This window comes from Nicotiana attenuata, unplaced genomic scaffold (assembly GCF_001879085.1).
Source record: "Nicotiana attenuata strain UT unplaced genomic scaffold, NIATTr2, whole genome shotgun sequence".
Classification (NCBI taxonomy): Eukaryota; Viridiplantae; Streptophyta; class Magnoliopsida; order Solanales; family Solanaceae; genus Nicotiana; species Nicotiana attenuata.
The window spans coordinates 109,546-181,634 of NW_017670955.1; the positions used below are offsets into that span (position 1 = coordinate 109,546).

The window sequence follows — 72,089 nt, forward strand, 5'->3', positions numbered from 1 at the left end:
ATATCGAAAAAATAGCGCAACAATATTATTTTCTTGTTGGAACATATGAAATAAATAAAGGTTTATTATCTAATTGAATAAAAATAAAAGGGTTATAAAGTTTTTCTGTCTTTTTTGGTTTATAATTAATTTTTCAGTTGTCTTTTGTAAAAAGCAGAGTAAATTGGTTTTATTTTCTCATGGTGACCTTTTATTTTTGAATGGAAATATGGGGTTGAGCTTAAGCCGAGGCTTCCGAAAACCGCCTCTCTACTTCCACGAGGTAGGCGTAAGGTCTGCGTACACACTATCCTCCCCAGACCCCACTTGTGGGATTATACTGGGTATGTTGTTGTTGTTGAGCTTAACTAGAACTTCATGCTGGTATTTTGGGGTTTTATGCTATTCTAATATTTCGCCCTGACGTTGTGTAAAGGATGTGTTTATTTTGTTATAATTTGGTATTTTGGTATGTTATATTGATAGAACAGTAGTTATGGTCGGATTGCTCGAGTATAAGTCGACCAAGTGATGGAATGAAATTTCTGAAAATGTGAAACAGATAACTCAATAAGAAGTACATATGAAAAGTTCCAAATATTGAGTGATTACATGCAATTAGAGGGCTCAATTATGTATAGTGTCTTACAATGTTCTATACTATGCAGATGCAAGAGTTTCTTGTACAGGTTACATGTTTGAAATTTAATACCAATTTACATTCCTAGGGAGTCATTTGATTTGTAGTTTCCATGTGTCTCTCGTAACTTTAGCATAGCAGGGTAGAAGCCAATGGCTTGAATTCTCGTATTCAGTCTCTGATCCTTTTTCCATGTACAATGTGACCAGGAGGTCACGGTTTCAATCCGTGGAAACAGCCTCTTGCAGAAATGTAGGGTAATGCTGCATACAATAGACCTTTGTGGTCCAGCCATTCCCCGGACCCCGCGCATAGCGGGAGCTTAGTGCACTGGGCTGCCCTTTAGAAGAGAAGGTGTTCCATGAATAGTTTTTTCTTTTACTTCTAGGAGTCACAATCTTTTTCTACTGATGCATGTATTGGAAAACCTAGAATAGTTTCCACTTTTGTGGCCCTGCAAAAGATTGAAACACCTTAGTCTTAAATATGTCTGTGGCTTAGCATATAGATGTTGTATCAGTTATTCTCCTGGAAAAGGTTATTTATATGCAATATATGAAATATTATCAAGAAAGAAGCTGGTATTAAGTTGATGTAATTTTGAATCTGCAGGATGGCAACCTGGTGTCGCAAATGCATATACTTGAAACCAAAATTGGAAAAATTAGCTGCTGACTACTTCCCAAGGTTGTGCTCTCTTGCATTTCCCTTCAGATATAGCACCTTGCATTAAAAAGGCTTTATCTAGGCCTAAAGTGTACTCTCTTTGCAATTTGTTCCTATACGACTTGTGATTAGCTTTTGTGCTACTCTTCAAACTTTTTGCTGATCAACTTCCGCACTACTCTTCAAACTTGTCGCTATCTGTCAGATGAGATATTTCAAAACTCTGGATTCTTGTGACATTTATTGCTAGTTTCTGTGAATATTTTTGAGAAGGATTACGTGCTCTGAATTTTTCTCTTGTAGTTCTTTTATTGATTCCTGAAAGATCCAATAATAAATTGGTGAACAGTTCTCACGTTATCAAATTAGTCCCGGTGATTCAGATAGCAGGGAAGGATTGAGGACACTTAAATTACTCGAGTTCATAAATTTGGATGAGGACGGTGGCTATTTATATTACTTCTAAAACAAGAATTTCAAGAATCAATTTTTAGTTAAGGCAGTAATTGCTCGTGCTTAACTGCTTGTTTGCGGATGAAGTATCTTGTGTGTACTTGGTATGCGTTGTGCATCACTTTCTTGCGATTGAATAGCTTTAGTTGAATTTGGGTACTGATCTGAATCTTCTGCTATCTTGATTTTACAGAACACGCTTTTACTGTGTTGATGTCAATAATGTTCCACACAAGCTTGTGGTTCGTGCAGGAATAACTGTAAGGTTTCCTTTCCCCTAAATCTACCAAATGGTCGATGTCTTTTTGCTATGTAATTATTGACTACTAAACTTACAACAACAACAACAACAAACCCAGTGGGATCGCACAAGTGGGATTTGGGGAGGGTAGTGTTGCACGCAGACCTTCCCCTACCCGGGGAAGATAGAGAGGCTGATTCCAATAGACCCTCGGCTCAGGAATATTGACTACTAAACTTGTAAAGCATATAAAATTTACTCAAACTCCTCAGGCTGTTTGAGACACCATCTTTACAGCTAGCCAGTTTGCAGCATTCCCTTACGAAAGCATAAAAAAATCTTTTTTCTTCTAGACTGTCAATGGATTGTACGTAGTTATTCTTTTTAATAATGATGGTGTCCTAGCCAGATAACGTGCACTTCAATCAATTCATCAAGTACCTACTCCTCTCACCTAGGTATCGGGTTAACTCTTTGGCTAAGGCTTAGACCGACGTAATGTTGCATTTGTTGATATTCGAACCTTGGTTCTTAGGAGTGTTTCTGCAATTCTTCGATTGCTAAAATCTACCCCCTTGCGGCTAAATCCTACAGCTTTTAGTTGAGCTTAGATGCTGAAGCTGGATGTGATTTCTTGGCCTCAAAGTCCAGACCTAAGTAGAACTTTTCCAGATGCATTGCATCCAAATTCGTGTTATCTGTCTGGCCGAGTACCTAATCCAATAATCTTTTCAGAAGTAATAATAAATTACAGTTTAATTAGATAAGAGGTACCTATGTTACATGCACTAGGAGATGCTGTACCTTTTAGGTGAATTAGCAAACAATGGCTAGAAAACCATAAATAGGACGATAGGGCGTAGTTTGCCTGTAAAAGTTGATACAGCATGTCTAGAAAAATGTTTACATGCACAGGATTTCTGAAATTAGAAATAAGGAGAAGATAGCTTTACCTCTTGATGGTTAAACTAGGCAGGGTGGAGCTAGCATTTCGGTTGCAGGTTCGCCAAACTCAATAGCTTTGATCCAAACCCTATATTTGTTTGTATTCGTCTAAAGAAATCCATTGAAAATATACAAATAAATTTTGAACCCAGTAGCTTAAAAGGATTAGAATTCCGAACCCATAAGCTTCAAATCCTGGCTCTGCTCTGAAACTAGGCCTTCCGTTTTGGGGCAATCTGGTAGGGAATAAAAGATATGATTTTCACCCCACAATTTAGACTCCACTCAATATATACAGCTAGCATGCAGCTGTCATGAGATATTAAGATGTATAAATCCTTTACTTGCTAAAAGCGGATGTTACTAGTTAAAAACACTCCTTTTCATTTGTATAAAGTGGTACTGTTTTGTCATTAGAATTGTTTGATTAGTATGTGCAATACTGTGATTTGAATTTATTCATATTCATTTAATGATGTGAAATTCTACATTTTCATGTGTCCAAATCTCTGTGGCAACAAAACCTGAACAGAAAATGCCGACCATACAGGTAACAAACTCATTTCGTTTAGCTGCTCGAAAGCTAATTTTACTTATGTGGTTTTAGCTTCAAATGCTTTTTATCATCTTCATGGTCAATGATAGTATGAATGCTGCGTCTGCGCAGTTATGGAGGGACGGAAATAAACAAGCGGAAGTAATTGGAGGTCACAAAGCATATTTAGTCGTTACTGAGGTTCGCGATATGATAGAAAATGAAGATAATAATTTATAACTTGAAGGCATATCCAAAACTTGCAGAATTCATGTATCCTGTTTTGTTCTGGTCCCATATTATTCCCAGTTCTGTACAAATTTTCAAGATGCCATTCAATAAATTGTTATTCTTCACATGTACACTTGAAAGGATAACCATACACAGATACTGACTTTTTGTCTCAACATTAAAAGAGAAAGGTGTTTCTTTTTTTTCATGTATCCTGTACATTTCTTGACATGAATTGTTAACTAGTATTAGTACCCGCGCAATGCGCGGACAGAAATATCAAATTATAATTTGAGTTATTGGAATTACCTTAAAATTTAAACCTTCCAGATAACATGTTTCTTTTTATTTATATTTTTATTTTATATCTATAACAATCCAACTCCTTGATTTTAGTATATTTTATTTTGTTGTTAATATTAAATAATACTAAACATATCACGTTTGTTAGTAATAGTGATTTTTTAAAAACGACACATAATGTAAATTGAAAAAAAATATTCTAAGATATCCTTATCTTTAATCTATGTATTTGAGTTCAAAAAAAAATATTTGAAATCGATGAGATTAACTTTTTTTATACTCAACAAAGATGAAACATTAAGAAGAAATTTGTTGTCATCTTTTATTTCTCGTTTTTAGATCTTTCTAACATTTTTTCCCAATGTTTATTTTGTTTTATTTTATTTTTTATGACATTATTTCTTTTGTTACAAAAAATTAATTTATTTCACTATAAAAGGATGAGTTTTAATAAAAATTGTATACATATGAACTTTAATTATATTTTTAGTATTTGGTTGAAATTAATTCATATTTTTCTTTTGGCTTTATCTAATCAGCCTAAATAGGTGTTTACCCGCACACTTAAATTAAAAAATTGGATGATGTGTAATTCATATATAATTCATATATAATATGTGTATAATCGTGTGTTGTCGGTATGTCATCTATTTATATTAGCCATAAAAGTAAACAATAAATATGACCGGATATTATGTAAATATTACATAAGATTTCGGTTTTTTGAGTTTATCCATGATATAACTTCTATTATAATAATTTTAAAACTCTCTACTAATGTTCAAAAATATCTTATCTTTTTATTATCTTAAATTAAAAAAGTAAAGAGTTTTTTCGAAATAATTTGTTTACATTTAAAAAAAAAATATTTCACGTCATACCAATTTTTTCTTTATATATACTCTTTGTTACACTTAAAAGTCGCTATAGGAACTATCAATTAGAAACCAATTTCTCTCTTGTTGAGTTTGAAAAAAAANTGCTACTCAGTTATATTTAGAGGCTCTAGACTCGTGACCCCAGATCTATTGGGAGTTGTATTGGCATTTGTTATGGTTTTTCCGCACTATTTCTGTCTATTACTACGGGTTGGAATTATGTTATCTGATAATTTAACTCTATTAATTGGTAATGGGTTGCGTGTTTGGATTTGAAAATGTTTAAATGGTCGGGCTTGCCTAGCATTGTGTCGGGCGCCATCACAACCGGGATTGGGATCGTGACACAAATATAATTGATCGACATGATTTGGGCTGATTATTTATTGAATATTTTGTTGGGACTGAATCACTTCATGTATTGGTGTGAGCCGACAGTAGTGTAGGCCTTGTTGTGGATCTATGAGCCCGCAATAAGAGGGCCCATCAGGTCATATCTTTTAAGCCTACTAGTTTTTGAACACGTGCATCGCATGTGTATTCTATGCCAAGCAGTATAAAACTTTGTAAATTTGAAGATTACCAAAAAAGTATCCAAACAATTTATCTAAAATGCTAAAATAGAGATGTAGTTGCGACAGTGTAATATCAAATATCAAATATGAGACTAATTCAAATATTTAAAGACTAATTCAAATAACATAAATATTTTATAAAGTGAAGATGTAGACATTCATATTGTAATAGTAAACATTAATATGTATTCTGTATGTAAAACTGAAAGAAATATAATTAACTCTACCATAGTAAGGACAAAAATAACATAAGCTATTTACAACTCTTACATAGCCATTACAAAGACAACTCATCAACTTCCTAACAATTAGCTCAATCATATAGAACGACCAATATATATAGATCTAATTTAATGATGTAATTCTTGAAAGCCAGATGTATTCAGGTACTTAGTTTTTTCTTCTATGAAGCAAATTTCAATATGTAAAAATTATAAAGCTCTAAACCCTATCAAATAATGATTTTGATTTATAATGACTTTGAGTTATATTTTTCGCATGTCTTATATTCTTTTACTTATACATCATTAAAACTGAGATAAAAAAAATCACTTGACTCATAGCTTCTTACTGGTAAAAATAAACAAAGGAGGAAGAAGTTAAGTCCACTAATGGACGTGGTAATTAGCCTAGTATTGGAATCAATAATTTCTAGTTACAACAAAGAAAATATAAAAGGTTCCACTATTTTTTTCTACTGAAAATCCGTAAGGATGTTTCATCGTCAAAATTTTTATAATCAAAGATATTTAGCTTCACCAAAAATATAGAAGAAGAACAACAACAACAACAATCATAGAATTAGCTGACACTCATAAAAAATAACATACAAGGAAAAAGCTATACCTGATATATGCCAAATAAAAAAGAATGTTTTTTTTATGGAACAGAGGAATTTTTCAACGGAAAAGGGCCTGATATATCCCTCTACTTTGTTTTATTGTTCAATCCTGTCCCCCGTTATACTTTCCATCCAAATTTACCCCTGCCGTCCATCAAAGTTCTATATTTGCCCCTATTTTAACGGCCGGGACACGTGGCACATTCTGAATACGGAAAAGGGCCTGATATATCCCTATACTTTATTTTATTGTTCAATCATATCCCTCGTTATACTTTCCGTCCAAGTTTACCCATGCCCTCCATCAAAGTTCTATATTTTCCCCTATATTAACGGCCGGGACACGTGGCATATTGTAGGAGAAAGAACCAGTACAAAAACAAAAAAACTCCAAACCGCCCTAGAACCCATGACCCGCATGCTCGTTTTTCCTCTCTTAATTTTTTTCCAAACTTCTCTTAAATAAAAACTTTTAATCCGTGTAAGAGATTATCTTAGTCTGACAAAGAGATGAGGTTCAAAGACACAAGGTTCTGTCATCTCTTTGCTTGTTGCCACCATTTTTTTCTTTACTTCTATTTTCTTACTCCTCACTCCCTTACATTTTTTTCTTCCTCTTGTTATCACTGAATGAAACTCCACCTTTGAAAACAAAACTGCTCGAAGTCGCCCACAATTCCTTGCATATGTATTTTCTTTCAATCTCATTGATTTAAGAAAAAATTGAAATAGGTGTGGCAGAAAATTTGAAACTTCAGACGGGCTTGATGGAATTCTTTCTCCGGCGATCTCAAAACAACGATAGGAGGTTGAGTCCAATTTCGAACAGTTCATGAAGCTGGGGAAGTAATTTCTATGGCTAAAATAAATATAGTAAGATTTCATACATGCCCAAGTACTCAAGACCATTCACGAAGTCACGCCGGCGCCGGAAATTGTGTCTTTGAACCTCATCTCTTTGTCAGACTAAGATAATCTCTTACACAGATTAAAAATTTTTATTTATGAGAAGTTTGGAAAAAAATTAAGAGAGGAAAAACGAGCATGCGGGTCATGGGTTCTATGGCGGTTTGGAGTTTTTTTGTTTTTGTACTGGTTCTTTCTCCTAAAATATGCCACATGTCCCGGCCGTTAAAATAGGGGCAAATATAGAACTTTGATGGAGGGCATTGGTAAACTTGGACGGAAAGTATAACGAGGGATAGGATTGAACAATAAAATAAAGTATAGGGATATATCAGACCCTTTTCCGTATTCAGAATGTGCCACGTGTCCCGGCCGTTAAAATAGGGGCAAATATAGAACTTTGATGGACGGCAGGGGTAAATTTGGACGGAAAGTATAACGGGGGACAGGATTGAACAATAAAACAAAATAGAGGGATATATCAGGCCCTTTTCCGTTGTTTTAAAGATATTTAGTCGAATTCATAAAATCCGTCCTAAATCCGCATCTGAGTATTTTATCAATTAGAAATTTTGTAAGATAACAATAACTAAAATAAGGGGAAATATAAGAATCACACAAAAGCCATTATCATATCCTATATGTGCAGTGAAATAAATTCCAAATTTTATGTGTTACAACGTATGCATATATTGAGAGTCTGAGACTGATGAATGGTCTCAATTAACTACATATTCATCTAGCAAAGTTAGACTAAAAGAAAAAAAGCAATAGATTGAGTCTGAAATGTGAGGAAATAATACAAGAGTAGGCAAAAAATATATATATATATATATATTATATATATATATATATATATATATATATATATTTGCTTTAAAAAACATTCACTTAAGAAAAAAGTTATAATAATGCATAAAATCACAGCTTGTTCTGCGCAATTTCAGTCCTGTACAACCTAGGTGCACTCTTCAATTCCATCAAAGACCTTTCCATTTTATTTTTTCTCTTACTAATCACAAATCAGAAACACTTAACTTAACCCCACGAAAGAATTTAAAAAAATGAAAAATCCACGGGTAAAATGATGGAGTATATAAAATTCTCAAAATTGGTTTGGTCACACAAAGAAAGGAAAATAACATCATTAACAACAACCACCCAATATAATCTCACAAAGTAGAACAACAACAACCACCCAATATAATCTCACAATTGAAGTCTGGGGATGGTAGGATGTACGCAACCTTACCCCTACCTTGGAAGGGCAAAGAGATTGTTCCCGATAGACCTTCGGCTAAAAAAGGTGAAAGAAGCCCTGATAGCAAGACAAATAATTAGAAAACTAGATCGAAAACAACAGAGAATATGAAAGGGGTACCGATAACAAGTAATAGCAAGATAATATATTTAGAAAATTAAATCCAAGGCGGCAAACGAGAATATGAATAGCAAACTACGGAATTACCGATAGCAAGTAATAACGGAACAAGACATGCGAATATAGCAAACTAAGGGAAAAAAGGGAAACCGTACTAGCACTAATACTATCGAACTAGAGAAACAAAGGGACACGCACGACTACCTACTAACCTTCTACCCTAATCTTCAACCTCCACACCCTTCTATCTAGGGTCATGTCCTTGGTTAGCTCAAGCTCCGCCATGTTTCGCCTGATCACCTCTCCCCAAGACTTCTTTGGCCTACCTCTACCCCTTCTCTCACCTCCCAAGGCCAACCTCTCACATCTCCTGACTGGGGCATCTGTGCTTCTCCTCTTAACATGTCCGAACCATCTCAACCTTGCCTCACGCATCTTTGCCTCCACAGGGGTCACTCCCACCTTTTCCCGAATAACTTCATTCCTAATTCTATCCAACCTAGTATGCCCGTACATCCATCTCAACATCCTCATTTTCGCTACTTTCATCTGCTGGATATGGGAGTTTTTGACTGGCCAACACTCTGCCCCATACAACATAGTCGGTCAAACCACTACCTTGTAGAACTTACCCTTAAGTCTCAACGGCACATTCTTATCACACAAGATACCGGAAGCGAGCCTCCACTTCATCCACCCTACTCCAATCCGGCGTGTGACATCCCCATCTATCTCCGCAAAGGAAAATAACATCAAATTTATTTTAAACCTTTTCCAAATGAGGGATTTAATATAGATGGACAAGTGAATAATGGAAGAACGTAAAGACAAAGAGAAAGACCCTTGCTGAAATTTGAACCTTACACCTAAATGATGTATAACTTAATTGTAATAATGAAAAGGTAACTATTTACCTATTTAATTTATCATGTTATCATCATCAATTTTCCCCTGTTATCTTTTCCTACTTCCTACCATGTAAAAATAATTGTCCTAATGAAAATTAATTTTTCCAAGCTGTGTTTTGAGAAGTATCAATATTTTTGGGGGAAGTGCGCAAACAATCATTATTAGAGCTGCTATTTAGAAATTATCGGTGCTTATTTTATCCTGAAATTTAAATTAAAAATCCTAATTTCAGGTCAATTCATGACATTTGTGTCCCGATAAATTAAAATTCAGGACACATTGGCTAATTCCTAAATAGTAGCCCTTTAGAATGGCTATTTTGGTGTAATTACTACAATATTTTTTCCAAGAAGAAGTAATCCAAATAGTCGCCCACCCAACCGCTTCAACTAAAAATAGTCGGTGGAGGTATAATATATACATAATTTATTTATTATATGTCTATAATTATTGAATGTATAATCTATATATATGGCTAGAAAAAGTAAATAATGAATATGGCTGGCTATTTGTGTAAAGATCTCTTTTTCCAAATCCAACATACATTTGGTCTTTAGAATGAGGCCAGGGAACTGCAATTTTTAACAAAGCCCATATCCCTTCAAGTCAGTTTCTTCTTCTCTCATCGACTCAAAATTCAGCCCAAATAACTCCAAAATTTTCCTCTTCGACTGAATTTTGACGCCTTCCGTTGCTAAGCTCACTGGTACACCGATCCTCTGCGGCAAACTCCGTCGATTTCTTCTCCGGCGAAATTGAACCGTAAGTTCCTCCTATCGTTTATCATATTTCCTGTTCTCCTTATCTGAAGATTCACCTATAAAGAAAAACCCCTAATTTTCCGACAATTTTTAGGGTATAATACTAATTGTGAATTGGCCTTCATAGTAAGCTTCAACTTCGATTTTGAGATATTTATCCGTGAATTTTGCGAGTTATTATGCATCCTTATTTGCTTTCTAAATATAATTTGTACGACACAATTAATAAATAATTCGCCTTTGGTATATGAGTTAACTATTAATATTTTCTAAATTGCTAGTTTTCTTTAATAATGGTGGTGTCCGGGCCAGCTTGCACGTGCCTCAGACTACTCCACGAGTACCTGCTACCTTAACTTTACCCCTCTCGGACTGCGCAGATGAGAAGAAACACCTAGTACTCTTGCCTCAATTGAGATTTGAACCTGAAACCTCATGATTCTTTGACCGCTAGACCACACTATTGGGTGCTCAAAATTGCTATTATTAGAAAGGTATACAGTATAATTGGTTTTTGATTGAGCAGTCGGGATAATAACAACATAATCTCCTGTTCCATTCTCTTGCTATCAACTTGCATTGTCTTTGTTTTGTTATTTTTTGTTAAAATAGTTGCTTTCTTTGATGTTTTTTCTCCGTATTTTTCCTTTGCCTATGTGAGTATACTTATATGTGGTGTTCACTTAACTTCATCTCAGGGATTTTTAAGACTTGTTGGTAGTGAAATTACTTATACGGTGTATCCTTTTTCTGATGGGAATGATGGAGATTGATGGGCGTGAAAGAAGTGTTGAAATGAGGGATCATGATGACTCTCCGGTTAAGGAGAGGTGGGAAGATGGGCACTATGATTTGGAAGAAAGTGGGCATGATAAATCTAAAGATTCAATTAAGCATCGAAGCAAGGATAGGAAAAGTAGTAGCCGAAGAGAAGAGAAAGAATATAAAAGAGATCGCGAGAGTAAAGACTTGGAGAAAGATAGGTCGTCAACTCGAGATAGGAGGAAGGAGGATAAAGATGAGCGTGAAAGGGATAAGACAAGGGAGAAGATTAGGGAGAAAGATAGCGATAGGGACAAGTATAAAGATAACGACAGGGAAAGAGATAAAGACCGTAGAGATCGTGGAAAAGAAAAGGAGCGAGACCGGGAGTTGGAAAGAGATGCTGAGCGGGTGAGAGAGAAGGAGAGGGGGAAGGACAAGGGCAAGGACAAGGAGAAGGATAAAGAAAAAGAAAAGGAGAGGGTCAAGGAGAAGGAAAGGGAGAAGCACAGAGATAGGGAAAAGGAAAAAGAAAGGGAACAGGACAGGGAAAGAGGTAGAGATGCAGTTGACAAGGAAAAGGGAAGAGAGAGAACTAAAGAGAAGGGGAGGGAAGCGGATGAGGATAAGGAGAGGTCAAGAGACAAAGATAGAGGCAACCGTAGGCAGCGAGACGAGGGTCATGATAGGAGTAAGGACAGGCGGAAGGATGATATGCAAAGAGTTGATGATGAAGATTCTGATTATCAGGATGTGGCCAAGCAAGAAATTGTTTCTTATGAGGATGACGATAGGGCACGAAATAATGCAGTTGAAACAGCTGGATCACAATCTTCTGCTTCAGAACTGGAGGAACGCATTCTGAAGTAAGTAATCTTTTATCTATTGGTTCCATATTTAAGTGTGTTAAAGCTACTTAGGTTTCTAAGTATGTCCTTGCTGTTAATGGTATCTCTTGTTTATTGTCTACTTAAGATAAAAAACTTAGCAATTAATTTGTCTGTGTCAGTCTTTTCTCTTCTTTTTTTTTTTTAATATGGATTAGAAGCTTTTTATTAGAAATGATGTAAGTGTTAATAAAGTTTACATCTCAAACTGTTTACTGCTCCTGTGTCCTTCTATGCTTCTGAATACAACATTAATACAATGCTTGACACCTTTGGAAAGGAAGGGAAGGGAAGGGAAGAAAAAGTAAAAGTAGGGTAAATAGGAGAGAAGTAGGAGAAATGGTAGACTCAGGAAGAAATTCTCTTTTCCACTTTCCTTCTCTTTCTTTTGTCAAATTGAGCAAGGGCATTGACTTAGCCATGGTACATTAGTAACATTACATATTTGACACAAGCGAAAGTATCCTGAACTAATATGTGTAAATCCTTTTTGGTAATTCTTAAGTGTATTTTGAGTACATGAAGTATCCACACCGGTCGCTCCCTTCTGATAGAGCTATGTCAAACGAATGGAGGGTCGAAACATTTTCTGTTTTCCCTTCTCTTTCCTTCTTTTCCCTACTTCATGAAGCATTTAAGAAAAAGGCATGGAGTTCAACAAGTAAGGGAATAGTACTTGATTGTACATATTAGTTAAGAATATGTTTTAGACGTTAGCACTTTTACTTTAGGTCTTATACTTTCTAGGAGTGGTTTAATCTTTTAGAGATGTATACGTTTAGAAAATATACAGAGCTTCTAGTACTATTTATTTGTGTTTGCATAATATTGGTATGCGATGATTTAAATGGAGTGACGTGGTTAGTGAGGATTCATATAGCCTACTCCATCTTGTTTGGGACTGAGGTTTAGTTGTTCTTGTCTTGGTGGCTTGGAAAATCCCAATACCCCCCCCCCCCCCTTTCCGGTAAAGTTATTTAGAAACAGCGGGCTGGTGAAGAAAACCTCTGAAATTAGAGGCTGCTGCAGCCCCCTTTTATTGAGTAAGTATTGTAATTAAAAAGCTACTTAGCTAGGAAATTAAGTAAAATATGTTGCATAAGAGGTCTAAGAAATGAACAAATAATATACAGTTTTCAGATATTTTATGTAGGAATCATGGAGCTTTATTTTGTCTAAGCCTACTCTTATCAGGTAGAGGGTGCTATCATCATTATTTGGTGTTGTGGATAGAAATCATACTGGTTGCTCTGATCTTACCCCTTTCATAAGGAGTCTGCCATAGACTTGAAGGATATCTGACTCTCTCGTTGAAAGCATAGATGTCAACATGTAATGCATTGAGGTACCCTGCTCAAGAACCATGCGTTGGAAATGCGAAAAATATTTTATTTGCCAATACCCAACCATTAGTCATGAATAAGTAAAAAAATTCATATAACAAGATAGTATTGGCAATAGTTGAGCTATGGCCATGTGACACTAGTACGGTCGGAGCCCTTGTTATAGTTCATTTTTTATCTCTAGGATAAACATACCAGCAAGAACCTTAGAATTCTCTAGAGACCAAAAAAAAAGAGGCTACCAACAGCTATAGCTGAGTCCTTTATTTTGGGCCTTCCCAGATCTTTTCTAGAAGTCCTTGTCCCAAAGGAGACCAAATACGACTGTGGATAGGAGGAGCATTATAGTTTTCTGCCATTTTAGTTCTCTAATTTGTACTATTTCTTTTGATATCCTTGCCCACTTGGTCAGACCAAATAATGGAAATCCTAAATCATATGATTGGGCTTAGAAGTAGTTATTAAAAATAAATGAATGGAGTTAGAAGTCAAGACTTATTCATCAGTTGAATCATATAGTACCCCTTGGTTTCTTCTTTTCCATGAAGACGGAGTAACTGACTAAAATTGGGGAAAAAACTGGAAATTGTTATGAAATATTATTTTGTAGTGGATGTCTATAACTCCTAAAGAAGTTACTCCCACTACTCTTCTCCATTATGTAGATAACTCCCACTACTTCTCACCATTATAGTTGTAACTCCCACACCTCCATAACCTCCTCATGATCTTCCTCCATGATCTCAAATGTTTAATGTCATGTTTATGGCATTCTTTTGTATGCCTCTGTGTAATCCTATAAATAGAGGGTTTTGGCATCACATTGTATACACTTGAATATATGGAAGAAATAAGAATCTCTCCTCTCTTGCTCCCTACATTCTTGTCTATTTTCTTGTTTTATATTATTACTTTCAGCTAAGTTTCGTAATACGTTATCAGCACGAGTCTCTAACCAAGATTTGAGTTTGGTTCTTCTTCCGCCCATGTTCTGATTAGTCTCATTACGAGAATCAGAAAAGAATAACTACTATAACTAGTAAGTACAAAAGCAGGTAAGTGTGAGGTTGGACTTGAAAGAGAGTCTGCTATGCTCCAGGTTTACTGCTCCATTACTTATGTTGTGTTTTTAAGTCTTTTGAGTTGACAATTTAACTTCCCAATAATTTTCATTCTTGACCTTGTCTAAATTATTAAAGTTTAGAAAACCGAATAGGTAATTGAATTTTTTTCAGTATGAGTTTGTGTCAGTTACATGAATTCTTGGGGTTATGGCTTATGTTATGCTAGTAATAGTTCCTCCACTACATCTAGTATTTTGATTACAAAGAAAAGGAAATCGGTAATTATAATTTTAATAAATATTTGACCCACCACTCAATGCCCCCTATAATTGTGTGCACTTTTACTTGTAAGTGGCCTGGCCTAATAACTTTGAGCTAACTGGATGATATAAAAAATGATTATTCTGAGGTTATATTTGTGTGCTTATTTTTTGTTGTTAGTGATATTGATAATAGTAACAAAGTTTGTTATTAGTACCGATGAAATTTTTCTCACACTTTTGAAGTACTCATGAATTGTATAACTTACATATTTTTGTCATTTTTTTAATGTAATATATTGTGAACTAAATATTTTCAGAGTCTGTAAGAAATAGTTGATCTCATTTATATCTTAAAGTAGTCAAAATTACATGCGATGAGTTCATAAATTGATGAAGTACTAATGTTTATAAAATTATTATAACAGAATGGTTTTATGCATAACCATTATATGTGGCCCTGTGGGTAAGTGTTTTAGAGGACCGAGGATGAGTCTCAATTGTATTTTGGTCTATTATGCTATTGATTGAGGGTAAGACGGTGGGTTCAAGTCTCATCGTACCTTGAGGGTAAGACACTGGTTTAAGTCCTAGTGCACCATGATAATAAGTAGTTGGGTTCGAGTCCCAATGCATTATGTCCTAACATGCCTTTATATGGATAAGACATTGGGTTTGAGTCCCAATGCACCATATTGATGATATAATAATGACTAAAGAAAAATAATGTATTTTTCATGAAAAAGCATAAAGTTTGTCCCACTTGATTTGCTCCATTCTTGAAGTGAATATGAAATCGGTGCATAATAAGTCTAAATAAAGACAAGTGGTTGACCAATGAACGTGGGCGTGCCAAAGATCAAATAATAACAGTCATCATTATGGTAATTGTAAAAAGGAGAACGATAAGGGTTCTCAAAATGGTCCTTCAAAGGTGAAGGAATATGTATCAATGTGGTCTGTTAATACGAGACACATTCATATGATTATAGTCCATTCGTTGAAAATGTGACTTGTGACAAGCATTGTAAATGCAGGCTCATTCCTGAAAGTAAATGCTGAAATATATATGTGATAAAAATTATGCATAAGAATGTGCTTATGCATGGTTGGATAAATACCACAACTCACCTCTAAGGGAGGTTTGAGAGAAATAAAGATAATGAATATTACAATATGGTTACATGAATATGTCATTGGTCGCGTACACATGGTATGCCAAAAATATTTTACCATGCCTTATAAAAAGTTATTAAAGGCAAAAGTAAAGCAAGAAATGAGTCTTGTCTATAATGTTTTTGATTGTGACAATGATAAGATAATTTTTTCTGTGGAGGAAAAATTCACCACTTGGATGGTGGTATAAAAGATCTTGTAGTACAAAATTATTGAGAGCTCTAAAAGAGCGAATTTGTTACTACCGGAATAAATAAAATTATTCATGGCATTGGTGGTAGTAAGTCTCAAAAAGGAACTTTTTGAGTTTCAAATATATTAGCCAAAGTGGTTGGCATATTGAGACTATAAATGAAAGGAAGATTGAATATCTTCATATTACTATATTCATACCGGGTAAATATGAAAGGTTACCCGATTTTTCTTCTATTTGTACTACAGATGTATAAGCATCGTGATGGAATCACATGCCATAAGTAAACTAGAGGTTTATTGAAACAAATATTAGTTGGCATGACCGGTTGACCATCCTGGTTCAATTATGATGTGAAAATTGATTGAGAATTCACATTGGCATATATTAAAGAAATAGAAGATTCTTTAAGAATTCTCTTGTGATGTTTTTTTTCTCATGATATACCAGTTAAGGTTGGGATTGAATCCCTTGATATCTGGAACGAATAAAAGGTGATATATATGTATGGGCCCAATCACCTGCCATGTGGATCGTTTACTATTATATGATTTTAATAGATGCATCTATTGTATGGTCACATGTGCGTTTGTTATCAACTTGCACTTTGGTTTTTGCAAGGTTGTTTGCTCAAATTATTAGAGCACAGTTCCAGAATATATATTATGATAATTTATCTTGATAATGCTGGTTTAAATCCAAGTTGGTTTAGCAGAAATTGTATGCCTCCAATTATAGCTAAACCATTGGTTATGAGAACAAAACTCCAAATAGAAATTTTGTATTAAGTATATTATTTAATATACAACAGCACTTGTACGCATCTAGCCAACAAGTTATGATAAATTCTCCCCATCACAATTGGTTCAGGGTCAGGAACCAAATATTTTCATCTAGAAATATGGATGTACTATATGATTTAATTGTGCCACCACAATGCACAAAGATTGGTCTCAATGAAGGTTGGGGATATGTGTTGGTGATCCCAACATTAGGGGGAGAAAATGAGCAGCTGAAAAAAAAGTAATACATGGAATGAATTATTATGAGTACATTAGATCCTCGTACAAGAAAATATGAACTTGAAGTTCAAGTGATAATTCATTTGCAAAATATTTCCATGCGCATTTGCTGACCCAAACTAAATGTCATATTTCAGCTACTAATGCTCCAAATAGAATAAAGTTCATGATGGACATAGTCTATGGAACTCTTGAAGCGTAATAGACTAATCGGTTCCAAAGATAAAACTCCTTGAAGAAGGAGAGGAGCAAATGTTCAAGATGGTCATAATAAGGAGGCAAGTGCTTTATAAGAGCACCATGACATAACATTTTATAAGACCTCATGGGAGAGGCTCAGGTACCTGAAAATAATGAGATCTCGATAAGTTATGTCTTTATTATGCGATGATGGAACCGATGTAAAATGATCGTTGACGATGTTGTTAATATAATGTAGCGCTCAATATTATTAATATTGACGAGGATCTTGAGCTCAAATCTGTCATGGAATTTGGACAGATAAATGATTGGCCAAATGAAAAATATGCAATGAAATTGACTTCACCTGAAAAATGTGAAGTTGGACGGATAGTCCCCACACCTGAAAGTGAAATGAAAAATCAAGTCGATAGACATAAAGACGACTTGTGGCACAAAATTTTCGTAAATATCCTGGTATAAGGAGACATGTTCTCCTGTGGGGGGGTCTGACAATACATTTGATATGCATATAATGAAAATCCTTGAATGATTTAAATTGTTCTGAAGCATATTAAGGTTCCCAAGAAATTTATTAAATAAATTTTCGGCAGATCCTTATGTAGATTAGAGCGATCATGGCGTACATGATTTATTTTTGTGTCTAGTGCAATTGGTGCACTAATATATCTGGCTAGAACCATGAGTATAACAATATGCTAGCAAGATATAGTTTTATTTCAATGTTGAGATACTGGAATACAATTATTATTATATTTCAAAAGGAATACTTGATTTAGATTTGTTTATTCTAACAAATATCGCCAAGATTTTGTTGGTTATGCAAATGCAGGCATTTTCTGAAGTTCGTTCTTCAAACATTCTATTTGCATGTGAGAGTACTGCCATATTATCATATTACAAGGCAGTTAATTGTTAATACTTATTCAAGTCATGCCAAGATAAGCAACTGATAAAGCAAGGGGCTCAACACACAACAGACGTGCGACTTGACTTTGAAGAGAAGATTCCAATAATACTGAAGATAATGTTGTTTGCTTATATCAATTGAAAGAAGGACTATCGAAGGAAACAAAATAAAGCACATTCATCAAAGTTCTTCAATAAATTTGTTCAAGTGATAATTTGACAAACTTCTTCACGAGACATTGCGGATCTCAATATTAGAGAAGTTGTTATACAAGCTTGGAATTCGCCGTCTCCGAAGAATAAAGTGATGTTTTCATTAGGGGGAGGCAAATACGCGTTGTACTCATTTTCCCTTAGCTAAGATTTTATCCCACTGGGTTTTTCTGGCAAGGTTTTTAATGAGGCAGCAAATAATGCGTATTACAAGATATGTGTACTCTTTTTCCTTCACTAAGATTTTTTCCCACAGGGTTTTTTCTTAGTAAGGTTCTAACGAGGCACATTATCTATAGACATCCAAGGGGGAGTGTTATGAAATATTATTTTGTAGTGGATGTCTATAACTCCTAAAGAAGTTACTCCCACTACTCTTCTCCATTATGTAGATAACTCCCACTACTTCTCACCATTATAGTTGTAACTCCCATACCTCCATAACCTCCCCATGATCTTCCTCCATGATCTCAAATGTTTAATGTCATGTTTATGGCTTCTTTTGTATGCCTCTATGTAATCCTATAAATAGAGGGTTTTGGCATCACATTGTATACACTTGAATATATGGAAGAAATAAGAATCTCTCCTCTCTTGCTCCCTACATTCTTGTCTATTTTCTTGTTTTATATTATTACTTTCAGCTAAGTTTCGTAATAGAAATCAGAAAAAGCTCAGGTAAAACTACTAAACTAGTCTGATACTTGATGGTAGCTCATAGTATTAAAAATTTAAAAATAACATTTCAAAATCAATTAACTGAGGGGGAAGGGGATTGAGAAAGAGAGAGTGTAGGTAAGACTACTATGAGACTAGATGATAAGTTGTTAAAGCAAACATAACATTTCCAAAAGCCATTTATTGCAATTTGTTCTAATTAAGAATATAAAAGGTTTAAATTAAATAAATAACACAATCCACTTTGATTCTACCCTGTTGAAGTAGATACTTACGAAAATGATGATATCCGTGATAACATTTATCCTGTTTGATAATGATGATATCCACCCATGTGGTTGTGCTGATGTTATTAACATTAACTATGTAAGTTTAACGAGACACAGACTGTGATGATGATGGTGCCAATTAAGTAATTTAATCTATGATTGTCACCATTCTGTTTGTGGTCATCCATATGTATTTATTTTGTTCCTAATATTGTTTTATCATCTATCCTAAGCTTGCACATGGTTTGTAGCTATGATATGCGGCTTCTATGATGCCTACAGTGCCTTTTTGGTAATTTAATAAGGTTAACTGTGTGTGCACAATTGTTGCTACTTTCTAGCTGCACAGCATTCTAGAAGGGTGTATTCACACAGTAAAATCTGGATGTAGTTTGACGGGTGATTTTGTTTACTTGAAGCCATAATCTGAAGAATGTTTATGACTGCAGGATGAAGGAAGGGAGGTTGAAGAAAAAATCAGAAGGTGCTTCTGAGGTGATGACATGGGTTAGCAAGAGCCGTAAGATTGAGGAGAAAAGGAATGCTGAGAAAGAGAGAGCGTTGCAGCTTTCAAAGATTTTTGAAGAGCAGGTAGGTTGTCTGCTGAAGTGCCTGTGATTCTTTCTCTGTAGAAATTGGATTGATGTGACCTCAGGTCTTCATGATTTATTATGGTGTCATTTTTGCAGGACAAAATGAATGACGAAGAAAGCGATGACGAGGAGAAAGCTCGGCTAGCTGCAAGTATGGCTCCTCTTTCTGAATATATCTTTTGGTTAATCTTTCTAATCAATTGTGTTAGGAGATCATCTGAAGTCAATCGAGGTCATTATATATTGCTTAGTCTTCGGAACTCCAAGGAAATGAGTAATATGTTTAGTGCATTTGTCTTGTGCAGGTTTTTACCTTTCTTCTTGGGTCCTAATCTTCCCTTTTATGCGCTTTTCATTTGTAGTCTGTTTGATTTCACTTCTACTCCTGCCTATGATACGAAAATTGTTGGTGAGGTCCCCTTTGTCATCCAACTCTAATCAAACTTGTGTAGCATGTGAAATAAAAGTTTTAAAGTCATCATTGGGGAAATGAAAGTAGCCAAGATTATCCTTTTGTGAAATATGATGTGCTTTTTGTGCAGTTTGTGAACGGAAGTTAAATTTAGCTATATTAGTTGAAGAATGCTCTGAAGTTTGTCTGTATTATCTCTACAGAAGAACTAGGTGGGATGAAAGTACTGCATGGGCTTGACAAAGTAGTTGAAGGTGGGGCAGTTGTCTTGACACTCAAAGATCAGAGCATACTTGCTGGTGATGATATTAATCAAGGTAACCAATCAAGCTATATTGCTCGTGTTTTCCTTTTCTTCTTTTGTCTCTTCTTTCGGTCTTCAGTATCTGTGGATTCGGATTTTGTAGTGACTTGAATTGTATACCCCAGAGGTTGATGTGCTTGAAAATGTGGAAATTGGAGAACAGAAGAAGAGGGATGATGCTTACAAGGCTGCAAAGAAGAAAACAGGGATCTACGATGACAAGTACGATTTAATATTGCTGTATACATTGGTTTGTACACAGGTTTTGAATGACTAATTTATCTCTTTCTTATTGGATTTAGGTTCAATGACGACCCTGGTTTTGAAAGGAAAATATTACCACAATATGATGACCCAGCTGAAGAGGAGGTTGAACTCTTTGTTTCCTTTTCTCTTTACTTCTTAGAAAATCTTGTTTGTCTGAAACTTTTTCTAAAGCACTTTGTCCTCAGTCTGAGAAGTGTGGAATCGTACATCCAATCTTTCTTTCTTACCCTAGCTTTTCTTTTAGGGTGTTACTCTTGATGCAACTGGAGGATTCAGTGTTGATGCAGAGAAGAAACTGGAGGAGGTAACTAATTTTTATCTATTTAATCATGAATGGTTTTTGGAGTGTATGTAGGAGTATGTTTGTTAAATGAAGTTACCTCTTTTTGATTGCCAGCTCCGGAAAAGGATTCAGGGGTCTTCCTCAAAATCTCTGGGTGAAGATCTCAATTCTTCTGGGAAATTATTGTCTGACTACTACACTCAAGAGGAGATGCTTCAATTTAAGAAGCCCAAGAAGAAGAAATCACTGAGGAAGAAAGAGAAGATGGACCTAGATGCCCTTGAAGCGGAGGCCAGATCCTCTGGATTGGGTGTTGGTGATCTTGGTTCTCGCAACGATAAGACAAGGCAGGCCCTTAGGGAGGAAATGGAGAGAGCAGAGGCAGAGACAAAGAGCAAGTCTTACCAGGCTGCTTATGCCAAGGCTGAAGAGGCATCTAAAGCACTTCGACCCGAGAAGACTAATAACAACCAGAGAGAGGAAGATGATACTGTATTTGATGATGATGAGGAGGAGCTTAGAAAATCCTTAGAAAGAGCCAGAAAGCTTGCTTTAAAAAAGCAAGAGGGCCTTGCCAAAACCTTTCCAGAGTCGATTGCTTCACTTGCCATTTCCCGTGCAAATGATTCAATCGTGGATAATCCAAGTTCTGTATCTGGAGAGTCACAAGAGAACAAGGTTGTCTTCACAGAGATGGAAGAGTTTGTCTGGGGTCTTCAGCTTGATGAAGGTAAGAACTTTTAGTTTTGTTTGACTTCTTGTGCTAATTGGCATTTTATTTTCTCAAGGGATGTGGCAAGGTTTACTCAATTGCATGTGCTGTGGGTAGACCATGTTTTAGAATAGGTTTGTGTGCTGGCACAGTTTAAATGTTACTAGTAATGAGTAATTTGTGAACTGGGAAGAAAACAGAGTACGGAATGGAACCACTCAATTAAAACTAACGTGCCCTCTTTCTTCGCCTGGTGAGGTGTGGAGAGTGATATATGGGGTATTATCGAACTAATTTCTGAAAACATATTACGATTGAGTCTCCAGATATATTGGAACAAAATCCTGAAACGTATTAGAATGGAGTCTCCAGATTTATTGAAACAAACGTTTTACAATTGAATCACTCTTTCTTTTCAACCCTATTTCTGTTACGTATGATTAAGAAAGAATGCAAATATTCAGAGGTTATAGTATATTAATCTTCTCTCTAATTTATTGACGATTTAGTGAATAGAAGCAGTGTTGTTTTTTATGGGTATTTCTTTTTTTCTTACATGTCTCTGCCTATGGGCGTGTTTTTTTTTTATGACGAGCATTATGAATTAGCCTTGTTATAAGTTCTTAACACAAAGAGATCATAAAAAAAGTTTTTAGAAAAGTGTTCGTTTCTGATTGGAATTGATTCCGAGGAAAGAGAGATTCCCATTTTCTACACAACACATGTTTTTAGTCGCTGCAGGAACATCTGTTAAATTGGAATGAGACAACATGCCTGTTAAGCATGTGAGCTTTTTTCACGTGTTAATGTTGCATTTTTGCTTTATGTTTTATCAATTAGCTGCAACTTACACTTTGGTCATTACTGGAACTCAGCAAAGGCTTTCAATGGTGATGTTTCTGATGTTATGCTGCTTTGATGTTTGTAGAAGAACAAAAACCTGGTAGTGATGATGTCTTCATGGAGGAAGAGGTGCTCCCAAAACCCTCTGATGAAGAAATGAAGACTGAGGATGGTGGTTGGACTGAGGTGAAGGAAACCGAGGAAGAGGAATCCTATGTAAAGGAGGAGGAAATGGAAGTAACTCCAGATGCGACGATACATGAAGTTCCAGTTGGAAAGGGTTTATCAGGGGCTCTCAAACTTTTGCAAGAACGAGGTACACTCAAGGAAGATATTGAATGGGGTGGTCGAAACATGGACAAGAAGAAAAGCAAGCTCGTAGGCATCCGTGGTGAGGATGGGAAAAAAGAAATACGCATTGAAAGGACTGATGAGTATGGGCGAATTGTAAGTACTTTTACTTGATTAATCAGTTTTTGGATTCTCTAATTTCCATTCACCAGTAGTTTTGTGCTGTTAACCCCTTGGATTAGTATTCTGTTTATTCAGTTATATCTTTTTTCAACACATTCTATGGCACCTGTCAGGCTGTCACTCGCCATCCTTCTTTTTGTAATTGAAAAAGCTCCTTGCCTCTCCTGTCCCACACTTTCTTGTCCAAAGATGTCTGTACCTTCTCAAGAGGGAAATCTTTGTTCTACAGTTTTCAATAGTGTGAATCTTATTACTGATAAGGTTACGAGATTTATTTTTTTATTCATCTGATAAGTGATTCCACAGTATTTTTTTAAAGTGAACATAAAGTCGAGGTAACCATCTCTTTGCATACATAAAACTCCAACACTGGTCTTATAGTACTGCTCCGTGGACATATAATGACATGGAGGGGATTTCTGAGTAGCAGAAGATAAGGATGGCAGTAGATATGTGTCACATCTCAAAGTGTTTGAAATAAAGGTTATTGGGTAAGCTTGTTGCTGTACGACTACTGTGTCCGTTATTGGTGTGAAACTTGTGCACCCATATGTCAATTGTTTTGAAAGCCTAACTAGATTGGAAATTGAGTGGTTGAGTGTGTGCGTGGGTGTGTGTGAGACAGGGTTGTCAAAGGCGCGCTTAAGCCCTGAAGCTAGGCTCAAAACATGTTGAGCACCTCGCTTCGCTTTGTTGGCGCTTTAGTATCGCATCAAGGCTCTTAGGCATACTTTTACTTGCCAATGAGTGTAATCCTAAAAAGGCAACATTAAACAATTGATATTTCACTTATTCGTAAATTTTTTCCAATTTCTTTGTCCATATATTTGTTATTCATGCTTATAATTGTCTTAGACTACATATACATATTTTTACTTTTTCTCCAGTTGCGCCTTTTTTCATTAAAGCCCACGCTTTATTTGTGCTTAAAGCCCCAACAGATCTTAGATCTTTTTTGCGCTTTTCGCCTTTGATAACACGTGAGAGAGAGAGAGAGAGAGAGAGAGAGAGAGAGAGAGAGAGAGAGAGATTTCTCTTAATTTCAATATACTAAACTGACTGAAATGATACTTGCCAAATTGGAAAAACAAAAAAAAGGCGGGGGACTGAGAATAATTACCTATTTGATCTGGTTCTGTGAGTTTTGGCTAATGTAGCCTTATTTCTTACTCAACTAATATGTTGCTTCTCTTTCTCAGCTGACTCCAAAGGAGGCTTTTCGGTTGCTTTCACATAAATTTCATGGGAAGGGGCCAGGAAAGATGAAGCAAGAAAAGCGTATGCGGCAATACCAGGAGGAGCTGAAGATAAAACAGATGAAAAATTCAGATACGCCATCGCTGTCTGTGCAGAGAATGAGAGAAGCTCAGGCTCAATCTAAAACTCCATATCTTGTTCTCAGTGGAAATGTTAAACCAGGGTATGTTTTAGTTTCTTGATTCAAAGTGCTTTATTTTCAAAAAGTAGGTCTTTTCATGTGGATTACCAACTATGCAGTTGACTTGTCAGTTGCCTAGGCAAGGATTCTTATACTTTTCCCTGGTTCGAAATTTTCATCAATTTTGATTTGAACTTGAGAATGAGAACCTTGGAGCAACGGTAAAGTTGTCTCCGTGTGACCTATAGATCACGGGTTCGAGCCGGGGAAGCAATGCTTGCATTAGAATAGATTATCTACATCACACCCCTTGAGGTGCGGCCCTTTCTTGGACCCTGCATGAACGCAGGATGCTTTGTGCACCGGGCTGTCTCTTTTTTTTTTTTTTTTGAATTGGAACGTTGAGATTTGCTCCTTCAGTGCATTCCTTTGTCTTTGCTCTCAAGTCAGAACACATATTCAATGACTTGAGAAGATTAGTCTTTGTTAACAGTGATGCTTGTTTTATCTCACGGGTGTTCAGATTTGTGCATGTGTATTTTAGATTACTCGATAACGTTTAACTTTGAATGATTGCAACCCTTGAGATTATGCATGTCATTGAAATATATGTACATATAACTGACTCTCTCATATTTTTCATGTCACAAATTTGTTTTTTTTTAAAATGTGTCCCACACATTGTATATGGTTTTGTAATTGTAAAGTATTCTGTTATGCCAGGCAAACTAGTGATCCTAGGAGTGGTTTTGCTACTGTTGAGAAGGACCTGCCTGGAGGTTTGACCCCCATGCTCGGTGATAAGAAGGTCAGTATCTTTTGCTGATGATTATATTTACATAAGTGGCTAGGATGCTGATTTACTTGAGAGCTCACTAGCTGTCACCTGAATACATATATTCGCGGTGGATTGATTCTCATGCTATGCTCAGTGCTTGTGATTCAGTGTGTTCTAATGTGCTATTTGTTCATGATGCAAACCATGCAAACCATTGTGCTTTTCTTTTTTGTCTAGCTTGTAGCATGATTTAGCATAATTGATGTGGTGTTGATATTTGTGTTGTATGATTCACACACACAGCACTGGAGCATATTTTAGTTATCTAGGACTACATGATTTGGATGTAACATTCCTGAAGAGATGTCACCTGAACCGTTTTTGTGTGTTATAGTCCTTGAATGTGTCGTCTTTAGTTTCACTCTTCCTGCTTTTCCTCCCCCCTCGATAAGTAAGAAGTCTTACTGTTGTTACCTAATGAAGTCCTATTTTGTAGTATTTGGTTGGTGGCAGATGAACTTGGTTATGTCCTATTTGTAGTATTTGGTTAGTGGCAGATGAACTTAGTTATGCTTTTGGTTAAAACACCCTTAATTAGATGTGGAAAATGTTCTCAATATATATTGTTCCTTGGCTCATTTGGTACGAGGGACAAGGGATAATTAATCCCGGGATTAAATTTGAGATGATTTTATCCCACGTTTGGTTTGGATAAAATCGCGGTATAATTAATCCTGAGATTAGTTATCCTGGGATTGTGTTGTTATTTTATCCCTATGGGAGGGCGGGACTTAATCCTGGGATAACTTGTTTCCCAACCAAACGACCCCTAAGTTACTGAGGATATGAATTTCTTTCAGGTCTAAGTAGACTACTAAGTCGTCTTCTCAAAAAAATTAGACTCAAAAGTCTCTCTGTCCTTAGCTATGTGGCATGCGCTTTTGCGCATGTGTTCTATTGAGGATATTGCTTTTCTTTTTTATTATGATTATGACGCTTAATCAATGCTCAGACACATGCAACTAGCAATAGTGGTATGTTTATCCATGTAAACCTTTTTCAAATATTCGCCTAGTACTGAAACGCTGTAATTTGCCCATGACATTGAAAAAAGCACCTTTTTTCCTTGCCATCCATGAACCTTAATCAAATCAGATGCTTCTGGTTTTTTCCTTTATCTTACAGTGCATTAGTTGATTGTCCTAATAGAGTTGAAAGTGTAAAGCAAAGTAGGGATGCTATCTGTTCCTGTGCCGATTGACTTGAGATGGTTTAATGATCCTATTTCTGATGTTATGGCTTTGCACATAACCATCAGTTCAGTAGCCTATGTTTATGCTTGTTCACTCATCTAGTTCTCTTCGGGTTATCATTCTTATCGCTTCATCTTTCAGGTTGAGCACTTTTTGGGCATAAAGCGCAAGTCTGAGCCAGGAGAGGGGACTTCACAAAAGAAGCCCAAAACTTAACTGTGTAAACTTCCTAGCTTAAAGATATACTGGTGTTTTTATGCATAAGCTCTTGTAATTGTACATAAGCTGTGTCCAGGCGGACGGAACTAAAGTTCTATTATTGATACCTCCTTGAATTGGGGGTATTCGTGTTTGGCACGATTTTGAAAGATTTTGGTTCGGTATTATTATATGTTTAGTTTTACAAATGTTAGACCAATATCATATCGAAATATATTTGGTATGGTATGGTGTTTTCACTTTTCGATTTCGATTTCGGTTTGTGTGGTTTGGTAACTTTGGTTTTACTCTTTAAAGTTGTGGTCTGTCAACCAAATTTTAGATAGATAATTAGAATTTGTAATTGTGATTCATGAAATTTATTTTTCAAACTCAAGCTTTTTGTGGGGGCATTTGCATCACCCGCTTTTTGTGTCACGTTTTAACTTGTGTCCGCTTTGTAAAAAAAATTGCAAGCGTATCCGCTTTTTCGCATAACTTCAGCATACAGGGCTGAAGTAGCAAAGGCAATCACGCAAAACTTCAGCATTCTAGTAGCCGGGCCTGAAGTTCAGCTCTAGAGCTGAAGTTTTTGTTTTGTTACTGGCGAACTTCAGCTCTAGAGCTGAAGTTTTTGTTTTTGTAAATGGCGAACTTCAGCTCTAGAGCTGAAGTTTTTGTTTTGTAACTGGCGAACTTCTGCTCTAGAGCTGAAGTTTTTGTTTTGTAACTGGCGAACTTCTGCTCTAGAGCTGAAGTTTTTGCTTTTGTAACTGGCGAACTTTAGCTCTAGAGCTGAATTTTTTATTTTGTAACTGGCTAGAGCTGAAGTTCTAGAGCTCTACAGCTGAAGTTTTTGTTTGTCTTCTTTTTTTTCCAGATTCACAAAGCATCATTCATTTTGCCATCTTTCGCCAGAAGTATGATCGAGTCTTAATCAAGTGACCAATCATTGGACCAAGATCGAGTCTTAATCAAGTTAATAAATAAGTGAAATGAGACGTATCATAATTTCCAATTTACCAATTATTGTAAAATTCTTTCTCTGTGGTGTTTGGTACTTCAATATAAATTTTCCTGCTGAAGTTTTGAATCGACGTTCCAACTCAATCCTTGCAAATCAGTTGCTTATTTTTCTTTCAGTGTACTTAGTAAACTAATTGGGATCGGCGCTTCCATAAAAGAAAGAGGTTGAGGGCGAGTATAACTTTGAGGAGGAGAAGGAGGAGGAGAAAGGGGGTTGAAGTTGTTTAAAAAGTGGGTACAAGTTAAAAGTTTTTAAAAAAATAGGTATACGTTAAATGAGGGCGACCAAATAGGGCGCCCCGTGCAATTTTTACCTGTTTGTGTGATTTGGTAACTTTGTTTTTACTCTTTAAAGTTGTGGTCTGTCAACCAAATTTTAGATAGATAATTAGAATTTGTTATTTTGATTCATGAAATTTATTTTTCAAACTCAAGCTAAAAAAAAAGGATAAATTAAACCAAAATTTTAATGATGTTTCATTCTAAAATAAGAGTTAGTTCTTTGGATGAGACGCAAAGTAAAAACATTAGACGTATGAGAAGCCAAATTGTATGAACTATCGAGAGTAAACCGAATATAATTAAATCTAGGATAATAACTTTTTACTAGTATGAGATACCGATAAATCAGCAACAAACAGCTGTCACAAAACTAGCAAAATGTGGAAAAGAACATAAAAATAAACAAATATTTTCTCCTCAATAAACGTGATTCCTAAATTATATTTCTATTTTCATATTATGGAGTTATTGAGATACAGGGAACAACTTTTTTTTTACCCTTAAAAAGATTTTCTTTCCACTAACGATGTAATAATTTCACACCATCATGTTGAATACCTGCAATAAAAGGGTAACTATTTATAACAAACATAATCCGACAATCAGAAAAATAAAGCAAATAACTTGCTACCAGCATATTAAGAAATATATTTATTGCATACGGGTGCATATGAACCTAGTAAACCTTATATTTATATTAGGAAATTTATTAAAAATGTAATAATATTTAATTGCACATTGCATAACTAAAACGAGTTTAGGTTCGATGGATAATTTAAAGCTCATAAACTTCAAATCCTGACTCCAGCTCTAATTATGGTAAATAAATAAAAAAATTACATTGTAATTTATATAGTTTAAGAACTTTCTGAAACAAGATTCCACAACTTTTTTTAGGATAATTTTAGTTCCCAATATTTTCTCCTAGCTAAGTCCCTAAGTATTCTCGACATGACACGTGCTCTATCCATCTTTATCACTTTAAGAAACAACGTGAATTATTGTCACGTTGTTCACAAGTACTAAATTAACCAAAAAAGCCCCATGCACGTAAAACCACAACCCATCCCCAACAATAGGAACACAAGCAATTAACGTCATACAAGAATTAAACAACCTTAATCATTGCTAAATTGTTTGATTTTTGGTTATTCCTATAACACTTAACACATATAACCCTTTTCCTAGATTATCGTCCTGAAACACCAAGATTCTTCTATCAATGTATGTATTTTTTGCTTTTCATATATACCCTCTCTTTTATTGTCTTGCATTTCTTGAATTAGGTTAGAAATCTTCAATATTGTGAATTTGCACGTTTGTTATGTGTTAAAAGTTATCGAAATTCATGTGATTATATGTTTGAATTTGATGTTTGTATACATTGCACGGAGCTATGTACAATGAAGGGGGTTCAATTGAATCTCCTCGTCAAAAAATTATACTGCATAAATAGGGTAAGAATAATTCTTCTTTTTTTTTTTTTGCATATGTAAATTGCTGAATCCCTTGACAAAAATCAAATTCTAGGTATGACATTCTTACATTTTATGAATTCCCTTGTTAGCACTATTTGTATAGTGTGTTAATTGTTCTTGACACAACGCCCAGCGTACTGGGCTCGCCTAATAGAACTTTATGCAATTGTATGTAACTAACCTTGTAAATCCTCAAATTTTCTTAATAAATCGTTGACTATTCAAAATTACTTTTTTCTTAATCATAAATCATTAAGTTGAGAGTATTTTATGTCATAATTAAAATAAAATTTATTGCACGTTATCCACTAAGACTGCTATGATAGTTAATTTTAAATAAATCTTTCATTTAAAAAGTATTTATTTATTAACTTTTGTTTGTCTTTAATATATAATAGCCCGTAATTTTTTCATAATTATTTTTTTAAATATTATTTTTTTCACGTTTACGAGAAACAATACTTATTAATTTAATAGCTCAGTAAGCCAGTAACTATTTACAATTAATTAATTATCATGGTATTGTATGGTGAATTATGTGTCACTTTATTAACTTGTTGAAACTTAAAAATAAATGATGCTAGAGAATCATATTTAAATTGTGAATTATGTTTTTATATAAATTCTCTTTCAAATAGAAAGCATATTAAATTAAAGGAGTATTTTAAGAAAAATATCAAATTATAATATCGAAACTCTTTCAAGATTTATTACTCCTTAATTAAGAGATACATATAAGATTTTGTATCAAATACATTACTTTTGATGTTTGAGTTGTAACGACATTGCAGCCAATTTGCGATATATGTCATACTTTTTATATTATTCATAGTTGAATTATAAATTATAAATATTTTAAATAGATTATCTATTATAATTTTATGATTTTAATGTAATTTTTATAATTATTTTTTATGTTATACTATCTTAAAATTCTTGAAATTAATAAAATTTAAAGATCCATGGGACTTACGCCCCATGTCTCAGGGCTTACGCCTCGCCTCGTCTGAAGTAAAACGGCTCGCCTCACGCCCCCGCCTTTTAAGGGTTAATAAATAGTTTTTTTTTTTTTTTTAAATTTTAGAAATTACTCGGCCTCTTGCAGAAATGCAAGTTAAGGCTGCTTACAATAGACCCTTGTGGTCTGGTCCTTCGTGCACAGGGCTGCCCTTTACTGTAATCCGGTAAAGGTTTTTACTTTTCGTTTGGTAGTTAATATATCTTGCTTCTTGCTGTATTCTGATTGATGTGTTATATCTTTACTGGTATTGATTTTTGACTCTTTCTAATTTGTGTTGTGGTTTTACCTGATTATTTTTGTGTTGTAATGGGGTTTATATAGTTGACATGACAACACATAGTGTGGAATATAACATTGTTCTGTCTAATGTGAATGTAAGCAATGGTGATAATATGATGGCACCAAATTCAAATGGGAATTTAAAGGGCAAGAACAGTTTGGAGAGTGAGCTCGAATCGATACTTCTAAAGCAGCAACAGCAACATAATCGCTATTTAGTTGGTGAAAGGGAGAGGGATTTGAATATATCAAGAAGTGGTAGTGCTCCTCCTACTGTTGAAGGATCATTGAATGCTGTTGGAAGTTTGTTTAAGAATTCCAATTTAGCACAATCTAGTGGTAATAACAGTAACAACAATGGTAATTCCACTAGTAGTGAAATTTTGACAGAAGAACAAATTCGATCACATCCAGCGTACTTAGCATATTATTACTCAAATGTCAATCTTAATCCAAGATTGCCCCCACCATTGTTATCTCGAGAGGATTGGAGAATCGCTCAGAGGATTGAACAAGGTGGCAATTCATCCTTGTTCGCGATGCAGCCTGGTTTTCCTATACAGAGAGCAGAAAATGAAATGATAAATCTGAGGAAGACTGCTGCGAGGAATCTTTCACGAGGAACGTTGGAACCAAGCTCTGGAATTGGTGTAAGGAAAAAGAGTTTCGCGGATATAGTTCAGGTGATATCTCTTGTCTTGTGCTGGTATATTTACTCTCCTAGCATCATTTTATATCCAGATGTTTCCTATTTATTTCATTGATATCAATATTTACCTCCTTTTTTCCATGTTGATGTGTGCTTGTGACATTCTCCCTCCGTCCCAATTAATATAAATGACATCTTTCTGTAGTTAGAAACAGTTTTACTTTAAACTTTTCGTTTTACCCTTAATGAGATGATTTATGCCACACAAATATCTATCGCTTGTTTTAGACTACAAGTTTTAAAAAAGTCTTACTTTCTTACTTAAACTTTGTTCCCAGTCAAACAACATCATATAAATTGAGGTTTAGGGAGTATTAGCATTGTTTTTCTTTTTTGGTGCACATGGTACAACCCTATGTTGCTCGGACTTTTTTAAAATGTCGCTAGGTGCGTGTCAGACCCTCCAAAAGTAGTGTATTTTCGGAGGGTTCAACACGGGTGCGGCAGCATTTCGAAGAGTCCGCGTAATATAGGTAAAGCCTAGTGATCAAACAAAAAGTTCTTCTAGTGAGCAAGTAGTCCTCAAGTATCAGTTTTGTACTGCAATTTATGATAAATGCCATTTAATAATTTTCAGGGAAAATGCAGAAAAGTATTTAAAAAAAGGCTTTCAGTTTCTTTATTATGGAGAATTGGAGATACCATCAAATAGACTAACCATTTACTGATAATATGTCTGAAGATAGGAGTCCTATTAGAAGGAAGCATCAATAGCGACGAATTTTCTGTTGTCTTGTAGTTATTGATCTTCCAAACCAAGCTGCATGAATTTTCAGAAAAGACAGTCTCCTTCTCCTCCTCTACTTTACATGATACTTCTGAATTTTCCAACATCAAAATGAGATTTTATTTTTTCAGGAAGGACTTGACCAACCTGCATCCTCATCCGCTGATCTTTCACACTCTACAAGCACAGAAACCACAGAGGCACTGCATACCGGAAAAGCTCCCCCCGGCTTTTCTGGAGTGGAAAAAGTTCAAAATCCTAAGCCATGTCACCCTAACTCTTTCACATCTGCGATCGGTTCATCACAAAGGAGTAGAACACCTGAGCCTCATCCATTTAGAAAATCACCTAGTCCTCAGCTTTCAGTTGGCCACTGTGATGGAATTGACATTAACTCTTTATCTCAACTTCACTACAATGATAATATGCAGCAACCTTGGTTTCAAATTAGAGTATCAAACGGTTATAGGCAGGGTGATCACCAACAGTTTATGGAATACTGTGGAGCTGAAAAATTGGCTACAGCTTCTGAGTTTGCTGATCTTGTAAAAGATAAAGATGTTTTAAGGGACCATAATTCTACCTTCTACGTAGATGGACGTGCGAATTTCCTAAGGACATTAAGTCCTGAGTTTGTGAGTCAACAATCTAATGTCCAGCACCAAGTCAATAATTATCAAAATGTTGATTCTATGGAATATATACCTGGTGGATACAAATACAATCAGAAGGTGAACGTGGCATTGAATGGCAATCTTGGTAAGCTTTACTGCTCAATGATGATGTCTTGTGCAGTATATTTTGAATCCTAATGCTTTTATTGCTCACATTGTTCAAAAATCAGGTGCTCAGTTAAATGGTGTCAGCGCGAATGGACGCCATTTGAGGAGCGACAGCAAGGAGGCTACCCAATACCTACAGAAAACTTCTGTAGATAATTCTTCAAAGGGAAGAAATATGGTTGGAGCTTCTCATGGCAATACAGACTTAAAAGTTCTTGGAACAATTTATGCTGACACATCACTCCCGCAACAGAAGCAACAATATCCCTCGTCCTTTCTACATAATTGTTACAGCTTAAGGGATCAGTATCATTCGACTCATGCTCTTGGCTCAGGTATTATACCGTGTCAAGAAAATAAGTTAGCGAATTCATGGCATTCAGACAATGTTGCTGAAGGAAGGGTTGTTCCGTCTTTGCTGGACGATCTCAAGAACAATCCCAGGTCGTTGGATCTTTTGGATGTTCTCAATCATGTCGTTGAATTCAGGTGTGCGTAAGCTGCAGTTTGTATATACTTTGCTTATATCATATTTCTTTTTTACTCTTATTTTGCGTTGTGTTATTACTTAGTAAGGATCAGTATGGGAGTCGATTTATTCAAAAGAAGCTGGAAACTGCCACTGTTGAAGAAAAGATGAAGATATTCCCAGAAATTCTTCCTCATACTCACAGTTTAATGACCGACGTCTTTGGAAATTATGTCATTCAGAAGGTATCTTGTCATTTGTACTATCATAATACTATATTTTTTCCTTTTTAAGTGGACATTATCCGGATCTAGATGAACTTTGTATTTATGGTCATTTTTTAATAAATATATGCAGTTCCTTGAGCATGGAACGGAGAGTCAAAGAAAGGAATTAGCGATGCAACTTATTGGTCATGTTTTGCCTCTGAGTCTTCAAATGTATGGATGCAGAGTTATTCAGAAGGTTGATCCTTATGCTTTATTCTGTATAATTGCTTGGGCAAGTTCCAGATTGACATGAATACTTTGTTAGTAGCAAAATGTTCCTCTATATCTCATACATCATCTGAATTTTTTTTAGGCAAATTACTTTTATATATAGAGTTCAGCGTTGGTTTCTGTTGGGTGTTTATCAGTTATACTTGTTTCTATCGCCCTTGATAAGAAGGTGTTAATGTCGAGAATTAAGGTAGAAGGTTAGTAGGTAGTCGAGCGTTTTTCTGTTCCGTGTTTTTAGGGCTAGTCTGATAGTATCTTGTTCTTAGATCGCTAGTATTACTTGATGTTTTCTTACTATCTTCCGCTTCAGTTTCCTAGTATATTGCCATTGTTACTGCTTGTTGCTATTGCTTTCTTCCATCTATTTTTCTGGCTCTTAGATTATTGTTATTATCTTTTTGGCCTTTGTTGTTGTTATTGCTTGTTTCTATTGTCTCTTTTCATCTTCTTGAGTCGAGGGTCTACCGGAAACAGCTTCTCTACCTCCCCAGGGTAGGGTAAGGTCTGCGTACACACTACCCTCCCCAGACCCCACTTATGGGACTCCACTGGGTTTTTCGTTTTTGTTGTTGTTGTTGTTGTACTTGTTTCTATCACATCCATAGTCCGCAAAAGAGAGAGTATTATGTGGTTGGATTAATAGTTTATCATTTTGTCCTTTTTTTCTGGATTTCGGATTAAAACATACTATGTGATCACAGGCTTTGGAGGTCTTTGATGTGGAACTGCAGACTAAAATGGTTACAGAACTGGATGGCTATGTAATGAAATGTGTTCGTGATCAAAATGGTAATCATGTTATTCAAAAGTGCATAGAACATGTACCTCAAGATAGAATTCACTTCATTGTAGCTTCCTTCTTTGGGCAAGTTGTGTCTTTGTCTACACATCCCTATGGTTGCCGTGTAATTCAGGTACTGATCCGCTATCTTTTTAGTTCTTTGATTTGGCGTTGAGTTTCTTCAATCACTTTGGAATCTGTTAATTTTCAGAGAGTTCTTGAGCACTGTAACGACTCAGAGACACAAAAGATTATTATGGACGAAATAATGCAAGCTGTTGGCACTCTAGTGTTGGATCAGTATGGAAACTATGTCATTCAGGTATTCATCATTACTTGACATCCGACTCCTTCGCTAAATAAGTGATTCCAGTTTTGGATTTCATGTTCAGACTTCTATTTTCCGCTTAAGTGTTAGTAGTGCTTAAGAACTGTTGTTTACTTGACTACTAGCTATCAGTTTTTTAGCTTTTCGATTGCTGTCAAAAGTCTGCTGTAGATAGTCTGCAATTCTTATTTTTGTACTATAAATTAGTACTCTTCTGTTCTGAGTCCTGATTTACCCTTCCTCTTACTTGGTTAGCATGTACTCCAACACGGTAAACCACACGAGAGGTCTGTTATAATAGGCAAACTTACTGGACAAATTGTAAAGATGAGTCAGCACAAATATGCTTCTAACGTCGTTGAGAAGTGCTTGATCTTTGCAACGCCAGAGGAGCGTCAAATCCTGGTGAATGAGATGCTTGGTTCGACGCAAGAAAATGAGCCTCTACAGGTCTGTCACTATTCTTGATTTTCAGAGATTTTTGCACCATTCTATTCTGCATTTAGAAAAGAACAATGATGTTCTTCAATCATGATCACTTTAATTTTGCAATGTAGGCTATGATGAAGGATCCTTTTGGAAACTATGTAGTGCAGAAGGTTCTCAAGACATGTGATGACCAGAGCCGCGAGCTAATTCTTTCTCGCATTAGAATACACCTTACTGCTCTCAAAAAGTACACTTATGGGAAACACATTGTATCTCGCGTTGAAAAGCTCATCGCAACAGGAGGTCAGTACCCCCCTTGTTTTGGTACAATTATCTAGATATTTATATACTTACAATATCTCGGAAACAACCTCTCTACCTTCACAAGGTAGGGGTAAGGTCTGCGTACACACTACCCTCCCCAGACCCCACTCGTGGGATTTCACTTGCTATGTTACTGTTGTACAATGTCTCGCGCGTGCTAAACACTGTTCTTTAAGCAACTTCTAACGATCCTTGCATCGTCTTTTTCCAGAGAAACACGTTGCTTTATCTTCGAGTTCTTCTCGAGGCAATCAAGTTTTCGAGAATTGAAGACATTCTTTTTTTGTACAGCTGACAAAGGGTGGCATCTGACTTCTGCAAATTGTTTTTTGGCATTGCTTGTTTTAGGAGGCTGATAAATGGTTGTAAATAAGCAGCACTCCAATTTTGCTCCTGCCTAAATAAGTCTTTATAGTTTCCTTTCTTGAAATGTAAATGGAAAACCTGTAATTATTTTCACTGAGAGCTATGTTAGGGTAGAGAAATGAGGCAACTTATTATATAAATGTTTTTTTAACTATTGTAAATAAGTCTAACATTCATCAAGTTTTTGAGAAGCTGATACTTCTCTAGCATAAAAATTTTGAGGGTATTTTACTTAATGAAAACGTTGTTTATTTTTGTAATTAACTTAAGGTAAATATGTATTGGTTGGTGCATGTTTTATGTGTACTAGAATTGCTTCAATTTATGTTCTGAGCTCCACTTGGTTCAGAGTGTAGTACACTTGTACTAATTGGGTATCAGTCAATTTAGTAACTAGTCTGATATTGTTGAGTTTTTCCAGCTTATAAATTTTTAACTGAATAATTTGAATAAAATTTCAATTTAGTCAATTTGATTGATACTAAATGAGTTACTGCTTCCTTTCCATGATTTTTCCACTATAGTTTTTTTTTTTTCAAGAATGTTGTGACTATGCGTCCGTGAGCTGAGGGTCTATTGAAAATAGTTTTTCTACCTTCACAGGGTAGGGGTAAAACAGCTGAGGGTCTATTTTTTTTTTCAAGAATGTTGTGACTTTGAGTCCGTGAGCTGAGGGTCTATTGAAAATAGTTTTTCTACCTTCACAGGGTAGGGGTAAAACAGCTGAGGGTCTATTTTTTTTTTCAAGAATATTGTGACTTTGAGTCCGTGAGCTGAGGATCTATTGAAAATAGTTTTTCTACCTTCACAGGCCAGGGTAAGTTTGTTGTTGTTGTGATTATATGGGTTCATGATTGCATTAATTATACATTGCGTACTGGATAAAATTTCTAAAAAAAATAAAAACTAGCAGTATTTTTTGTTGTGGACCCTGTTAGGCTGCTGTGTAGTGTAAAAATCCCTAATTATATGCTCTTTTGGTTGGCTGCGTAACGAGAAAATAACAAATAGTTCAACTTATGTTTTGGTTCTATATAATATTGCCAATATTATATGCCCCATATTTTTCATGTATAATTACAAAAAAGTAAAATGTTCTCGGAGTCACTTAAACTTGTACCGAATTTTCATTCCGATAAATAAACTTATATATTTCCCATTTGAATACTCCAGCTCATAAATTAATGAATTAATAGACCCCTTTGACCGTTGACCATGTACATATGGTAATCACAATGCTGATGTGGCCAAAATGAGTGTCTATCACGCACGCAAAGAGCGTGCATTAGATGATTGTAACAAAAAAAAAAAAAACTAAAATACGAAAAGTAAATAAAAAAGGACCAAAGAAAGAAAATACATCCCACTTAATTACCTCTCTTTTCTTCCCCTTATTTTTTCTCGTCCCCTTCCCTACCCCAACCCACACACCTTATCTTCTTCTTCTTTTTTCAAATGCTTCTTCGTTCAAGCTTTCATGTCCATCATTGCTCACCATTTTTTTTTCTTTTTCTACTATTTTATGAGGATGATGTAGAAGAGTTTATAATTTCCGAAATCATAAATTACAAAGGGTTATTGAAGAAGTTGTCTTGTATTATAGTTGTTGGGGTTATGTACAGCCGATTTGGTGGTGCTACAATTAGTGGATTTGAGGTTGATTCTTTGATAATAGTGACGGCTCCAGTAATTTGTGATTCGTGAGTTTTTGTTTACTGATTTGGAGTTTTCAGAGAGAATTTTGAAAAAATAATGGGAGAAAAATAAAAATGATGATTAAACAGAAAAAAAACAGTGGTTCACGGTGGTGGTTTGGTGGAGCTGGTGTAGATTTTAAAGAGGAAAAAGAAAAAAAATATTGGTTTAAGGTTGAATGTGGTGATAAAACCATAAAACTGATATTGAAGGGAAAGAAGTAGACAGGGAGGCAGATGAGATGAGGCACCGATGGTAGAAAGCTAAGATGGAAGTTTTCAAAATTGATTAAAAAATTATAAAGTTGGCAAAATTAGTTTTTAAAAAAGGTGGGGCCCATAAATTACACGTGTCAAATAATAAAAGGCTAAGTATTTGGCATGTCATCCAAGTCAAGGCGATTGATACACACGCACAGTCGGAGATGTTTATTATTGCTCATTAGGTCAGGTAGAAGTGTTCAAATAAGACAAATATATGTTTATTTATCGGGTTGAAAATTCAATACAAATTTAAGTGACTCCGAGGCCATTTTGCCTTATAAAAATATGCATGACTACTTTTTATCTGCAAAACTAAAGCATTATTTGATTTCGATGTTCAACTCTACATGACTAGTACCAATCATAACTTATGCAAAGATTAATCTAGCATCCTTATTCCTCGAAAATAATTTTTATCCCAAATATTCATATTTCATGAAAGTCTTTTTCCCCTTTTAATAAAAAATAAATTTTTAAAAATATATTCTTGCCAAGAAGATCAAAAGTACCTCAAAATTAAAATTTTAGAGAAATTTTTTACCCTACCAAAGCAAAGGCCAGTCAGAGCCCGGAACTTAAATATTGTGTTTTTGGACTCAAAATACATAAATAGGTTAAAAAAAACTTAGTGACCTAAATATGTAAAACGCAGTTTTGAACCACGTTTTACCTTAACGTCCATTTGGGATGTTAATCTAAAACGCGTTTCAATACTGCGTTTTATCAGAACGCCTTTTGTAAACGTATTTTACTTGGAAGCTCATAAGACGGCTATGTAAAGCGCGGTTTATAAAAGTGCTATATGTAAAGCGCTTTTATAAACCGCGCTTTCTATATATAAGTACTCGTCCCCTTCCCTTTCCTCCCACGTTCTGGACAGAAAAACACCTCCCCCCCCNCCCCCCCCCCCATTTTTTAAAAAAGCTTCAGCCCCTCCCCCCCATTAACTCGATAAAAAATTCTAGTGGACACCACCTATCCCACAAAAACTAAAGAGTGTTGGTCCCACATCCTCGTCAAGCCTTCTATTGTTGTGGGTTGTTTGTTTCGGAGTCAAATTTTTAATTCTTCAATTTTACGAAAAATATAAATCGAGGTATTCCGATTTATTTTATGTCGAAAATCGTATAAATAATGCATATTAGTTGTTTTGAATGTGTTCCATATTGTTTTGTGTTTTTTTGCGATTAAACTGGTATGTTATTTTTATCCGGACTAAGATATTAATGTTCTAAAAAAATATGTAAAAATTGCGAAATCATTATTATTTGTAAATAAAAATGTTAATAAATTATTATTACTGTTTTATATGTATTTTTGTGAATGTTTTGTGATTAAAATGCATTTGTCGTTTTTTATCTAGTTTATATTATTTATTTGCTTAAAGACTAGTAATATAGTGCCCTTTTAGGATAGTAAAATGTAATACCTTTTAGCGTAGTAAAATGTGCTGCCTTTTTTTAGCGTAGTTTTCTTGTAGTTTAAGTATCTCCTATACTCAAAAATACGTCAAAATAAGTGATAGATCAAACAAAAACTCTGTCCAATTATAGTCAACGTATATTTGGTGCTACTGGGCCGCAAATATCGAGCCTGGAACCCATATGTGAATATTTAATAATTAAATATTGTATAATTGTAAAAATTAATTATTTAATTCAGCAAACTAACATATAAAATAATAAAACAACACATAGAGGAATTCAGGATAAATGGTGCTATTGGGCCGCAAATATCGAGCCTAGAACCCATATGTGAAATAATTAATTAATAAAAGTAATTATTTAATTTACAAACTAACATATAAAATTATAAAAAACTAACACATAGAAGATTAGGATATCTTGATGCTACTGGGCCGCAAATTATCGAGCCTGGAACGCCACATGTGAATATTTAATAATTAAATATTGTATAATTGTAAAATTAATTATTAAACATGTAAAATTATAAAACTAACATGTAAAATAATAAAACTAACACATAGAAGAATTTAGGATAAATTGGTGCTACTGGGCCGCAAATATCGAGCCTGGAACCCATATGTGAATATTTAATTATAAAAATTTATTATTTAATTTACAATAAAACATAATAAAATTATAAAACTAACATGTAATTATAATTGTTTTTTTAATTTTACAGTAAACGGCAATTGAGTGACGCTATTCATCTCGGACTCCAGCGATGAGCTATTGTCGTTACAGGGCGATCATAGGTTCGCCCACATATGGGAGAGAGAGTTATTGACCCAGACTCTCCACGTCAGGAGAGTGGACGACATGTGGGACTTTCTGCATGACAGAGTTCTCCATCTCCGTGTAGTCACACGCCTGCGGGAGACGGGTTTCTACAAGATTTTGGATATCGGGCGCCTGCAGCTCAATTGGTCTTTGGTCACGCCCCTAATAGAGCGATGGCGACCAGAGGCGCACACATTCCACCTGCCCATTGGCGAGGCCACCATCACACTACAGGACGTGGAGGTTTTATATGGCTGCCCGTTGACGGACTCCCTGTTGCTCTGCCGCATGGCATGAGAGAGATGACATGTGTGCAATACCTGGACATGCTGCAGTGGCTCACTGGTTTTCGGCCACAGGATGAGAATGTACTGGCTGGGACCAATCGTTTTCCGTTATCGACTATTCGAGAGTATTTGGAGTTATTGCACCCCGACATCACTAGCGAGATAGATGATCTGCATGTTTACCGGTATACAAGGTTACTGCTACTCCTTATGTTTGGAGGGGTCTTGTTCCCGAACACTTCGGGGAACCTAGTCAGCTTGAGATTTCCTCATCATCTTGAGCAGCTAGATGATTTACCCCAGTACAGCTGGGGTGCTGCTGTTCTCGGCTATATTGGCAGATTTGCCGGGCGAGCATGGTCACCCAGCGTGACGTTGCTGGATTTTTGCCGCTACCACAGGTGACAACATATTCGAATACTCGATTCATTTTAACATACCTAGTAAAACTATATCTTAAATTTTACGTTAACTTTTTATGTTAGGTTTGGGCCTGGGAGCGGTTCCTGCCATTGCAGCCACCTCTACCACCATTAGCTCCGGATGTACCACCTCTGTTTTTCCCTCTAGCTAGGAGGTGGGTTCTTCGGCGGGGATATACGCATGAGTACAAGGCTCGGCATAATCTCTCCTTGTGCAGGGATATCTTGGATTTGCTGGAGGGCGCACATGTAAATGTATATCTAAATTTACTTGTCATATCTTCACATGTGTTGTGTATCCTCACGCTTTTTGTTGTTACTTAATAGTTCATCTAGACGCCATACAGCGACGCGTTGATAGCTGGCTTGCCCGATTATTGCTCGGCCGGCCAACTTATGTGGGGCTCTTCCGTCCCGTTGATCTACCTTGATATTATGGAGCATCATTCCACCGAGCGGTTACTTAGCCAGTTTGGCCGTCTGTAGCTCGTATCGACACCGCCCACCTGGCAAACCACACATTACCAGCGGGATGATCGTTCTAGGGTGGACGATGCATATTTGGCATGGCTAGAGGAGCAGATCGATACTTGGGACCGGCGATCTGACCTGATTTTGCCCCCTTCATCGAGTCGGTCGAATACTGAGCATGATTATACGGGTTGGTACCACGGCGTTACCCGACATTTTGTCGGGAATCCCATTCATCGAGCTGGCGGTCAGTACGTTCCATACGCTGGGAGGCACGAGGCACTAGTATGTTATTTGGTATTCTTACTTGTAACTGTGACACATCGTTCCGTAATTTATATTTTACATGTTGTGCAGGCTATTGGCCTACATTTATTCCATCAGTTGGGACTGCAGATGCAGCAGCATGCCGGCGAGGGAGCGGCCATTTTGCACAAGTATGGCCAGCAGGTTACAGAGCTGGCTGCCGAATACTGCATTGAGCCAGAGAGGACGAACGCTTAGTGCACGTCCCTGCTTATGTTGTGCCAGGTCACTACCATCGAGGTAGGACTGTTCCATGAGCGAGGGGAGCACGAGGTAGGGATGTCCCACGAGACAGGGGTGCTCCACGAGGCAGGGCTGTCCCACGAGGTCGTGGGGGCCAGCGAGGAGGTGGTCCCCAGCAAGGGGGCGTTGAGGCACCTGTTTAGGATGTTGGAGCTGATCTTCCAGGTGACCTCCATCAGCCAGACGAGCATCACGGTCCATGATATGTGACGCCATACCTACCCAATTGATCCATTTCTTGGGATCCTGGCTAATGTACCAGGACAAAGCATCACCGGTAAGACTCCTCATGAAGAGTTTTATCCGGATCTTCTCGTCCTTCCCGACTCCGACAAGCTTGTTGCAATAGGTCCTTAGATGGACTTTAGGAGCGCCTGTGCCATCAAACATCTCGAATTTGGGAGGTTTGTACCCCTCTGGCAGTTCTACATCTGGTTGTATGCATAGGTCTTCATAGTTTAACCCTTCTATTCCTTTCCGCCTTCGACACCCTGAACCCGGCTTGTCAATTTCTTGAGTTCTTCAGCTATGTTCTTAATGAGTTGGTCTTTCTCTGAGGATTCTGGTAGATAGGAAGTGGGCTGAGTAGAGTGAGGTACCGTTTTCACATATATAGGGTTGTTCTGATCAGTGCTAGGGACTTGGGTGTAGTGATGGTCGTTGGTTGAGTTTTAAGGGTCGGGGACGGGTTGTGGTGTGTTTTGGGGAATGGGGTAAGTGGCGGTTGGTGGGTACACTGATGTGGGTGTTGTGGTGGGGTTGGTATTGGTAAGGGATTGAGATTTTGCGGTGGGGCTGTGTATTGATGTGGTGCAGGAAGGTTTTGTGGATATTGATTTGGTGTGTTTTGGGGAGGTACTGGGTTCTTTGTGTTTTGCTGATTGATATCAGGGACATTCAGGGGAGTGATAAGTTTGCCAAGTTTCGAACCTGCTATAGCTCCCCTTGTAGCTCCAGTATCTTTTGTTCCAATCTCAGAACTAGATCATTTGGTGCCGGCGTACTCCAACTGTCAGAAATTTTATGCGTTCTCAACATTCTCCTTTCGAATACCACTTAAGTCATCCATTTTTGTTTTCCCTTTGCTTTTTGTATTTCTTGGAGGAGGAGGAGGAGGAGGGCCTCTAGATCTGGTATGATATGCTGACGATGCCAGTATGAGTGAACCAACCTAAGGGGATGGGAATAATTAAAAATAAAGAAAAACAAAAAGGTAACAAGTTAGTGGGGATTTTAAAATGTTGCAGTATTTAAATGCGTATTGCGGGAATGTAAATTCGCGTCCTAATTTAGGAGCCTCGTTGTGCCCGAGGTAGGCCTAGCGACAAATAGATTTGGAGAACTTAGATGCCAACAAATGCCTCATCTCATAATATAAAATAGACAAATCCCAAAACGACACTAAGATAATAGGAAAAGATAAGTTACTACTGGCACTTGGCCTTATTACATTTTAGGAAAGCAAGTAAATCTAGACTATTTGGTCCCAGAAAGACCTTCCCCAGATTCGATCTTCCTGACTCCATCGTATAGGTTCCCCAGCTCGCGCAGTCCCAGCAGCAGGTAGGCTCTAGCCAAATGTCCTCCTTCAGCTCCTTTAGCGTTCTGGCAATCCTCAACCCTCTTTATGACTTTACCTTCCAGCTCCACTATTCCGCGCTCACTTCCTATTGGAAGTGACTGTTATTTCTTTCCATTCCTCGATCAACCTCACATTCCTCTCATGTATTTTTCGGTGCTCATTCTCATAGTCGCGGACCCTCTTGCGCAGCCTGTTTGACTTGAGCTTCAGCTTCTTCGTCTATGATCCTGTTCCCTCGCCCGGCTCCTGGCATCACCATTCCTTTTAGATTGTCTTCTAACCAGGCCAGGTAGAGAGGTTTGCACCCTGCATGATACCTGTCGGGCTCAATGGTGCTCTTTTCCATGATGATTTTGCAGTGCCACATGTGCTGGGCTTGGCACTTGTAAGGGACGTCGTCGTCTTGAAAGTCTGCTCTGAAATAACTCATCTTGGGAACCCTTGGCACAACCTGTTTCCTGCCTGCTTGCCTCATAACTCGGATAGGGATATAAGGGTATATCCCTCTCAACCCAATTAGCACCAGGTGTGGAGCATCTCTGGACCTGATGATGAATTCGTCTGTCGGGAACCATTCAAACATCCATTGCACTTGCTCCTCAGTCAGATTGTCGAAGAATTTCACCCACTCCTTGGAATTCTCCGGCTGAGCAAACCTATCCGGAATGTAGGTCGTCCGCTTAGGGTGATGGAAGGCAATATGTTCATTCCAAGCCCTTTGCGGAAATTCTTGGCGATACTGGCCCCTTTGAAGATGTTCTAGCAACCACAACTGCAGCAACAAGTTACAACCCTCGAAATGCTGGACCCTCTTTGACAGTGCTCCAGAGCCCTGTAGATGTCGGCTATGATCATGGGGACTATGGTGTATGTCTGTCCATTGATCCCCTCCATCAAAGTCTTGGCGACCATGGCCAACCTAGTGTGGATTCTTTCCTTTTTCATTGGGAACACTATCAGGCCCAGGAAGCATACAATGAACATGAACACTCTGCGGTGGATATGGCCCAGAGGAGCGAGAGAGATCTCGTCATGGTAAGTACGGAAGGACTTGTTATGGCCGTAACTCTCATACAGATACTCGAAGGGTATGTGTGATTCCTTCAGGCATCTCAAGTCAGCATTTTTCTTCAACCCCATCATCTTTAAGAACCCTTTGCCAGTACAGTTTTTTGGCACCAATAACCCGGGGCTATCCCAAGTCAAACCCGCAAGCCCTTCGATTTCCTCTAGAAGTGGTGTCATTTTTATTCCGCCAAAACGAAACACCGCCCTTTCACTATCCAAGAATAAAGTGGCAGCCTCGATCAACTTCTTGTTTGGCTCAATGTCTAGCAGGGAAGGCAAGTTACCCAGGTACTTTCTTACATGTTTTTTGTCACTTGAGGAAAGGTCCTCCCACCAATCTAACAGCAATGACGGGATGTTGCTAACCATACCGAATCTGGGGACCTCTGATCGCGGCCTTCTCAACACTACATAATGGTAGGAAGAGTGGGTAGCAATAACTAATACCCGAATAGTGGATCGGGGTCGAATTTCCACAGGGAGCTTGGAATGGAGTTGTATTGCCGGTTTAGTTTAGAATTGCGTTTGTACTTCTAATTGCACTCCTAACATTTTTGGGGGTTTTTATATTTAAAACTACTTTTGTAATCTAAGGATTAAAGCTAAATTGTGCTAAGGAAATATTGCTAAGTTGTGCTTGATATAGGAAAAAGGCACTAGGATTGTGACACTACCTAGGTGGCTAGCTAACGGGTAGAAGCTACTAAGGGGAGATTGATAAATCTGGGTTTAGTGCTATAGCTGTTACACAATTGCACTCATTCTCACACCTCTCGGTAGAGAAAACGATTTTGCCCAATTGACTCTCTCGAGACCAATTAGGTAGGCCAATTAGACCGGGCAACTAGGGCTCAAGTAGGGTAGTTACTCTTTCGAGGTTTAACCCGTTAATTGGGACTACCATTCTCATGGGTCCATCCCAACTCCTTGTTAGGTTAACTTTTAGGGTCATATGACTCTCTCTCTCAAGAAGAGTTAGACCCACTAAGCCTGAATTCATGTTTGCAACCACAAATTCTAAATTGAAACACAAAATCAACCCAAATAACAAATACCCAATCTCAATCTCACCCTAGAATGCAACACCCATTAACTAACCACGCTAGGGTTGAGCCACAACCCTAGCTAATGGGTTTAGCTAGACATAATTAAAGAAGAAACAGTAAAAATAGATGAAATGAACATAATAATTGATTACTAATTAAAATCTATGATATTCAAGAGTAAAATTGCCAAAATAGGCTACAAAATACTTCTCACGAGCGCAGCTCTCATTCAGCAGCTAAAACATCACTAAAAATGTCAAAAAGATCTATTTATACCGAGCTAGAAAATCTGGACAAAAATGCCCCTGCGGGGTAGGCGCGGACCGCGCAAAAAGGGAGCGTGATCGCGTTAGCTCTTTGACTCTTGAACTCTGTTCTCTGAAGTTGGGACCGCGGACCGCGCAGAAATGGAGCGCGGTCGCATTTCAGGACGGGCGCAGACCGCGTAGAAATGGAGCACGGCCGCGTGGCAGTACTTTGGCAAAAATACCATCTCTCTGAATCTCATATACGTGGACCGCGCAGATTGCCCTTGAATGTCCTAGTCTCTGAATCTCCTAGCGCAGCCGCGTGGTAAAACAGTGCGGTCCGCGCTAGGTCCTCTTGTTCCCCACTTCAATTGGTCTTTGACACTTGGCAGGTTTCACTCCGTTTTGAGCCGATCTTTGACATTTGTCATCTTGTCGCTCAAACCTGCAATCAAGTGCAACTTGTAAGGATTTTGGGATTATTTTGTGGTAATTCATAACAAAAGCAATAGCAAGTAGGGTATAATCATGTTAAAATCCTAACTTATCAGCAACCAAAGCTTGAAGATACTCAAGAAGAACCGGAAGAAGACCTGTATAATGTTCAATTGATTGTGGAAGAGAAAGAGATAATGCTGGAACTGGAGAAATGGGCTACAATACAGGAGAAAGTCCTTAGACAGAAGTCCAAAGCTGTTTGGATCACACATGTTGATTCAAATTCTAAGTTCTTCTATGCTCAACTCAAATCTAGGCATTCTAGGAACAACATTACAACTATATATAATGAGCATGGAGTAAAACTAACAGATCCTAAGCAAGTACAACAAGAATTCATAGCATTTTTTCAATAGTTGTTGGGAAGCAGAGCACAAGAAATACCATGTTTGAACACACACATTGCCAAGGATGGTCCTTGCTTGCGAGGGAACAACAAAAGTTGCTGATTTAACCTGTCACAAGGTTAGATATTCTCCAAGCACTGAACGAACTACCAAATGATAAGGCTCCAGGGGTGGATAGTTTTAATGTAGAATTCTTTAAAGAATATTGGAATGTTATAGGGGAGGATGTAAGTGAATTTGTCTTATAGTTCTTTGAATCTTAGAAAATGCTAAGGGAGGCCATTTTAATAGATGGTGGAATCACTCGAAAAGTTTATGGTAAAGAAAGGAATGAGATAGGGTGACCCCATGTCCTCATATTTATTTGTCTTGTTCATGGAATACCTCAACATATCCTTAAAACAGTTGCAGCATAACACGGACTTCAATTATCACCCCAGATGTAGTAGAATGAAGCTGGTGCATATCTGCTTTGCTAATGACTTGCTCATGTGTTGTAGGGCTAACAGAATTTCCATACAGTTGGTGATTCAAGCTTTCAACCACTTCTCTAATGTGTTTGGCTTGAAGGCAAACTTGGACAAGAGCTCACTATACATCTCTGGTATCTCATAAGCATTGAAGGAGCAAATTCTAAATGAAATGCAATTTGCATTGGGTCAGTTGCATTTCAAATATCTGGGTGTACCCCTCTCATCCAAGAAGATCACCATACAACAATGTATGCCAATTCTGGAGAAAATGATCTCCAAGATCAGGTGTTGGACTACCAAATTTCTATCTTATAGTGGGAGAGTACAACTGATCAAGAGTGTTCTCTTTGAAATGCAAACATATTGGGCCCAGATCTTTGTGTTACAAAATAAAGTAATACAACTAATCACCAGCATTTGCAGAACCTTTCTATGGACTGGGAGTTGTGAAGCTTCAAGGAAAGCATTGATCTCATGGGAATCATTATGTATGCCAAGGGCTGCAGGAGGTCTAAAGTTGATAGATTTCAATCTCTAGAATAGAGCAGCTATCTGTAAGTTATTGTGGGCAGTTACCTCAAGGAAAGAGTCCATATGAGTGCAGTGGATACATGGATTATACATAAAGAATAAAGATCTAACTACTATGAAGACCCCCTCCCCCCTACAAGCATGCTAGCTTGTGAGGAAAATCTATGATGCTAGGAGCTGGTTTGATGATATGGACTTCATGGTGGAATTATAAAAATACAGCACTGAAGGCGGATTTAGCATAAAGAAAGCTCATCTGTCCTTCTAGCCACAATATCCGAAGATACCATGGAAACACCTCACTATGGGGGCAAGACAATTACCCATACATCAATTCATTTTATGGCTAGCCATTAGACAAAGACTAGCCACTGTTAATAGACTAGAGAAATGAGGGATAAATGTCCCTAAGGATTGTGTGCTATGTTCAATGGGGGTCACAGAAACATTAGTGCATCTGTTCTTTGAATGTAGCTATGCAAGACACATTTGGACCTCTTTACTAAGGTGGATGGGTGAAAATAGACAACCCAAGGCATGGAATGAGGAAGTGCAATGGATGTCCAAGAGAAGTCGAGGAAGCAAAGATAGAGCAGAAATACTAGCATGGTTGTTTACTGCAACTGTCTATCACATATGGAGTGAACGAAATGCTAGAAGATTCCATAATAAAAGGCATGAAAGTCACCGCAGGCTTAGAGAAATTGTTCTCCAACTACACATCAGATGACAGAGTTATAAGAAATGGAGGAAGATATTAGAAAGTTTAAACAGTAATCCTAGCTTAGAGTAGTTGGTATGTTTGTGAATACAAATAGTGAATGCTCTTAGATAGGTAGGAATAAAGGTGGCTAGTTCTAGAGCCAACCAGAACTAGAGGATGTACATATATACAAATGGTTGAATAAAAAAAATATCAATGACTTTTGTAACAACAAAAAAAAAAGTGATGTTTGGATGATAATGACAAAGCCGAATTACCATCCATGAAATTTATTCGATAATATTGAATACACGACTAAATTGTCAATTAAAGAAATTAAAGTGGGTTTTTTGTTTATTTTGGAAGTGCTAGGATTGACTAGATGAATTAATTTAATCATTTTTTGTGGCTTATCTTTTTCCAATTTTTATTAAGTTGGGTAGAGAATTGTTTTACTTGGGGTTTTTTTTTTTTGGGGGGGGGGTTGGGGGGGGTTGGGGGGTGGGTGGGTGGAGGAGGAGAAGATGAATGGAATCTGGAGAGGACTAATCCTGATTCCCGTAATATGCCATCTCTCCAATACTAAGCTTCCATGAAGAAACGAGAAGAATAAACAAAAGCAACTCTCCTTAACTTAATTAATTAATTGCAATATATAATCAGAATAGTCCTTAACTTAATTAATTAATTGCAATATATAATCAGAATAGTCCTATCCGTCTCACAATCTCACTGATGTCTTCCTTCCGATATTATTATTTTTATTTTAAAAAATTGGAGTCAATAGCATGATTATTTTTTACAGAACAATTGAAGAATTGGAAAATTGTATAAAAACTCCGGCAAGCAACATATGGATGTTCATATCTTAAGCATAATATTTTAAAACTTCTTAACAACAGAAAAATATAAGTGAAAAAAGATTAATTAATCGTTAGTTCCCTTGATCCGAAATTGATGTTTAAACCTCTCAATATCTCCGATCCTTCAAATGCCACTAATTAAGATTGTGCGATAATTATATGTCCATAAGTTTAACGATGGCTTAACTTTAAGCCTAACGTACGGCAGATAATGATGGACAAATCTCTCTTCTAATACCATACTGCTTCCACATAATCAATATTAGTGTTTTGTGCTAATCCTACTTAAAGCCTAACGCATTTAGATTTTCACCAAATAAAAAAAATATGGATTTTCTCCAAATGGCTACTTCTAGTTAGGGGTGTCCATGGTTCGGTCCGGTTGGTTATTTTATAAAATATATACCTGTATGGGTCAGAATCCGACCCCACGATAATTAATGAGGCTAATCCCGTCTTAAGCTAATTCATGATTAATTAGTGGCACGACCACTCAGAATTGACGATGTTCAACCCGCATCTGGCTCGATCAGCAAGGCCATGGCCTATCCGCCATCATAAAGGCGAGATCCCAACGTGGTCACGGCCACTTATTGCCAGCTCACGAAGCCCACAGCTATAAATACCAAGAGAGGGAACCCTAGAAAAGGAGCTTCTTCTTCACCACTATAGAGGGAGAAAAAAGAGACAACGATACCCAAAAATTGGGGTCAAAAGGCACATCACTGTAAGGCTCTGAACCTTTTCATGGAGAGGCAGACCAAACCAATATTATCAATAAAGGCTTCTAATGTTTCTCCCCCTAACTCTGAATACTTATTTTCGTCTTCTTCATTTGTTCCAACGGATTATTACGATTTGCTATGATTTTTCCGTGATTTATTTATATTGTTTTATACTCATAAGGTTTGTAATAACTTTTGAGGCAAACAATCTGGCGCCGTCTGTGGGGATTTCCTAGCAAAATTGCTTAGTTCTTCCCTGGACCAAAAGAAAAGAAACGCCAAACTCGAAGTTGAACTCGAAGATCTCAAATCAAGATCTAAGTCCTCTCTCTCTCTCCGATCTCAGATAGTGCAAACAAAAAGAAGAAGCCTCCACCCCCCCCCCCCTAAGGGGAGGTCTCTGCAAGGCATCTCCTACAGCCCTGATACGAGCTCCGGTTAGAAACCGGCACGGAGATATATCGAGCCGAGAGTCGCCTCATGACAGCCTATATACCCTGGTTGGGAAGACAACGGATGAGCCGCTCAAGGTCTCGAATCCAAACCGAACTTCGGCACTCAATACCCACAATATGGGACTCAGGCCATGAGCCTTTGTCATCAAGATCGACAAAGTTTAACAACAGTGGAACTGGGACTCAGGCCATGAGCCTTTGTCATCAAGATCAACAAAGTTTAACAACAGCTGAACTGGGACTCAGGCCATGAGCCTTTGTCATCAAGATCAACAAAGTTTAACAACAGCTGAACTGGGACTCAGGCCATGAGCCTTTGCCATCAAGATCGACAAAGTCCAACAACAGTTGAACTGGAAATCAAGGCTATGCGCCTTCGCCAATAAGTTCAACTACGGTTGAACCAAAATTCAGGCTATGCGCTTTCACCAGTAAGTTCAACTACAGTTGAACCAAGATTCAGGCTATGCGCCTTCGCTAGTAAGTTCAACTACGATTGAACCAAGATTCAAGCTATGCGCCTTCGCCAGTAAGTTCAACTACGGTTGAACCAAGATTCAGGCTATGCGCCTTCGCCAGTAAGTTCAACTACGGTTGAACCAAGATTCAGGCTATGCGCCTTCTCCAGTAAGTTTTGAACCAAGATTCAGGCTATGCNGGAACGTCGAAGATCTCAAATCAAGATCTAAGTCCTCTCTCTCTCTCTCCGATCTCAGATAGTGCAAACAAAAAGAAGAAGCCTCCACCCCCCCCACCCCCCCTCCTAAGGGGAGGTCTCTGCAAGGCATCTCCCACAGCCCTGATACGAGCTTCGGCCAGAAACCGGCACGGAGATATCTCGAGCCGAGAGTCGCCTCAAGACAGCCTATATACCCTGGTTGGGAAGACAACGGATGAGCCGCTCAAGGTCTCGAATCCAAACCAAATCTCGGCACTCAATACCCACAATATGGGACTCAGGCCATGAGCCTTCGTCATCAAGATCGACAAAGTTTAACAACAGTTGAACTGGAACTCGGGCCATGAGCCTTCGTCATCAAGATCGACAAAGTTTAATAACAGTTGAACTGGGACTCAGGCCATGAGCCTTCGTCATCAAGATCGACAAAGTTTAACAACAGTTGAACTGGGACTCAGGCCATGAGCCTTCGCCATCAAGATCAACAAAGTCCAACTACGGTTGAACCAAAAATCAGGCTATCCCCTTCACCAGTAAGTTCAACTACGGTTGAACCAAGATTCAGGCTATGCGCCTTCGCCAGTAAGTTCAACTACGGTTGAACCAAGATTCAGGCTATGCGCCTTCACCAGTAAGTTCAACTACGGTTGAACCAAGATTCTGGCTATGCGCCTTCACCAGTAAGTTCAACTACGGTTGAACCAAAATTCAGGCTATGCGCCTTCACCAGTAAGTTCAACTACGGTTGAACCAAGATTCAGGCTATGCGCCTTCGCCAGTAAGTTCAACTACGGTTGAACCAAAATTCAGGCTGTGAGCCTTCACCAGTAAGTTCAACTACGGTTGAACCAAGACTCAGGCTAAGTGCCTTCGTCATTAAATCAAGGCTATACGCCTTCACCATTGAATCAAGGCTATGCGCCTTCGCCAAGAGGTTCAAATACAGTTGAACCATGACTCAGGCTACGCGCCTCCAAAACTGCATCAAGCCCATGCGCCTTCGCCAGTAAGTTTAGCTACGGTCGAACCAGGACTCAGGCTACGCACCTTCGCCATCAAACCCAACGAGTTCAACCTCGCCTGAACCATAAGACTAGACGCCCTCGTCCTCAAATCTAACGAGTTCAACCACAGTTGAACCAGGGCTCGGACCAAGCGCCTTCATCACTGAACTCAGCGAGACCCAACCTCCAACGAAGCGAGGCGCGGGTTAGGCCCCCACGCCTTTCAAGTAAGTACTCCCAACTCAAATTAAGATTGGGGACACGTAAAGTCCGGCCCCGGACAAACTACAAGGCCGCGCTTCTGTAGGCGTAAAAGACGCAATATCCCCTACGGTCGGTGTGGACCCTCTCCTCGCTTCCAGCGAGAATGACGTTAGCATAGCCGGGGATGACCCCCTGTCCCCGCAGTCGAGACATACCAATCTCCCCCATTAATGGGGCTTCATCCACCTGATCCTCCCCACCATCGGCGGTGAAATCAGTCATCGGAACTCCGGGCAGAGATACTATCTCGTCAACCGATGGAGCTTCGCCGGTCTCCACCAGTTCGGCACCGCCCATCACCGGAATTGGCCCCTCGGTCACCTGTGAATTAACCGGAAGGTCCGTCGGAAGAACATTTTGGGAAGAAATGCCTGCCATTGTTGATACAATAACGAGAAAGAAACGAAGTTCGGGGGACGAAGACGAAGGTGAAACAACAATAAGAAAATCTTCTTCAGAATCTCTCTCAGACAAGCAATAAGAATATGAAAAATGAATGCCTCAGCCTTTATTTATAGGCAATACAAGTGGCCCTCATGCATCCCAACAGCCACCATTAACTACATGACCAACCGCACGCCGGTTCAATTCCATAGGAATGTGCGTCATTATGACAGGCTCCATAAAGCAGCCTTACAATCACCCGTCGGCGTCTCGCCCTCGAAATGGTCATAACGACCTATGAATGCCGAGGAGGTGCTCCTTGCGCCCTAGAAATTTTTTGACACCACCGAGCACGTGTCAAGCGTGCCCCCATTCCCCTCGGCCGCACAACATACGACTCGTCCGCCATGGTCGACGGGTATGCATCCAAAGCAAACGTAAGGATCAGAGCACAATGCAGCTCGACCTCACTCGAAGTAAGTTAAAAGGTCAAGCGCCTTCGCCCAGGAGGAGAGTTCGACCTCGATCGAACGATGACTTGATAGCCCATAACAGGATACTAATATTCTACAAGGCTAAGGGCCATCGCCAAAAAGAAGTCGGCCTCGACCGAAGCAACAGTCGACATCCCCATCCGTGTTTCTCAAAATACAGCCAATGGAATCCACTCATCGAGCTCGGCCAAGGCCCGACCTCAATAAGCGGAGGGACTAACTGTATGGGTCAGAATCCGACCCCACGATAATTAATGAGGCTAATCCCGTCTTAAGCTAATTCATGATTAATTAGTGGCACGACCACTCAGAATTGACGATGTTCAACCCGCATCTGGCTCGATCAGCAAGGCCATGGCCTATCCGCCATCATAAAGGCGAGATCCCAACGTGGTCACGGCCACTTATTGCCAGCTCACGAAGCCCACAGCTATAAATACCAAGAGAGGGAACCCTAAAAAAGGAGCTTCTTCTTCACCACTATAGCGGGAGAAAAAAGAGACAACGATACCCAAAAATTGGGGTCAAAAGGCACATCACTGTAAGGCTCTGAACCTCTTCATGGAGAGGCAGACCAAACCAATATTATCAATAAAGGCTTCTAATGTTTCTCCCCCTAACTCTGAATACTTATTTTCGTCTTCTTCATTTGTTCCAACGGATTATTACGATTTGCTATGATTTTCCCGTAATTTATTTATATTGTTTTATACTCATAAGGTTTGTAATAACTTTTGAGGCAAACAATACCGTACTAATTTTTCGGTTATTCTATTATGTATAACCAAAATTAGATTTTTCGAAACCCTCCCAATCATGTCGGTTTCTCTTCGGTATCGATACAGTTTGGTTAATTTTCGGTATTTTTTAAATATCATGTAAAAGTCACTAGTAGAAGTAAAATGCAATAACATACGTACTTTTATAGGACTTAGCAAAACTCTCTAGATATTTTTACTATTTAAATGATGATGAATTAAAGAAAACATGAAAGATAGATAGAGCATAGATCGATCAACTGTTCTACAGCAGCGTAAAAGAAACTAAGCAAAGACAAAGCAAATATAAATCACACGAGTGAAAAGATATTAATCAAGTTCAGACTCAAGAATAAATTCTATAAAAGATTAAATATTCAAAAAGATAAATATAAATAGAAATATATTCCATACATTATAGTTTGCTACTCATAATCACTATAGTACTTTGTGTTTTGCTGGTAAATATGCCGGAAAAAATTTAGTTTTAGTAGGAGTAACATAATAGGGTTGAGAAGTAGGATTTTGAGTTTAATTATTTGTTGGCTTGTAATCGTTTTCATAATTCCAAGGCCCAAAGAAAATTTTAATGCTTTATTATTTTTGAACTTAATATATAAATATATTTTTCACATGTAAATTTATTCGGTACGGTTCGGTATTTTTTCGATTTATTTTTGTAAAATAAAAAACCTAACCTATTTATCTGTACAATTATAGATTTATACAAAAACCTACGGTTTTATTAAAAGAAACCTAAAAATCGGTTCTGTATAGTGTACAGTACGGTTCGGCCGCTTTAGTCGGTTTTTAAATATCCATTGATACACCTACTTCTAGTACAAACAACTCTATAATCAATTATAGGCCGTTTATCTGATCACAATCATATTATTTAGCATATGGTCCATATTTAATATATTAGTCGACAATTTTGTGATACCGTATTTCTTCCTGTCCTATCGCTACTGTTTCCACTTGATTAATTAGTTCAATCCCTTGGAGTTTGAAATTTTAGCAGATAAAATTAGAACTAAATAAAAAGGAATTTGTATATTTCCTAGATACATAGAATATCCTACGAGATATCCTATAATCTTATACGTATTATCATCGATATGATTAAGGATCTTCGCTTTAAATGCTTATTTGAAAAAATAATATAGACCAACTTGGATCATCAGATGGCGAAGCATAAAATTTAGGCTATGGTTGGAGACTTTCATTTCATCTCTCCTGGAAAAAGGATAGAATTTTTTTTTCATGACTTTTCTTTCCAATAAATGCGTTAGACTTTTGATTTTAGTATGCTAAAAAGATATAAATCTTAGGAAGCGTTATTAGCTTAGATATAATTTGTGAATAAAATACAATAACGATAAAAGATTTATAATTTTCAGGTTTATAATAGATTTATTATACCAACACTCAGATAAGCTAAAAAGTGGAAAATAGATAAATTACAGCTTGTTACTTTTCTAGGAAAATTTCAAGCTCAGAGAGTAATTGATAAGTTCAACTAATAGTTAAATGAAGTTTTTCAAATTTTAGCTTTTCAGTGTTAATATTCCAATGAAATGGATGGGGAAACAATTAATTAAGAATATGTAGACAGTGAAATTCATTTACTTATTATGACAAAAGAAATATATGGAGCACCAGTTACATGTTTTGTACTATGAAAATCTTATCAGAAAAATAAAATTAAAAAAATCTAGAAAACCAAAAAAAAGAGGTTGAAAAAATTATCTTCCATTTTTTTATCTGTTGTTAAAATATATTTAAACTTGATGTATTAAAAAAAATTAATAGTTACAATTGATTATACTTTTAAGTTTATAGATTTAAAATTTTATACTAAATTTGTTTCAAATATGATAAGTGCAAATGAACTAATACTCTATCTGCGTCTGCATGAAACTTTTAAGGACATCCTGTAAGAAATTAACCTAATACGAATGATTGGTAACTTCTAGCCAAAAGAAAAAGTAAAAAGTTTATTAGGACTGGTCAAATTTCATTCATACGGTAAAAATTCAATATAAAGGTTAAAATATTTTCCAAATATCTATAAATTTTAAACTCCAATAGTGTTGCCGTGAAGGATATAAAAGGGAAACACTGGACATGAATTCTCCCTCATACCTCACTACTACAAAATCTGTTACAAAACATTCCTTCATCAATACCAAAGAAAATAAGTGGAAAACCAAAGAAAATAAGTTGAACCCAAAAATCAGAATATCACATACACTGAAGAAGAAGAAGAAGATAATGGTGATGACTAATATCCATAGCCATTGAAGAAAATAAAAGCTTCCAAAATGGTTCATTTGTTTACATTTGAAATATTGCAGAAGGAATCTGAAGCAAATGGTTCAAGATTGAAGAACAAGAAGCAACAACTCTAAAATATTATTCTCTTCATTTTTTTTTATATTTATGACAACAAATATAGTAACAAACCACCCTATTATCTGTTCCACTTACATTAACCCAATTTCTCTTCAGTACTATTCTGCCAAAACAACGTTCCCCATTTTCTCTTTCATGTATTCTGTATGTCAATACTGTACATATTAGTTGCTTCAATAGTATCCTATCTTTGCTTATCTCAGCTTACCAAAAAATTATCACCATCATTATCTCCCTTATGAGCAAATTATCATTCCTATCAACAACTAATCACTCTCTTTGCTCAAATAATTTACTTTTTCCTTTCACTGTCTCAAGAAAAAACTTCTTTCCCAAGCCCAAATGGACTCATAATGTGGTTACAGCATCTCAACGACGAGGATCCAAAAAGATCGTGGTCATAATGGGTGCTACTGGTTCTGGAAAATCAAAACTCTCCATCGATCTCGCCACTCGTTTTTTCCCTTCTGAAGTTATCAACTCAGACAAAATCCAAGTCTACAATGGCCTTAATATCACCACAAACAAAATCTCAATGTCTGAACGCAAAGGTATCCCTCACCATCTCCTCGGAGAATTCAACGCGTCCGAGTCACACCCCGAGTTTTCTCCTTCCGATTTCCGCTCAGCTGCTAGTTGCAGAATCAACGAAACCATCAATCGCGGGAAAATTCCTCTTATCGTAGGTGGGTCCAACTCATTCATCTATGCTCTGCTTGCAAAACAATTTAATCCGAAAATAGACTTTCTCGAACCGTCCAACCCGGTTCAGTGGGTAAGCAATGAGCTTCGGTATAAGTGTTGCTTTATTTGGGTTGATGTTTTGGGAACTGTATTGAATCAGTATTTGGATAAGAGAGTTGACGAAATGCTCAGCTCGGGAATGGTCGAAGAGCTAGAAGAGTATTTTAAGAAAGAGGGGTTTTCAGATTCTAACTCAGTGAGTCGGAACAGTGGGATTCGTAAGGCAATAGGAGTGCCGGAGTTCGAGAAATATTTCAAAGGGGAGGAATCATATGAAGAAGCAGCGGAAGAGATAAAGGAGAACACGCGCGTGTTGGCGGAGAGGCAGGTGGGGAAGATTTTGCGGCTGAGAGAAGCTGGGTGGGACCTACAAAGAGTAGATGCAACGGCGGCGTTTACGGCGGTGATGACGTCAGAATCCGGTAAGAGGGCGGCGAAGGAAATTTGGGAGAAAGAGGTGCTGGAACCAAGTGCAAAGATTGTGAAGCAGTTCTTGTTGGAGTAGGTCGTTTTCCAGCTATTTCCAGCTCTTAATTCTCTAACCCCTTATGCCTCTCTCATGTTTTTTTTTTAAAAAAAAATATTTGACTTTTATCTTATTTCTCTTTATTTTTTTCGTTTTTTTTTTCTTATATAGGCAACAGTAAAAGAGAGGCAGTCAATTGACAAATAGGGTCGAATAGTTCGATCGAGCTCGATATGAGTAGTAGCTGACTACTTTACCACTAAGCTGCTGAGGAACAATAGAAGATTCGATCTCATAAAGTTCAATTTTTCTTCTCTATCGAGTTTTTTGCAAACGAGGACAAATGGAGGAGTGAAGTGGCGACCAATTTTGTCGATAATAGGCTGCCATTGACATAGAGCTGCTCTTTTCTCTGCTGAATGCTAACGTATAAAATTCACAAGGAGGCAAGAAACAGAGTCGTTTAATTTCCCTAGCGTTTTGAGGATTTAGGATCACTTTTGGTTTTCTATTTTAACCTTTTATTATCCATCTTTGAAGAGTTAACATTTGGGTTATAAGTGCAATGGTATGTTGCTGCTCAATTTTGTCCGCAAAAAGAACAGAGGAATAGGAGTTACTATGTGTTATTAAATGGGGTATAGAGTTGGTTTTTTAATGTAAAGCTATGTGTGATTATTAGACTAAATGGTTTATGCTTATCAGTTGCCTAAACGGTAATTACATAAAAAGTTGCAAAATGATGATCGATAAGTATAAAATTGTTCCCACCATAGTAGTTCCTTTTAAGACATCACATAAATTTGAAGTGATGTTGTGCAAGTGATTCATGGAATCGGAACTTTGTAATAGTAAAAATGATTTTTAGGGTCCAATGCACAAAATATTTTGTAATTTGTATTCATGCAGGGTGTGAGGAAGGGTCGCACTCTTAAAGGTGTGATGGGGACAATTTTCTCTAATACAAGCATTAGTGGCTACTTCAACAGTTCGAATTCCTGACTTATTAGTCACACGAAGACAACTTTATTATTGCTCCAAAGCTTCCCTCAAGTAAAAATTATTTTTCTGTTCGTCAATTACAAATTTATGATAGAATTTCCTTAGACTTGGTCATTAGATGTATGGAGTTCTCTTGGTCTTTTGCGCAAATAGCCACCCTCCAATGCTCTATTATACACTTCAAATTAAATTCTTATGGTGTGTTTGTTACGAAAGAAAATATATTTTTGAAAAATATTTTCTAATTTTTTAATGTTTGGTTGACTTGAATATTTTGTTTCTCATGAACTCATTTTCCTTATCAAGAGAAGGAAAAATATTTTCTTTCGCCGTATTCCCCATCCTCACCTCAACTACCAAATAACGAAAAATAAGCTATAAAAACACCTAGTTTTTAGGAAAATATTTTTTCTACATTTTCATTCGTAACAAACACACCCTTAATAATAAAGGATTTTCTGACGTTTGACCAAAAAGTGAAGCAACTTTTTCGAACTTTTAGAATGAACTGAAATTCTTGGACTATAGTGGGTCCCACTGCTCATTCTAATTTGTCGGACATCTGACAAATAGGACTGTCCTTTAAACCATCCTTCACAAATCCCAATTGGGGCCTCGCTGTACACTATTTCAGCTAGACAAAGAGTTGGTTTAGTTTTAAGAAAAGTAAGAATTAATTCTTTATTGTGTGTTTGTTTATTTGTATTAGATGTGAAATGTATATGGAGTAAAATTTAAAATATAAATTTATATTTTAAAATTTAAATTAAATAACTTAATCTTAACAATCACAAATTAATGTGACAATGTATTGTTAGCGTTATCTTTTAGTCAATTAGTTGTATTAGGACTTTATTTGAATTATTCTTGTAATTATCCTTTTCATATATTGTTGTAACTTTATCTTATAAATACAAGTCTGGAAAGGTGAGCAAGACTCACGCTTTGACGCTTCTCAGTTTATCAATATCATCTTGGTATCAAGAGCCCTAAACGATCCCCTTCAATGGCTCCAGAAAATTCTTCTTCTTCTTCTTCTGCTCAAACCGCCATGAATCAATCTTCTCTTGGCCTCCCCATCCCCCCTCCAACAGTTTCCAATATCAAAGGTTTTGTTCCTATCAAATTGACATACGTCAATTACCTCACCTGGAAGAGAGTTTTTCTCACGGTCCTTAAAAGTCACAACCTTCTTTCCTTAGTAGATGGAACCATACCATGTCCATCACCAGACGACGCTGATTACAAGCTATGGATTCAATGCGATACTATTGCATTAAGTTGGATTAATGCAACACTTTCTTCTGTTGTTCTTGGCACACTTTTGAACTATGCTTGTGAGACATCTAAACAGGCTTGGGACACCCTCGCATCACTATATTTGGATCAAGTCTCTTTCTCCGCCATTCACCTTAAGTCAAAATTCCAAAATTTCAAGAAAGGTCCCCTTTCTATGGAAGATTATCTTCAGCAACTTCACTTTATTGCCTACTCTCTCAGGGCAATTGGTAAACCTCTGACTGATGATGATTTAGTCACTCAAGCTTTGCAAGGATTGCCTTCATCTTATCGTACCTTTGTGTCTGGATTAAATGTTATTGGCTCACTTCCTTCATTCATTGCATTACGACCACTACTTCTCACTGAAGAAGCTCATATTAATGCAAATGCTTCTGAAGAGTCAAATGCTCAAACTGCGTTGCTTGCGTCAACTCAAGCAAAGACTTCTAATTCATCATCTTCCTTCAATGGAAATCAGCCTACAAAAGGATACTTCCATGGACGAGGTTGTGGCAAAAATAACAAGGGACAATATGGTAGGGGTCGAGGATACCACAATTCTTCATGGTCTGGTTTCCAACATCGATCTCGGCCTCCTTCCCCTGCTACTGGTATTTTGGGTAGACCACCTTTCGTTCCTACTAAACAATGTCAATTTTTTTTCATTATAATCACACTGCGTTAGAGTGCAGAAACAGGTTCAACCATTCCTTTGTGGCTAAAAATATTTCTAAACCATTTGCTGCAATGAATTTGGAGGAGGTTCAACCAACAGTTTGGTATCCAGACTCGGGGGCATCTGCGCACATGACAAATGATCCTTCTACTCTTACTTCTCACACTCCTTATTCTGGTCCTTCTCAAGTCATGGTTGGAGATGGTACTCTTCTCTCAATTAAATCTACTGGTTCATCTATCCTTCCAACAACTTCTAAGCCTCTTCTCTTAAAGAAAGTTTTATATGTTCCGTCCCTTGATAAAAATTTGCTTTCTATTCAACGCTTATGTGCTGATAATAATTATCTTATTGAATTTACTAACTCTGGTTTTTTTGTCAAGGACTTGAAGACCAGAACAGCGTTGCTCCACTGTAACAATTCCGGGTCTCTTTATCCTCTACGTGTCGCTCCATCTGCCACCTCTATCTTTGGTCTCTTTGCTAAAGTCTTGCCTGCTTCCCTTTGGCACCAACGTTTGGGACATCCTGGTCGAGAGTCTCTTAGTTCGTTAGTTTCTACAAATTTAATTTGTAGTACTTCTTCCATCAACAATAATTCTTGTAATATTTGCCATTTAGGCAAACAAACTAGAATGTCTTTTCTTTTATCAAGTAGTAATGCAAATTTTCCGTTCGTTTTAATTCATTCCGATGCATGGCATGGTCCTACTCTCTCAAATTCGGGATATCGTTATTATATTTTGTTCCTCGATGATTACACTAAATTCTCTTGGTTCTACTTGATGCGCGAAAAATCTGAATCCTTTGACAAATTCAAAGAATTTTATGCAATGGTTAAAAACGTTTTCCACACCTCTATTTCTTATTTCCAGTCCGATGGAGGTGGGGAATACACTAGCAAAAAATTTAGTTCATTCTTTAAACAAAATGGCATAGTCCATCGTTTTTCTTGTCCTCACACTTCTGCTCAAAATGGTAGGGCCGAGCGAAAACATCAACATATTACGAATGTCCTACGGTGTCTTATTTTTCAAGCATCTATGTCTTTTCAATTTTGGGCTGATGCTTGCTTATATGCTGTCTTCCTTATTAATGTTACTCCCCTTCCAGTGCTGCATTTTAAATCTCCGTTTGAACTACTCTATGGTCATGTGCCCGATTATAATTTAATTCGTGTATTTGGGTGCCTATGTTATCCCTTTGTGGCATTTAATCATTGTTCTAAGTATCAACCTCGATCAAAACCTTGCTTATTTCTTGGATCGTCGGATAAACACAAAGGATTTAAATGTTTGGATCCTTGCTCAAATAGGATTATTATCTCTCGGCATGTCCATTTTGTTGAGGACTCATTCCCGTTTCAGACTCTATTTCCTACTCCTACTCCAAGTACCTCACCTAATTCTAAATATCCCGTCCATATCACACGTCTTGCTGGAATTTCCCCCCCTCCCCCTTCTGTTTCGCAACAACCCATTTCAAATAGGAAAAATCTTCTGCTTCCTCCAACTTTGCAAAGTCCTATTTTAAATGGGAACAGTCATCCTACTTCACCTCATTTGTAGCATCACATTTCAAATAGGAGTCTTCAAACTCCTTTGAATCACGAGAATATTTCCATCCTTTCTCCTTCTTCACCAGGCACTCCTTCTCCTTCCCATTCCCAATCACCTTTAGATCACGTAACTTCTACTAATCCACCTATTGTATCCACTTCGAGTTGCTCCTCTCTCTCTCATCCCATGCACATTCTACTCCAACTCTTTTTTCACCCGACAATCTTCAAGTATCTCGCACACAATCAACAACTGTACAACCTCAAACTCATCATATGACTACTCGCTCTAAAACAGGGTCTCTCAAGACACGCATTCTTACTTCCTTGATGGCTTCTACATGTCCCATTTTATCTGAACCGCCCTCCTTTGCTCAAGCTTCTAAAGACACTCGTTGGATGCAAGTGATCTCGCCCAACTCTAGTCCTAAAAAGGATAAGCGGTCGCTGCAAATATAATCCGGTCTAAAAGTCCGGAGTCGAATCCCACAGAGAACTAAGGTTTCGCTGTAATTGTTCAATATCGCAAAGAAGACAAGTTTGAACAATTTCTAAATTATAATATTAAGATTTTTATATCTAACTAATTAACCAACAAATACTATAAAACGGTAAAATTATCAACTAACGAGACAAAGGTTTGGAGACTAAATTAAGGAGGTCTAGAGTTATGATTTTCCCAATTATTGATTTCATTAGTTGTATGTTTCTTATAGCTTTGACTTAGTTGCCTCTATCAATCATGAACTCTACAGCTATCATAAATCTCTCTCAAGCAATTATGATAATTTACTAGACGCACTCTCTCAAGCTACGCTAGCTAGATTCACATTACAGTTCACTTAGATCGCACCTGAGGTATCGTTATCTCTAATCCAACCTCTAAACCCTTGGTTATGACTCTCGCCTATACTCCGGGAGTGATGTTGTTTAAACAACTACCTAAATATGCACTCTCTCTCAAGCAGATACATAATAAATAGGAACGGCTAATTGAGGATCCTTTCAATTAACCAAAATCAAAACGTAGTTGAACAAATAGAGATTAACAACTAACTCAAAACTACCAATTCATCCCCAAAAGGTTCCATCAAAACCCTAAAAAATGAATTATCTTTTCATAAAAGTATGTGAAAACACAATACTCCAATTCATAACCAACAATAAAATAGGAAGAAGAAGGGGAAAAACTCGTAGTTGAATCTTCCTCCTTGCTCCTAGCATGTTCTTGCCTCCAAGGGTGTTGTCTAACCCTAAAGTAGTGTCTCTCCCTTAAAATACCATTTTTCCATGTATATATACCAAGTAGGGTCGAGCCTAAATAATTATACCTTCTCCTACGCGAAAAAGGACAATATTTCACGTCTGGACTGCCGCGGCCGCGGTAAACCGCGGTCAACCGCGGTATATACTGCCTCAGCCCCGCAGTCGCGGTTTCGACCGCATTTTTCACCCTGTTCCGTTTGGAATTTGGAAAAACGTAAAACATGAAAGTTGTCTCTCTTTGAGTTAGCTTTTCAACCATATATTGTGGAGCCCAAATGGGGTTCTGAGAAAAAAGTTATGTCTATTTTACTAGACAGTGCGCAATATGCCTCCTCGAGTCTTCGTTCGTACTTAATTATCGAATTTGACCCCCGAAACCGATCCCGGCTTAATTCCTAGAGCTCTTACTCAGACTTCAAAGCTCCAAATCACTTAATTTCATTCTATAACATCTATATAGCTCGGAATCGCTCCTACAAGGCATAAAACACACCGTTAGTGCAAAATACTAGCGATTAAAGCGCAAACTCAACTAAACTGCAGTAAATTAGAGTGTAATAATCGACTAAAATACGTAATTATAGCCTATCATCAGCAAGCAATGAGTTCTGAATTCGATGCTCTCATTCAAAATAAAACTTGGACTTTGGTGCCTCCTCCTCCTAATGCAAATATTGTTGGCAACAAATGGGTGTTTCGAATCAAAGTTTGTGCAAATGGCTCTGTTGAAAGATTTAAAGCTCGTCTAGTGGCTCAAGGTTTTACACAGCAGCCTGGAGTGGATTATTTTGAAACTTTTGCTCCTGTAGTAAAGCCTAGTACAGTGCGTTTGGTCTAATCCTTGGCTCTTCAGCGAAATTGGTTCATGCACCAACTCGATGTGTCAAATGCATTCCTTCATGGTGAGTTATCTGAGACTGTTTATATGCGTCAACCTAAGGGGTTTGAGCATCCAGATTATCCCCATTATGTCTGCAAATTGCAACGTGCTCTATATGGTCTTAAACAATCTCCGAGGGCTTGGTTCCATCGTCTTGCTCGTTTTCTTCTTGATCTCGGTTTTAAGCAATGTGTTTCGGACCAAAGCATGTTCATTTTTCACTGTGGGGGTGATTGCATTATTCTTTTAATTTATGTGGATGATATAGCTGTTTTTGGTTCTTCAAAGTCCTTAATATCACAATTTATGTCTTCCATGAGTACAGAATTCTCAATGAAGGACTTGGGACAACTTCACTACTTTCTTGGCATTGAGTTAAAACATAACTCTTTGGGACTTCTCTTTCTGCAGCGTCGTTACATTACTTCAATTCAGCATCGCTTTAAATTGGAAAAGTGTAAACCCGTGCTTACTCCGCTTCATAGTAAGCTTGATTGGAATTCCACCTCTTTTCCTTTGCTTGAAGATCCTTCTATCTATCGTCAAATGGTTGGAAGTCTACAATACTTGTCCTTTACTAGGCCAGATATTCAATTTGCTGTCAACCTTGCTTCTCAATTCCTTCACCAGCCGAGACAATTGCATTTTCGGGCGGTAAAACGGATTTTTCGGTATCTTAGTGGCACCATTGATTGGGGCTTACAGTTGTATAATAATTCTCCCTTGGCACTTATTGTATTCTCTGACTCGGATTGGGCTGGTTGTTCAGCCACTAGGCGGTCTACAACTGGATTCTGCATTTTTCTTGGCTCCAACGTCATCTCTTGGTCTGCTAAGAAGCAGCCCACTATTGCACGCTCAAGTACTGAAGCTGAATATCGAGCTCTTGCTGTTGCAACTGCTGAAGCTACTTGGCTCCAATATATTCTTCGTGATCTTGGCGTTTTTCTTACTTCTCCAGTCTCCGCAAAATGTGACAATATTGGAGCCATTCATCTGGCTCACAATCCAGTTTTTCATTCCCGTTCCAAACATGTTGCATTGGATTATCATTTTGTTCGTGAAAAGATTAGCCATGGTGATCTGGTGGTCTCTCATGTTCATACCTCTGAGCAACTTGCAGATCTATTCACCAAAGTATTGCCTTCCACCCGTTTTCGTGAGCTAACAGCCAATCTTCACGTTCATTCTTTCCGTTCAGATAGAAGGAGGGTGTTAGCGTTATCTTTTAGTCAATTAGTTGTATTAGGACTTTATTTGAATTATTCTTGTAATTATCCTTTTCATATATTATTGTAACTTTATCTTATAAATACAAGTCTGGAAAGGTGAGCAAGACTCACGCTTTGACGCTTCTTAGTTTATCAATCTCATCTTGTATATCATTAAATTATGGCTAAGTGACCGATGAATATACAAAAGCTATCTTTTTTTTGCTTTTATTAATCTTTTATAAAGTATAAATTTTTTCCATGAAATAATCATTCCGCAAAAATTGTTGAGCATGATAGCGCATAAATTACAATAAGTCAATAACAAATAATAACCAAATTAATAAATATCAGAAATAGTAGTAAATGTTATTGAAGTAACTTTTTATTATAATAATACTGCTAAATTGTGGTTTGTTTATCACAAAAGGCAAATTCAATTTTGAAATTGGAGAGCATAGAAGTATTGGCTATTTTCATCCTTTAGTGTACCCTTCGCGTAAATAATCAAGTTGTATCAATCATATCATTTGAGCTCAAAAATTGAGCTTAAGGTAAGAGTGATTAAGCGTAAAGGCAAAGAGTTTAAAAATAAATAAACCTTCCTTCAAACTTATATGAGTGTGAGGGTAAAAATTTATTCATACTTAATAATCACATCAATTCAATTAATATATTATTTATGTATTTATATACAGTCTTATCACTGAATTAAAATTAACTAGCAGGGAACTAATATGCTTGAAAATTTATAGCTTGTTTGGATGATATTTTGATTGTTACTTAAATTTTATTGTATGGTATCGTTAAATCTATTGTTACATGACAATGAAAAATGTCTACCTTATGTAAGGACCGATTTGATGAGATCGCGTCATTATCTTATTTTTTCCCCTCATCTTGTCTTTCCTTATTATTAAATAATCGTATTTTATCCTTACCTTGCCTTTTTATATAATAAGTCTACCTCGTACCTTACTTTTTCTTTGTAATTGTAAGTTTATTCTTTATATTATTGGTGCATGACGTCATGAACCGACGGCAAACAATATAATATATCCAAATATTATATACATCATCGATGCATAATGTATTTATATTATCTACTTTGTGACTAGATCTTTTAGTAAGGCCATCTCCTTAAAAATTTGTGTGTGAATTTTGAATATATTTTTCTCAGAGGATTGGCACGACACCGGTTACAATATATATTCAAACAAATACTGTATTTGTCTTCTTCTGCATTCCTTGCGGCTTGTGCTGCCAACTGTTCATCCAATGGAAGAGAACAAGGTATTCCCAATAATTTAGGAATTACAAAAAAGTATATGTTAAAATAAGATGTCTTATGTATACATGGCAGCACGTTTATAGGTAAGAACTTAAACCTAATTTGGAGTAATCTTCTGAGGATCCGATCCTCACAATCTAATATGAAATATTACTTTCGACCGTTATTGATTCACTCAATCTATTAACACCTCATAAAATCTTAGCATACACAAATTTATGGACATTCGATCACAAACATGAATCTATCATGCAATCATTACTTAGAGAGGTTAGTCACAAAATAAGATAAAAATTTACCATCATCCGGTATTTATATCAAATTATATTAATTTATTATGGCTAAATCATAAACTTATGTGAGAATCTGCATTAATTAACTATGATTTCGTGATAAGAGTGTATGTGAATATGTATATCGTGTATTTATTAGGTGGGTGTAAATATTGAATGCAAATAAGTTTAATTATGCCCTCAAAATAATGCGTCCAAGATTTTGTTCTTTTATTTTGTCTATAGTCTGATTTTAGCATGGAGTAATGATATTCGAAATATCAACAAATGGATATATGCGGATCTCTTTACATATAAGATGGATAAATTTAAAAAGGTATTCTTTGATTTGCAAACAAGAGAATTTTTAATTCCGGTGTCTTCTTTTGAAATAAAATTTAGTGCGTGGATTCTTTTTCTTTCTGTTTTTTTTAATAAAAAAATTCTGAAAGCCTATCGGCCGAATTTTGCTAGTAAAGAAATGAATAGGGAATGGTGAGTCTTAAGGAATTATAAACTTTTCCATAGCAGCCAAAGGAACTAAGTTGAGTTGGAACCTCGTTAATTTGATCTTTTTGTGAATCACCAAATAAGTAAAATTCACATAAATAAATGTTTCTTCAAGATAGTTAACGAATGAATTTACCTTGTTTTATTAACTAACCATTATTTCTAGGGTGGGATATAAATATACACACATCTTTAACCTAAAAATGTGGTCGTATGATTGGTTTATGTATGATCGTCTGACAAAGACGTGGTGAATGCTAGAGAAGTTTAGCTGTTGGGACAATTGTCACATTCCCAATTATAGTGTAGGAGGGACAGCTATTGGAGTCAAAGGTTCTGAAACTTCAGTGAAAACATAATGGAAACTTCTTCAAGTTGTCCTTGTCTCTGTACAAACTTTAATCAAATTTTACGGAGACTCCCAAATCTTTTGTACTAATATCTGTTAATAGGGACCTAGCTCTACTTGAGAGCTCTGCATCACCGGGTTGGTGGACACCGGGTGGGAAATAAAAAAAAAAGGTCTGCATCATATTGTATTCAAACAATAAAAATGTCTATTCCCTCCGTTTCATATTAGATGAGATAGTTTGACTCGGCACGTAGTTTAAGAAAAAGAAGAAGACTTTTGAAACTTGTAGTCTTAAAAACTTAAGGGATAAAAGGTTTGTGGGGTCATGACATTTGTGTGGCTATAAAAGCTTCTCATTAAGGGTAAATGGGTAAAATGAAGACTTTAAAATTGAATTATTTCCAAATTTAGAAATGTGTCATTTGTTTTGGAACAGACTAAAAAGGAAAGTACCTCATCTAATATGAAATCGAGGGAGTATATGATTGAAAATAAAGTGAGATAATTCGGATTTCTTTTTATGAACAAGAGTCTTGAGTCTGAGGCAGATCTATCATTTGGAGGTATTGGGTGCCACACAGATGAAGGTAAAGAAGTTGTTACCACTGGCATTTTGCGACCTTTTGTTCATCCGGTGGTGCCGACAGTTACCTTTATCCATTTTCTTATACATATATACATACATACAAAGTCTCGACTAAGGTTTGCAGATGGCGTGCGACCCTGTACCAACTAAATAGATCCATCTATATCTTCAGTTCGAGTCTTGAAAATAAAAAGCGAACGTTTTACCCTCCGCAATAGGCTTATTCAATGCAAATATACATTAATTGGAGGAGTATATTTAAGATATTGAAGGACTTAAAAAAAAATCTATGATTTCTCTTGTGGTCTGTTCCAAAAGCAATTGTTTGTACTTTGTATGACTGGCTATCACCCTTATGGCTTAGCCTAAATATGTAAGCTATGATCTAAGCATAGAGCACAGAAAAAAGGGTAATGTATTGGGTCCCAATTGATAGGGTAAAGTACCTCTGTATCCATGACTTTAGCCAGCTCATTTTTGATCATGTATTGAGTAGAGATTCCTTATTTTAGAAATGAGCATTCTGCATTGAATTGTTATATCTCAACTACCCTTCCAAGTACTTAAAGGGAAAAAAATGATGGCTAAATACGATTTAATATGTGAGTAGGTATCTTAAATTGATTAGCTATTAATATTAGCAAAGCGGATATACATGACTAAATTTCTTGCTGCATTTGATAATGTCTAACTAATTTTTAACCAAAATTTCCACGATTTTGTAAAGCTTTTAAAAGTTAGTCTGCTTGATTATACAGATCATGTGCTATTGATTCGTTGACCTTTGGGGTCAAAGAAAATAGTTGTTCGTCATATATTTGCACTAGATCGATGACTGTAATTTCATGAACTGATCACAGATTGTAGTGTTGGTTGTTGCGGTATGTCTAATCAATGGAAACTTCACTAGCAAATGACATTATGACAAGTGGATTGAGAATTTGAATTTTAGGGGTTCGGGTTTGGCGTTTTATTACATCTCATTGTAGTTAAATTTTCTGCGTACAATTTGGATAGAACAATCATCACATAAGGGGTATATAAACGGAGAAAGTACCACAAAATTAGAGTTGGAGTCAGAATTTGAAGTTTATGGGTTCAAAATTATAGTTCGTTTAAATTAATGGGTTCAATATAATAATTTAAATATATTTAATAGATTTCTTAAGATAAATACAGACTAAGGCCAATGGGTTCGTCCGAACCTGTATCCTGTATGCTAGTTCTACCCCTGCACAACATTACCATTGTTCAAAAAGTACTGACTTCATTTTTATATTTATCACTTTCGAATGTACTGATTGAAGTGGAATTAACCAAATGGTATATATAGCCTTTAGTTCATTTGGCTAGAAAGGAAAAAAGAAAAAGAAAAAGAAAAGAAAAGAACCACAGCCTGATAGATGTGCTTGTCACATTACACTTAATAGAGTTTTCTAACTGTCTTCTTGTATTGGTCAAAATAATTGGATAAAACTTAATAGCTGCAAATGGACGTGGTCGAAGATTAAGCCGACCACGGCATGAGGGCAAGGAGTCGCCTTAAGAAAGATTAGGGCCGATGTCGAGTAAAGGGTGTATGAAAATAACGGTAGGATAAGTTAGAATAGAAAGAAGGAATATTCCATTGAGTATTCCTTCAGTCGTACTTTTTCAGGGTTTCTTAGGAATATCCCCTATAAATAGGAAGAGATAAAGAGCAATAAGGGGACTTCACTTTTTGATAAGAGCATATTATAAAGGGTTAGACTATAAAGAAAATACAAAAGCTTGTCTTGTTCACTAATTACATTGTTCAATATACATTGTTCATTCACAAGATCCAAAGATTCCTTGTCTATCTTTGCTTTCTACCACCTCACGTTATTGTCAGGAAGGAGAATCATCAAAGTCACCTAACATTTGGGTGATAAATTCCTCCTTATTACATTTATTGCCATTATCTACATTTATTGCATGCTTCTATCACTACATTCATTGAACATATACTCGATATTTGTCATTCTTGAACACGGTCCCATATCACTGATACACCCCAATTTCAGATCTAGAATGATGGGTTTTCAATGTCTTTGCCTTATGTTTTGATGATCTAACAAACTTACTGTTAAGAACCAGATAGGGAATCTGACACACTTGGTACACATTGCTGATGGACGGATTCCAGCCAGAGTTCCAGCTAATGTGAACTGCTACAAGTGTAGAAAATAGAGAAACAAGACAGGGACCTGATCCCTTGTGTTTTCCCTGACAGCGGTACGAAAGTCAACTGTGCACAGCTGGAAAGTGACTGCCACAGAAACAGTGCACACAGTGCAGCAGTTTTGCAGTCACTTGTCCTTTGACCAACCAAGTGCTTACATCATTCAAGTGATATCATCAAAGGTGTATTAACAAGAGTATTACAACAAAACATCACTTGAACATTTTGAGAATTTACTTCAAGCATCCAAGCCTTCAGAGACAGAAAATTTAATTCTCAAGAGCTTCAAGAACAAAGTTAAAACGCTACTACGGACCAGTTCCAAATCTAATATTTTGTTGTCCTTAGTTGAGTTGTAACTTTGTCATTGTTCTTCATTGTAATTCCAAAATTGCTTAGCTAGAAGCGTTGCTTAGGAACCCCTTGTAAAACCATAAACCCTTTGTGTTTGTGTCGTGACTAGAGATAGTCATGAGTTGAAGTCTTTGTAATAGGTGTATTGTAAAGTGGCTTATAATAGGTGTATTACGAGTTAGTGAGGGATTAAGAGTTTAATTCCTAGGTTGCATAGGTTGTAATCTAAAAATTACTCATAGTGAAGTTGAAATCGTACAAGTGTAGGTCGTGGTTTTCTTATCCCCTTGAGCAGGGATTTTTCCACGTAAAACTCCCTGTCTTATTTACTTACTGTTTTATTAGTATTCTCAGTGGAAACTCATAGAGGACCTGGTACTCTATAGTTTGGTGGACTCATATAAACTATCAATTGGTATCAGAGCAGGCTCTTCCTATCAGGCTAACACCTAGGAAGGATCCTTATGGCTGCTCCACCAAATTTTGAAGAAGGTCAGTCTACGTATAGACCACCTAGGTTCAATGGGCAATATTATGGATGGTGGAAGACAAGAATGCATGACTTCATCATGGCAGAAGATTCTGAGTTGTGGGACATTATATATGATGGTCCTTATGTCCCAACGAAGAAGGTCGGAGATCCTCCAGAGACGGTACCAAAGACCAGAAGGGAATACAATGATGCAGATAGGAAAGCTGTGGAGAAAAATTTTCGTGCCAAGAAAATCTTGGTGTGTGGTATAGCTCCTAAAG

General features: G+C 37.0%; 4 protein-coding genes across 8 annotated transcripts in view; all 4 read left to right on the plus strand.

The window, feature by feature from the left end:
• Positions 1 to 3,898, plus strand: part of LOC109244776 (thioredoxin-like 3-2, chloroplastic) — a 4,307-nt gene extending 409 nt beyond the window's left edge. The window contains exons 2-6 of one of the 2 annotated variants that reach the window (XM_019411914.1): positions 213 to 323; positions 1,232 to 1,306; positions 1,932 to 1,998; positions 3,457 to 3,474; positions 3,592 to 3,898. In XM_019411914.1, the coding sequence (XP_019267459.1) occupies positions 213 to 323; positions 1,232 to 1,306; positions 1,932 to 1,998; positions 3,457 to 3,474; positions 3,592 to 3,699 (379 nt within the window). In that variant the 3' untranslated portion in view covers positions 3,700 to 3,898. The remainder of the gene's footprint in view (positions 1 to 212; positions 324 to 1,231; positions 1,307 to 1,931; positions 1,999 to 3,456; positions 3,475 to 3,591) is intronic. The other variant, XM_019411916.1, reaches the window with a different exon arrangement.
• Positions 3,899 to 10,108: 6,210 nt separating this feature from the next.
• On the plus strand, positions 10,109 to 27,013 carry LOC109244778 (SART-1 family protein DOT2). 2 transcript variants are annotated; one of them, XM_019411918.1, is made up of 14 exons: positions 10,109 to 10,245; positions 10,526 to 10,738; positions 10,943 to 11,872; positions 19,671 to 19,812; positions 19,911 to 19,965; positions 20,430 to 20,543; positions 20,656 to 20,752; positions 20,833 to 20,899; positions 21,042 to 21,101; positions 21,195 to 21,810; positions 22,721 to 23,082; positions 24,309 to 24,529; positions 25,211 to 25,295; positions 26,660 to 27,013. In XM_019411918.1, the coding sequence occupies exons 3-14, from the start codon at positions 10,998 to 11,000 to the stop codon at positions 26,732 to 26,734; spliced, it is 2,769 nt and encodes a 922-aa protein (XP_019267463.1). In that variant the 5' UTR covers positions 10,109 to 10,245; positions 10,526 to 10,738; positions 10,943 to 10,997; the 3' UTR covers positions 26,735 to 27,013. The 2 variants fall into 2 exon arrangements, with proteins under 2 accessions (XP_019267463.1, XP_019267462.1); XM_019411917.1 differs by lacking the exon at positions 10,526 to 10,738.
• A 2,069-nt stretch (positions 27,014 to 29,082) lies between these two features.
• On the plus strand, positions 29,083 to 36,456 carry LOC109244779 (pumilio homolog 4-like). Of its 2 annotated transcripts, XM_019411921.1 has the most exons (11): positions 29,083 to 29,248; positions 30,903 to 31,485; positions 32,370 to 32,997; positions 33,083 to 33,509; positions 33,593 to 33,734; positions 33,847 to 33,954; positions 34,691 to 34,903; positions 34,982 to 35,092; positions 35,354 to 35,548; positions 35,656 to 35,830; positions 36,063 to 36,456. In XM_019411921.1, the coding sequence occupies exons 2-11, from the start codon at positions 30,916 to 30,918 to the stop codon at positions 36,119 to 36,121; spliced, it is 2,628 nt and encodes an 875-aa protein (XP_019267466.1). In that variant the 5' UTR covers positions 29,083 to 29,248; positions 30,903 to 30,915; the 3' UTR covers positions 36,122 to 36,456. The 2 variants fall into 2 exon arrangements, with proteins under 2 accessions (XP_019267466.1, XP_019267464.1); XM_019411919.1 differs by lacking the exon at positions 29,083 to 29,248 and having other exon boundaries at positions 30,612 to 31,485.
• A 19,940-nt stretch (positions 36,457 to 56,396) lies between these two features.
• On the plus strand, positions 56,397 to 58,882 carry LOC109244780 (adenylate isopentenyltransferase-like). 2 transcript variants are annotated; one of them, XM_019411923.1, is made up of 2 exons: positions 56,397 to 57,933; positions 58,066 to 58,882. In XM_019411923.1, exon 1 carries the CDS (start codon positions 56,923 to 56,925, stop codon positions 57,931 to 57,933), a length of 1,011 nt encoding a protein of 336 aa, XP_019267468.1. In that variant the 5' UTR covers positions 56,397 to 56,922; the 3' UTR covers positions 58,066 to 58,882. The 2 variants fall into 2 exon arrangements, with proteins under 2 accessions (XP_019267468.1, XP_019267467.1); XM_019411922.1 differs by having other exon boundaries at positions 56,397 to 57,929.
• The last annotated feature ends 13,207 nt before the right edge of the window (positions 58,883 to 72,089 follow it).

Coding starts and splice junctions, on each gene's coding strand:
- LOC109244778 (XM_019411918.1), top strand. CDS start 10,998: ATGGGAATGATGGAGATTGATGGGCGTGAAAGAAGTGTTGAAATGAGG. Junction 20,900..21,041: donor ATGACCCAGCTGAAGAGGAG/GTTGAACTCTTT, acceptor CTTTTCTTTTAG/GGTGTTACTCTTGATGCAAC. Junction 24,530..25,210: donor AGTGGAAATGTTAAACCAGG/GTATGTTTTAGT, acceptor CTGTTATGCCAG/GCAAACTAGTGATCCTAGGA.
- LOC109244779 (XM_019411919.1), top strand. CDS start 30,850: ATGACAACACATAGTGTGGAATATAACATTGTTCTGTCTAATGTGAAT. Junction 34,904..34,981: donor ATGGTTGCCGTGTAATTCAG/GTACTGATCCGC, acceptor GTTAATTTTCAG/AGAGTTCTTGAGCACTGTAA. Junction 35,093..35,353: donor ATGGAAACTATGTCATTCAG/GTATTCATCATT, acceptor TTACTTGGTTAG/CATGTACTCCAACACGGTAA.
- LOC109244780 (XM_019411922.1), top strand. CDS start 56,923: ATGAGCAAATTATCATTCCTATCAACAACTAATCACTCTCTTTGCTCA.